The sequence below is a fragment of the Lutjanus erythropterus genome, chromosome 1 (assembly GCF_056507025.1).
Source record: "Lutjanus erythropterus isolate fLutEry1 chromosome 1, fLutEry1.hap2, whole genome shotgun sequence".
Classification (NCBI taxonomy): domain Eukaryota; kingdom Metazoa; phylum Chordata; class Actinopteri; order Lutjaniformes; family Lutjanidae; genus Lutjanus; species Lutjanus erythropterus.
The window spans coordinates 44,656,691-44,728,779 of record NC_139317.1 but is presented as its reverse complement, the minus strand read 5'-3'; the positions used below and the strand labels follow the sequence as shown (position 1 = coordinate 44,728,779).

Sequence of the window (72,089 nt, the reverse complement as noted above, 5' to 3'; positions counted from 1 at the left end):
GTCAGACCTAAAGTTTGAAGTGCTTATAAATGGTAATTATTTATTATGCATTTAACAATGAAACAAAAATCTTGGTTATCTGTTAATAAGTGCATAATAAAGTATTAATTAACTTCAATAAGCACTGTTCACTTCACTTGACTTCAGATCAGATACCCCCAAAATTCATAGTTAATTGTTAACAAGTGTATAATAAAGTTTGTAGAAGACAAAATAAAGCAAGAACAGAAGCTTAGTAATGGTTTAACAATGACATAATAGGTAAGTTAGTTAAACTCAATACATGTATTTGTACTGCTATAACAACAAACTCATAAGGCTTTTATTGGCATTCTTAAACAGCCTATAAACTATTAACAGGTTTCTTATGAGTGCTGACATATGTCTTATAATCTACCAATAAACATGATTATTACGTTATATGTAAGTTAACACTTACATAGTCTTATTAACACATGTTAGCATTAATAAGCATCTTATAATCTATTAATCAATGTTATTACAGGTTTATTAACTGAAGTGTTAGCATTGATTGTAATTTATTGCGATTCCATTTGATTATTGATTGACTATGAAGACATTTTTTAATCTTCAAACCTAAAACAAATGACTCAGAGGAGATTTCTTAAAACAAAATCCTCTCAAATTGATGGTCCGTTGTCAAGTGTGAATCTGTTGTGGGAGTTCTTGAAATGAAAAAAGTTTGAGGACCCCTGGATTTAACCACTAATTGATTCATTGTGAATATAATAGACAGATTAATTGATGATGAAAATAATCATTAGTTGCAGCTCTAAGGGTTTAAAAAGACAGTTCGCCCCCAAATATGTACACACAATTTTCCCCTAGCCTGTAGTGCTATTTATCTAACAAGATACTGTTGGTGTGAGTTTTGGAGATATCAGCTGTAATGAGACTAAATGGCACTTGGCTTGTGGCGCTCAAAGCACCAAAAAGTACAAAAATTCAAAGCCAGTGTCTCTTTCCAAAGTATCATGACCCAGTTATTCAAGATGATCCAGAACAGTTTCATGTAGGAACTACTTTCTTTCCGGAACAAAGAAAGTAATTCAGGTGGATTCTACTGCAGAAAGAAAGTAGTTCCTGCATGAAACTGCTCACAACAAACTGTATGGATTGTTGTAAGTAACCAGGTCATGATTTTTGGAGAGAGACACTGGTTTTATTGTTTTGTTTTGTTGTGGTGCTTTGAGCAACACAAGCCAAGCGTCATATAGTCCCATTGTACTGCAGTGAAGGCAGACATCTCTATAGCTTATATCTCCGAAACTCTGAAACTTACACCAAAAAACTCTAGATGGATAAACAGCACTACAGGCCAGAGAAAAAGTGTGTATTTTTGATTTTGGGGTGAACTGTCCCTTTAAGATACAACTGATGCTCAGAGGTATTTCAGCAGATTGGTCCTGTTAACATGGAGAGTCTCTCCTCCAGCTCCAAGCTGCTGAAATCCAACCTGTCTCTTCAGATCGTTTAATGGAACAGTCTGGAGCTCTGCTGCTCGGATTGAATGACATGAAACCTATCAACAAGTCCAAGAAATGAAGATGGATTTACCAGGCCGCCGCAGGTGCTCACAGATGCCAGAGAGTCAGTGTGGTTGACGATGGATCCGGAGTAGAAGCAGAGCTGGTTGGTGGACAGGCGGCTCACCGCTGCGCTCTGGTCCCTGCGCCTCTCCTCCACCACGAAGTCCCCTGAGAGGAAGCCGCTGTCCCGCGTCAGGTTCAGGTACAGGTTCCTTCCGAAAGCGGGCAGCGACAGAATGATATGATCCGGGTCAGAGGGTCCTCCTCCTCCTCCTCCCCCAGGGGCGTCCAGGGAGCGCTGGCCGCGGTGGCGCAGCGTGCGGGCAGTGTGGTCGGAGGACAGGTGCGCCTCCTGGCCGCCGGACAGCAGCCTGGGAACCACTTCATCTGTCTCCAGCTCAGACTGGGCTGCGGGGCGGGACAGTGTGCATCAAACAACAGCTACGGCGGGCAAAAATAGCCTCCTGTCCTGCCTCTGTGAACTGACTGAACTGTCTGCTCTCACTTAATGCCCTGAGACTCACACAGCCACGTTCAACTCAACAGTGGTTTGCAAAAATCTGCAGCCGGAGACTATTAGAAACAGCATGCAACTCATTACTGCACTCATTTACTCATTATGGAGGAGAATCTTACAAGCAGACAGGAGAAAACCACAGAAAAGTTGCAAGAAGTGATCTTTAGTCACACATACAGCTGTCCAACTGCACAAACGGATTCCTCTACTTGACCTATATCTAAGAGAAACAGACGTGCAGCTCAGACTCAGGCGTAAAGAGTTCAGTCAGTACTCACCAGTCAGCCCGATGCAGAGAAGAGAGAGCAGCAGATGTCTAACATGGCTGATGTGCATGATAAAGCAAAGCAGGCTAGAATCACTGTCAGAGGTGGATGGTTTGGCTGTGAGGGGACTGAAGCGCTTTGCAAAGCTCTGAGCGGACTGCGCAACTTTTCCTAACTTAGAGAAGTTGCACTGATTCAGGCTGGAGTGACTTTGTAGCGCAGGACACGCCTCCTCAGCCGGGCCCGGCCTCCGCTGCCCTCCGATTGGTGATATTAAACCCTGAGCCGAGAGAAACTGAGAAATCTCTGCCCTCTGATTGGTCAAAGCAGCTGTCTGTCACTGCCGGGGTTGAAACCCTACACGTGGTTTCAAGCAGGAGGAAAAAAAAGTGCAGAACTGGCTTTTAAGTGTGTGTGTGTGTGTGTGTGTGTGTGTGGCCATTATAAGCTCACTTTTTTGGCAGTCGAGTTTTTATTTTCAAGAAAAGCTTTGGCATGGCAGCAGTGAAGCTTTACATCATTTCAGGGTCTCAGGAGTGAATATTAAGATGGTGTATGAAGTAGAAAAAAATATAAATAAGAAGAATAAAAAAATAAAGAGCACAGATTACTGGAAGATCCAGTTTGTAATGAAATAAATTGAAAAAGAATGTCCAATAGACAGGAGGTTCTCAGGCATAAACAGAAGTGGCAAAAGTACACATGTTTTACTCAAGTAGAAATACAGATACTTAATTAAAGAAAGGCTGGTGGAAGTACTGATCCAACTTCTTTACTCAAGTAAAAGTATTACTCAAAGTATAAAAGTAAAAAGTCATCCTCTGAAAGACATTACTACTGACTGTTTCCATGCAAAGAGGCTAAGTGAACCTCACCATTTCTCCATGCTTGAGTCACCCCCATTTATCTGCCTTGTCTTGGAATGTGTTTTACAGTGTTTTCTTCTTTGTCGTCTTCTTACATTACTTTTGCCGTGTTGCATTATGTGTGATATACACTGATGGACACTCCAAGGAAACGTCTTCTCTATGTGTTAGGTAGAAATCAGTCTTGATGTTGGGAACTGTAAAATGTAAAATAAAAATAATCATTAATTCCCCTCAAATGCATTAAAACTAAAGTAACAAGTCTGTTTTGAAAATGTAAGGACTATAAAGCACAGATATTTGTGTTAAAAAGGAAGTACAAGTGAAAAGTTGTCAGAAAAATAAACACTCAGGTAAAGTATAAATACCTGAAAAATCTACTAAGTACAGTAACTAAGTATTTGTACCTAATTACCTCCTACCTCTGGCCATGAATGAAATCTAAACAGGGACTTTGTCAGTTTTGTATTATGCTGCAGCTCGGAGCTCTGAATTTCCAACCTCCTACCAGAAATACTACAATGAAACACCACTCAAAGTCAGAGTTCCTACATGTAAATGTGAGGCAGATCACTTGCAAGTAAGAAGTCAGTTGTTCCAACCCTGAGTCAGTATTCCCGATTTCCAATTGAAATGCATTCCAGTGCATATGCTCGGGAACACTTCCCTTTAGCCAACCACACAGGAGAGACTGTACTAGAGACTGTTGTTTGAATTTTTGTCACTTGTCTCCCCAATAATCATAAATCAGGGGTCAAAGTGACCGCTGAACCAAACATACCTTCTTTTCAGAGCCATGACTCTGAATGGTCTGATGGCAACAGATGGTGTCCCTGGAAATTCTGCCAATTGAATAATTGTATTTGTTTGATACACACTGTGATAGACAAATAGCCTTAGTTCACTCTTGGCTTGGCTATCCCTGGTTTGGCAGCCTTAGTCCCAATGAATCCTTAATCTAGAGTACAATAATATGTCAGGCAAGGATTCTTCCAACTTTGTGGCAAAGTCTGCTCCACAGAGAAATGGTTTCCCCAATTTGGTGTGGAAGAACTTGACTTGCCTGCACACAGTTCTGACCTCGACCCCACCCAACACTTTTGGGATGAACCCAGACTTTGAGCCAGGCCCTATCACCCGACACCAGCGCCGGACCTCTCTCATGCTCTTGTGGCTGAATGGTAGCAAATGCCTGCAGCCAGGCTCCAAAATCTGGTGGAAAGCCTGCAACCAGATGAGTGGAGTCTGTTGAGCTGCCGGTGTGCTTCTTCACAAGTGCTTGTTGGATGGTCGACTAGCTCTGGAAAAGCCCTTCCCCCCACACCTTTCCATTTGACTATTTCTGTAACTTTCTGAACCCGACAATCCGACATCCCCACCCACTTCATGGAGGTGTGAAAGGAGCCAGGGTTTGAACTTCTCTCTCTAGCTCTGGTTTCTCACACTTAACACAACTATTTCTGTCACCTTTGATGTGAACAGCCAAGGGCAACATTATGAATGCCTTCCGAGAGAGATTGTCTAGAAATTTGCACCACTATCCCTATATTTAAAACATGACTGTTGTTTTTTTTGAGCGGCCAATCAGAGTAGGTACAACCCCAAATCCAAAAAAATTTGAACACTGTGGAAAACGTAAGTAAAGACAGAATGCAATGATTTGCAAATACTTTTTGACATAGATTCAATTTAATACAGAACATAGACACAAGATATTTAAAGTTCAAATTGATTGATTTATTGTTTTTTTATAAATATACACTCATTCTGATTTTGATGCCTATAAGATGTTCCAAAAAAGTTGGGACAGGGACATGTGTTACATCACTATCTCTTTCAACATCATTCACTGAGCGTTTAGGAACTGAGGACACTAATCGTTGAAGTTTTGAAAGTGAAATTCTTTAACATTCCCATTTCCCACTTCCCATCCCATTCCCATTCCCACACTGTTGTAACATGCAGAACGTGTCTTGATGTCGTCTCGCTGAAATTAGCAAGGATGTCTCTGAAAAAGACGTCGTCTGGATGGCAGTATATGTCGCTCAGTCCATCTCAGATGAGCTCAGGTCCAGAGAAGTCAGCAGCATGACTGGATATTGTTGATATGTGGTTTTCTCTTTGCATGGTAGTCTTAACTTGCATTTGTTGATGCAGCAACAAACTATATGTACTGACTACAGTTTTCCAAAGTACAATCATGTTGTTTTTTAATGCAGTGCTGCAGGGGTCAAACAGCACTGTCATTAAGTGTTGGTTTTCAGCCTTGTTTTCATGCAGATTTCTCCAGATTTTATAAATCTTTTAATAATATAATGGATTGTAGATGGTTGATTGATTCCATGAAACTGTGTGTTAAGAAATGTTCTCAAATTGTTGGACTCTTTGCCCACTTATTTTTTCACAAAGTGATGACCCTCGCCCCATCCTTGCACATGGACAACTGAGCCTGTCAAGGATGCCCCTTTCATACCTGATCATGATATTATTACCTGTTATCAGTGAACCAGTTGGCGCTCTCCAACAAATCAAATCACCAAATGAGGGAATAACTTTAGGAGGAATGCTCTTAAGTAGAGTTTCACGCACTTGGAGAGGCAGCAGTATCTCACAGTATTAAGGTTGTATTGGATAATTCCATACCTCATGATATATATCAGTGACAACATTTCAACTCCAGTGTCCAAGGATGGGACGGGACATCCTCAGACAGCTGCAGACACTGTGCACACGTAGTAGTTCTGTACTACTTCCTGGAATCTGCTTGGAGGATGTATTCCACTTATGCACAGTAGATCAGCATCTACAGGATCATCGTTGTGGCTGCATGGACAAGTCTGTGCCCAAGTGAGTGTAGTCACAACAAATTGAAGACATGCAGATGTCCACACAGACCCTAAGCATATCATCAGGGTGACCTTTGCAGAACCCTGCGTACTTGCAGCTGCGGAAAGCATAACACCATCTTAAGAGGTGAGGTGAAAGGTAAAGGTGTGGTGGATGGCATGCACTACATCTAACTTTCTTGCAGAATTCTTCATAAAGACCCGCAACTAATGTTTACTTTGATATTATCTATAACTGCAGTCTCTTACATTAACCATTGCAATCCAGTCCAATGATAGGATGGATCATTCTGAAAATGACCTAACACAAATTAAATATATATATTGAAATTATATATTGAATTTAGCTTTGGTTTAACTAATGGCTTATGTTTGCAACAGCTCTTAATTGGTAACTTGAATGAGAATGTCTTTTAGTTATAGGAAAAACATAGGGCATTACATTAGCTTTGTCCTAAAGCAATTCCCCTCAGCCTGACAAAAGTAAATAACTTGTCTCGCCTGACAACAGTCCATACTGCTGTTTTCAACCCATCCAATCAAGTAGGACCCTGATGCAGTTTACTTTGAGTCTGGAAGGACTAATAAAGTAAATACCACCAGCTGCAGTCAGCACACTCTAAACTAAACCCCAGAGGATGGATTACAAGAGGCCCAATGAGGCACAAGTCTATTGCCCTCTGACCATGGGGTGCTGACCCCAGGGTGAGACCTCTGATAGTCAAAGACCTCTGGGAACTGAACCAAATATTACAAATCAAAAAGACGACATGAGATGAGATGAGTTATTTATCCCAAGGGAAGTGCAGTAGTTGCTGCACAAAGTAGGAAAGAGTGTACGCATATGAAGAGCAACTAAAATTTATCAGTAAGGTGACAGTAAGTGTATGTGGTTCATTCAAAAAGTTCAATGATTGTGTCCATGATATTTCACATAATGACCCTGTCCATCTCTCTGCCTGAAGTAGATGAGTTGTAGAGTGTCATGGTCACAGAAGGAAAGGATTTCCTGTGGCATTTGGCAGAGCTTTGTGGTGGTAACAGTCTGCTGTGTGTGACCAGCACATTGTGGAGACAGAGGGAGAGAGTCATCGTCTATGATGCTCCTCTCTGACACCACAACTACCAAAGAATCAAACTCCACCCCCCAGGACAGAGTCAGCCTACCTAAATGTAGTCAATCAGTCTGAGGGCCCTAAGCAGCGCAGGTGCCAGTGCATAGCTACCATTTTTGCCATATCTGCAAGAGAGCAAATTAACTTATTCCTGGTCTGTGTGGCCATGGGACAGAGGTCTAAGAATGAAGACAAAACAAAGGTGTAGCCAGGCGCATTTGCTATCTTGTGCTGGGCGCATTGGAGTTAAAACCACTTTCGCCTTAGACCGGCTAAAACCTGGATGAAGCACAAAGTCTGCACGATAGGTCTGTCTGCACAGGATACCACCCAGTGCGTTTGTCCAGAACACACACACACATCTCCACAATAACACCTTCATTCATTTTTGTTCTGGCTTTAAACTCAGAATCCTGACTTTAAAGTCAGAATTCTGAATTTTGAACTCAGAATTCTGACTTAATTATCAGGATCTCCACAACAATTTATTTGTTAAGTCTTTTCCCCACACAGAAGTACAGCTTAGTACAGTGTATTTTGAACTTATTTTCAATAAGCAATAAAGTGTGAATATTGAAGTTACTGTTGTGCATGTGTGTGTCTCACAATTGGCTGAGTCGCATATAACCTGTGTACGCATGCACACTTACACATGGGTATGTTTCACCCCATTTCACCCTCCTGCAACCCATCCACTCTATATCAGAATGTAAATTTTTATGACCCAGCCCAGACCAGCAGATTAACCCACAGTGTCTGCATCAACACAAGTGGGTCTTTTCAGCATCTCCATTCGCTTCTCCAACCTGCCAAATCTGCCATTTAAATAGCACAGCGCCAGAGACCAGTGCACCTGGCTCTTAAAGGGAATGGGAGATGATATTCTGATTGGTTAAATTCATGTGACACCTAAAACACATCTGTAATTAATCTAAATGAATACATGCGCCATGCAATTTAGGGCCCAACTACACAGCATGGTGGAACAAAAACACTGCTATTTGCATAATGACACTAATATGAATCTGGTTGTCTCTTGTGAAGCTAGTTAAAGGACAGGTTTGCATTTTTCCTAGTTTATTTAATACAATACTCACATACATGTGTACATTTTTGCTCACCGTAGGCTAATTGTTTCACCTGTCCTGGCAACAAAGAGATCCCCTCTTAAAAAGTAAAATAACACAAATCTAAAAAAGCAATGTTTTGCTGTCCGTTCAAGTCTGTTTGACCTCTGACCGCACCCAGGATCACTAATAGGTGTGGTTGGGAAGGATTTCCGTTGCACCTGTAACCACACAAAACAGTGATGTCACAGGGTCCTGGAGTCCATTTGTACTTCACTGCAGCAGTATGAGACGTCAAACCACTGGAAGATTTTCAGGGGTTTAAAGCTGTTAGGAAGTGTTTTGTATTCCGTTGGCCAAGGTTCAGTTTTATGTTAATAAATGCTATGCAGCTATGCAGTAATTTTATGCGCATATGATTTCTCATAAAAGGCCAACATCTGTCTCATACTGGTGAGATGGTGGGGGCAACAGCTTCAGCTCAGACCGCAGCAGTCACACTCGGCGTGTCTGTGTGGTCAGCGATGTGTATTTCTCTCTGGAAAATCAGTGTTTTGATTTGAACGTCCCTGTCAGAGCGGAGCACAGGGCTCAGGGGGAATCTCTGCTGAACTGACCACAGATGGCTCTTTATGGAGGCAGAGGGAAGTGATTTTCCGAGCTGATAGAGCACGGCCGTGTATTCTGCTTTGAGCTTTATAATCACCAGTCTGCCAGGCTGCTCAGCTTACACTTTTGATACAAGCAGCATACAGTCTCTGAGAACTCAATTCTGAATCTTCTTAGGTTTTCGTTCAAGTTTTTTTTGTGATTTTAGAGATTGTTTTTACCTTTATTCATTTCAACATTACTGAAAAAATCTCTTATTTTCACTTCAGTTTTTGCCTAAATTCGAAGTTCATTTGCTTGATCTCAAACACACAGTATGTAATTCCTGCCACTAGGGGTCTCTCATTCGAAACAATACAAAAATACAGTTTGATGACATTGTGAAGTAGCATGGAGTCATGGGAGTTGTTGTCTTCATTGTTAAACAGCCACCAATATGGATGAAAATCTATCTGACGTGAATCAGGTTGAGACCATGTTCACAGACATAGCTAGTTTGCATGCTTCCTTCTTCACTCTCCGACATGTCATCTGATATTCTCGGAAGATCATCAGGGACTCACGTGTAAATTGTGAGTTCTTTTGACTGCATTATCAGAATCCTGACTTTAAACTCAGAATCCCAACTTTAAACTAAGAATTCTGACTTCATTCCCATAATCTTGACTTTAAAGTCAGAATTCTGACTTACTTCGCAAGAGTCTAATTTTATTCTGAGAATTCTTTGTCTTTTTCTGTATTTGTGTTTATAGGACCCCCTCGAAAATGAGATGCTACATCTCAAGGGGCTATCCTTCAATAAATTCAATTCAAATTCAATTCAATTCAATTCTGCAAATTCTAAAAACTTGCCCTTGTCCTCTTCCATATTTTCCATGCTTCACCGTAGGTTATAATGGTGGATAAATGGGGTATGATGTCATTGACAGACGACCAAATGAAACACACTGGTACCTTGAAATGATGATGATTAAAATGATGAATTTCTTTGAGTTTGACATTGTTGGAAACATTTGGAACAATGTAAGTACACAACTCAACATAATAACATATGTCTAGTCGTTTTTAGATATTTTAATGTGGAATTGTTACATGTTGTGCCTTTAAGTGACATAAAGACCCATACCAGCTGAACACTGGTTTCAGCCAACAGCTGGCCACCTCCAGCAAACAGGGACTCCCTTCGTGATATCAGGCAGACATGCAAACCCTTCTAGCATATAGTAACTTTCCTCCTTCTATACTTATATTCCATGAACTGAAATTGATAACTCTTTTAAAGGCTTAGTTCAGATTATTTGAAGTGGGATTGTATGAGGAGCTCACCATGCATGCTCCCAGTTTGGAGGAGCAGCAGGAGTACCAAAGTGGGAAGCAATGCAACGTACTGTGGTGGACAGGGTCAGCAGCAATACATATACAGTATATAATACAGAATAGATAGATAGATAGATAGATAGATAGATAGATAGATAGATAGATAGATAGATAGATAGAAATGTATATGTAGGTAAAAAAAAAATGCCTAAAATGTAATTTTGGCTCAGTTTTGCTCAAAACTGTTTTACGATTCAAGTCCAATTGTCACAGCTGTTTCATGGGTCATCAAAACTCAATTGCCTGTCCGCAAGAGGTCATGACTCACCCAAAACATTTCATTCATGTTTCAGAATCTAGTCATTGTGTCAGTAAATTGCCCAAGTCCACCAAATGACCATGAACAGTTGTTTTGTTATCGTGTGAGCTGTGCTTCTCAGAGTCTTAAGATGTTTTCTTCACCACGACAGCCAACCCTGAAATGTTTCTTTTGTACAAATACCTGCTTTGTTCTGCTTTTCTGCTGACACTAACTGCTTACTGTTCTATACAAGAATGTCAGTTTTGTCTAACTGAATGCCACTGTATCACACTGAGCTTTTTACACTCAGATTTCAGCAGTGGGTAAAAAGTTTATTGGGAAAAGTGAATAGTGTACAAGACCTCACTGAGGTGATTATATAAGTTGACTTTGGTTTACCCTGCAGCACACACCTGGTCATTACTGTAAACAGAAAATTCACCCTGGATCTTTCATGTAAAGTAATGTATAGAAAAATTGCTACAAAACGACTTCCATGTGATTTCTAGTTCATGACTGTCACCTGGCAGCTCATTCGCCATCACAAACTTTCCACGTCATCTGTCCGACACATTTGATAACTGAATGGATCATTTTGCATGTGACGGCTCAAACAAAGACAGAATGTTTAGAAGTTGTGAAGAGTTTGACAGTTTCCCCGAGAAGCAACTCATTAGTTTTGTGTGAGTGTGTTAATTGTAGACAATTGCACTTGCTCTTTTGCACACATGTGCCAAAACACGTGGAATTTGCTGAATGAATGGAGAAATTCAAATCTTTTGTGAGCAGCAAACTAACTGCTCAGAGATTTGAATTTAATGTTCTGAAAAAAGTCATTTTATATGAGAATTAAGCCAAAGTCAAGTGTTCTCATTGCCATCTTGCCATCAGATGCCCTTTTCTGATGGGAAACCGCAGTTATATAAGCCCAAATATCGCTCTCTCTCACTTAACCAGACTCCACTCACAAAAACAGTCATTTTACCTGACAGAACATGGGAGTTGCTGGTCTACCGCTGCCGTGATCGATTAGTTTGTGTTATTGTGTGACTTTGGTGATTCTGAGATATCCTTTGAATGACCAAAATAACAGAATAACACGAACAAAGCAGTTGATCAAGGCAGCAGTAGACCAGCAAGATCTACCTGTTCTGCAAGGTAAAATTACTGATTTTGCCTATGGAGTCTGGTTGCTTTGGAGAGAGCGATATTTGGCTTAGGCGATGTAAAGTGGTGAAAATATTGCTGACCCTGTCCACAGCAGTACAGTGCTTACCTTCCTACACCAGCACTCCTGTCTCTTCTCCAAACTGGGGATGTGCCAACTGCCATCTACTGTAGGTAAGTGCCTTGGATACGTGGATAAGTACCTTGTACAATCCCACTTAAAATAATCTGAACTATTCCTTTAACTTTTAACATGTTTATTTGACATTTCTGTTCACATGGGTACAGACCAAATGAGATCAAGAGAAGTAGATTGTTTTAGTCACCTAAAAATATAAAAAATAGTTCAACACAAACATGCTTACTGTAAGTATATGTACTATAGTCTGCTGCTGAACACAAGCAGGGTCAGTTCTCTGTTCAGATGAAGGCCGTGTTGATGTTCTATGGACTGAAAACTTAATACAAAGTTAGAGCTCTTAATTTGCTTAATGTCACGCCTCACTTTTCCTTTCAATTGTAAGGGCCCAGGGACACTTTAATAAACCCTAAATGAATCTGTTAAATGGGAACAGATTACATATAAAGATCAGTTTATTCGTCATGGTTAGTGCTACTCAGCCAGTGAAAACAGCTGTATAACGTCCCCTGTGGAGCTCCAGCTCGGAGGCTACGTTTATGACAAAAACCTGCATTACTAACTGGAGATGTGGAGTTTTTGACTATTTTTTAAAACCTTTCTCTCTTCAGCCCCCCAGCTCCATGGAAGTGCAATATAAACTTTTAAAAGTATGTTTAATTTCTGTCAGAGTAGGTTGAGGAACGTACTGTAAGCAACATTTATCTTCTACCACTGGACTGGATTTCAATACAGTTGTTCTTATAGCCAATAATATTTACTTATCACATATATAGTTTACCTGAATTCTTATGTTCATTGTAATGTCTTGGGTGCTTATAAAGTATAAAATTTAAGGTTTATTTTCTTCAGTGGTTTACCTTTCCTGCAAATGTACAGCAGGTTTGACCTGGATTTGCTAATTGTTACACTTACATAATAAATATCAAAGAACTATGCACACATTTTCAAAAATGTATTCCTGTTCACACTCACTTAGTTTTCAATCCAGCCAGAAATTGTTTCCATTTTTCTGTTGGACATGTGGTCAGCAGTCTGATCCTGCGTCATGGTTTGAGAGGGAAGAGCAGGGTGATGAGCACCATCTTGTGGTGGAGCGAGGAACTGCAACCCAAGAAGAGCGATTCTGAAAAGGAATCAAAGAAGAACAACAGCAACCATCCAGAAATAGGATTTGCTCCACATACTCCCACATTTTCCCACAAGTACACAATCATTTGTTTTATTTATGACAGCTCAGAGTTTAAAACATGTAGTAGGAAATTGATGAAACGTGTATAGACTGCTGAATCATGGTAAAGGCCTCTATTGAACAATCCAATTTGCCTGGGGCAAGTAAAATTCCATGTTGGGCAAGTAAATCATGCAACTTTTTTACCACTTGCCTGACTGTGCTTTTTTCAGCCTTTAAGATTTCCTGCTTTTCCTTGTTTGTTATCATGTTAAAATTAATATCTTTAGGTTCTGGACTACAATACAAGACATTTATCACCTTGAACTTTGAAAAACTTTGATGGACATTTTTTTTCCTATTTTCTTCTGTACGTTGCAGCCACAGATTAAACATGATGATTACCTCTGATAACTACAACAGTTTGTACGGGGGCAAGTAGATTTCTGCCCCACTTGCCCAACCAGGCAAGTTAAAGAACACATTATCACCGAGCCCTGAAAAATGTCTCATGTAATTACCTTAATTGGAAGAGACTGAGTGAATCTCAATCAGGTTGAGAGGGTTGGCATAAACTTTGGTTAATAAATATTAGCACCCAATAACGATGTAAACGCTTAATAGGATTGTTTACAACTAATATATACAATTAATACATTACTCCTGCACACGTTTGACCCAAGTGGAGGTAATATTAGGTGATATGATTGAAGGAGGGGGCACCACATTCACTGTTCCTGATGAGCTGCAAAGGTTCTTCTACACTCGCCCCCTGTTTAAAGGTTGCAGGAGACATATGTGCTGCTGAGATTGCTGCTTAATTAGAAAGAACAGCAGAAATATTTTTCTCAGGACAGAATGTGGGTCCATCTTGAAAAGACCGTCCTCTGTTAAATTTCCAATTAGATGCTTCACAGAAGGCAGAACCACTCTGTGCAGGTCGCTGACCTCTGTACCCTCCAGAGCTACGAGAGTTGCTAAATGTGTTCTGATGCATTTTTCTGATTACCTTTTAAAAAGTGTAGTCAGTAACATAATCCAAGTATCACAGTATAAGTAATGTAACTTGATTACTTTCCATTACTATTGGATTCAAAATTGTTTATCCTAAAATTTGTTTGTTTGCTATGGTTCTGTTTGTCCAGATACTCCTTCCTTTGGTATGCATGAGTGTACATTTACATTCATAGTGGTAATTAAGCACATTTATACCATGGTCTGGGAGAATAGTCTTTTCTGATTGGCCCACAGGTGTGTGTTTAAACCGTTTAACGTACATGAAGTTTAGCTCAAGTTTAATCACTGTTTGAAATTCATTTACCCATCTTCTAACAATAGCAACATTAAAGAGCACAGCTGTCAAAACTCACACCACGTCCTAACTGGAGGCGATGGGAACGAGCGAGTGAACAGTTGATTGACAGTTTTCCTAAATGAGGACGTCCTAAACTAAAATCTCTCATCCTGACTGTATTTCAGCAAAGTCTGATGCACCTCCAGCCTATTTTTCTCTTGTTAAAGCTGATTTGACGTCCTTGACGTTCCTGTTTCCCTTCATCAAAGCAGTCAAAGGGAGGATGAGAGACTAATTAATGAGGCTGAGAAGAAGCGGCACCTTTTATATGCTCCACAGCAGCCTTTTTATGGGCATATCCTCAAAAAGGACGGGTTCAGAAGGAAAAAAGGGAACTTTTATGAGTTACAAGTAAGTAAACTGTCCTCCAATTTTATAGAAACAAGGCTGATTGTAGGAAAATGTGTTATTTTTGAATAAATAACTTAGACACATAATTTACTCATCTACAAAGGGAGGAGTCTGAAGTGCACCACTGTGACCTCACTTGTATATGTGGACAGTTCACTCATATCACTTCTTGTTAGGAAGTGCTGTTACTTGTTATCAGTTAGCTGAGTTTTGTTGTAAAAAGGACAAGAATTGAACAGAAACTTTCAATTTTGAGTGCATAACTTTCAACAAAAAAATCTGAGAATGCTTTTATTTCATATTGTTGGCAAATGACCATGGTATAAGCTTTGCATCTGGTGGGTCTTCACCTCCACGTCGTGTCTTCAAACCATTTATTGCACACCTATTCGTTGATTATCCCTCACTTAAATACACTTTGTTAAGTAACTATTCACTCTTCATACTCAAACTTCAAGTAAACTGTCATAAACTTATTCTGGGACTTATGTTCTTACCCACACACCATCGGATTCATATTTTTCAATAGTAGCAGTATGCTATACACAGGTAAGCTAGCTAACTGGATTTCTGTGTCGCTAATGTCAGCAGCTGATCTGTGTAGCTGATTTTAGCTGATGATATGTGAAGCCTGCACAGCGATTGTTGTATAGAATTTGCTCCTGGCAGCAGGATTTAAATAAATACATTCATGAAGACAAAGTCTGAGCAGACAGTTTCTTTATTCATCAGAACATAGACTGACCTGAAAGTAGAGGGTTTTTTTTTAATTCAACAAGTCTACATGCTACATGTCAAATCTTCATACAACCTCCTGAGCTGGCAGGACTGGGTTCAAAGAAACAGAAAGGATGAATGCATTATCCAAAACACAACAACTTCTTATTGCCCCACACTCTCTCTTATGGGTTGCAGCTGTATACTGATATCATGGTATGTAGTGTGAAAATTGACAGTTAACATACCATGTACATTTGCTTATCCGTGGTATTAAATTCTACTGTTTTAGTTATTAAACAAAATATTTCAAGTATCATGTCTGTCAGGACATAATATTTTGTGAAAATACAAATGTTTGTTTAACAAAAAAAACTTAAAGGGTCATTACATTACATAACTGATAATAATTATTGTGCAATACCATGAAATTTTCTGAGACCGTCATCGTACCGTGAAAAGTTCATACCATTGATTGAAACCTGACTTTTTTGAAATGTTGCGGAAATGTTTGCCCACGACTTCAATAGTGACTATCAATCATATCATCAACACACATAAGCTCAGTATTTCCATATAATAAATAAACAAACCAGTTTTCCATGCTTATTTTCTCCAGTTAAGTGGAGAGCAGTAACACATACTTCAAATCGTTCTTTGGCACAGCTTCAGTGATGTCAGGCAACAGTAAACTTCTTCAAATATTTCTGTCTTGGATTTAGACAATTCATGTCCTCTAGGGACTGCACAGTAACGCTGACTCACCTGTAAAACCTCCAACTTATTATTATAGATCTGTGATGCTGAATTTATCATAGGAGTCATTTCCAACAAGTCCTCCAAATTCAACAATATAAAAACATTACATAGTTTGTCCATGTTCTCTAGAACAACACACAGAAGCCGTTTCTGATATGGCCCCCTTACTTGCAGCACAACATCATCTGTACCTTCCAAAAACATCACAAATTACTGTTGAACAAAGGTTTGGTTAGGTTAAGACAAAAAACTACTAATAGTTTGGGTTCAAACAAAGACTTAGGATAAGGGAAACGCTGTGATTTTAATGTTTAATGAATACATTGCTAAGTATTAAACCACACAACTGTCTCACAGGCTGTTTTGAGCGCGCATCTGCACAGGTCCTCGTGCCTTTAATGAGCCTGACACCCAATGCAAAAAGAATGAAAACCAAACTAATTATACCCCAGCCTCAGAGCATGTGTATGGGACTGTTTTACTATGATAGTGGACACGATGTGAGCAAGCGAGTGAACAATTGACTGCTTCGGTCTTTCCAATGAGGATGTATTAGCATGCATAGCATGCATTAACTTACATTAGTAAACAGGCTGAGCAACATGCTTGTTTAAAAGAACTCTCGCCCTGGCACCATTTTACCCATAAACTATTGTTATGCATAAAATACAACTGCATGGCCATTTGCTAACAGGCCTGGCCATTAAGCTGAACGGATACTGCAGTTGACTGTGTTACCAATCTTACACATCCCTTGAGATTTTGGCCCTTGGCTCTTTGGGGCAAGCACCAACGATGCTCAGACATTACACTCTCACTCATCTCTTTTTTGTCTCTAAAGTTTCTCTTTCCCCTCATCAAGCACATGTTCAAAATCATTTCGATGGCACACTGGATTGTGATAGGGAGAACCGTGTGTCTTCCACTCCCACTCCATGACTCAAACAGCTGTTTTTTCACTCAAAATGCAGAGTTCATTTTGCACATTGCTTTATGGCACAAAATCAGACAAACAACAACAATGTCACTGAATGGGGTGAAACTGGATCATATTTGTCTGGTTTTCACTCTGATGTCCTTTGGCTGCTCTGCCTCAACTCTAGGTGACTTACAAAGTTTCCTGATGGATCAATAGCTTTACTTTTTGTTAAAGTTACCACTAAATGCTGCTAACTACAGTACAGCTCAGTTAGCCATGCAGCTAGCTGACTCTGCCCAGACCACACTGGGAAATTGGAGTGCTGGTGGAGCATTGGTGTTTCCACTGCTAGCACAGGAGCTTTGGACCACCAGGTTAACACATCCTCAAACCTAAACAACAGAATCAACTGATGGCCAGTGACTCCCAGTGCGACATATAAGACCAGTGAAGACTCCCTGTGACACGCAGAAACGTGTTATTAACCACCCAGACAAATGTGAATGATAAAAAAAAGTCTATAAAATTAGGTATCAAAAATGATCAGTCTCAGTGTCAAACACCATTACAACCTGAAAATGACCTGAAACATGGATGCTCCATTCAGCAGCTTTATTGGACATGTCAACACATGTCTGAGCCACCAGAGCCAGAGGACAGTGACAGGATGGTATTTTTTTTCTTCTGTGAAGTGAGCTGAAGTGAACTGCTGGACTGATTTGGACTGAGAGAGTCACTGAAGGTATGAGCATAACTCACCATTAGGGATGGTGAGGGGAGGGGGAGGCGGTATTGTTCGTGTATCAGGTCGTGGGGCTTATCTCATGTTGGGGGACCATGACTCTGGCACATCACAGACACATGTTTCATGTCCACCCAAAAATCCTGAGCACAGAACTCATGAACAACAGTCCAGCAGTCTAACTAACTTTTGGTTTGACATGGGGTTAGAGTTAAAATTCTGACCTATCCATTCATATAACCACCTTCTTACACAGTCTCTTCATACTGTCCTATGTATGACCTGACTGTCATAAATACAATGTCCACTAGAAGTCACTATCTACCGATAATTGTAAATCTGAGTATCAATAAGCTGCTTGTATAAACAACCTATATGCTTGTTTTCTTGGTGAGGTTCGCCCCAGGACTGGGGGACCAATTCGGGAATGCTAGTGGAGAGCAGCGCTCATATGGGCATCAGACCCAGGTGAGCTGGCAACGGAATCATGTACAGGAGCCTCTACAGACATCATGGCAGAAGCGAAATAGAAGGAAGACAATGCTGATGGAGGAAGGTAAAAAAGTAAAAAGAGAGTGACCAAGCAAAAGGCCACCAAACAAGAGTAAATGTCGGACTGGTTTTTAGTTGTAGCGAGAGTTTTGCAAAATAAAAAGCTGGAAGAAAGACGCTGAGCTGACCTGCTTGCTGTTAGTGTATTAGCCTAACTAATATTAGTTGCCTCGCTATGTCTTGTGTTGGGTTCAAATAAGTATGTTATATTATGTGACTCACATTATCAAAGCAGGGGAGGGGTCCGGGACAGGGGGGGACCAAGCTGGGAGGTGTATACATCTCTACGTTTCTAAACTGCAATCAATAAAATCACTACTAACTAACTGAAATACAGAAAACCTGCAGTCACATAGTATTATTCCACAGGGTTTAATGTGTGCACTGCACATGATGGGAACTTGGAGGTGACAGGGTCACATATAATGTGGGCGTGGGAGGGTGCAAACTCCAAAAAGTTTGGAGCCCCCTCACAGTCTGTGGTGTAACTGAATCCCCTTCATCTCTCTGTGACCATCAATAAGTGGCGCGAGCCAGCAGAGGGCTGATACGGGGGCCAGCAGGAACTTCTTGATGGATGAAACAGTGAGGTGAAGAGGCTGGGGGAACGTTTCACAGCGCTCCAAGCTCTGCACTTCACAAATAATATGGAACAAATCAGATGTGGTGATAAGTGCAGTAGGGTTTTTTCGTTTCGTTTGCTTGTTTGGTTCGCTGAACTCTTCGACCTGCGGGGCAGTGACAACACTGTGGGGAGGAACAGGGCCAAGAACATCTCCAAGTCTCTCCCTGTACGAGTGTGTGCAGTTCAGAGCACTGTGAGAACAGCAAGGCTTATTTGGGCTGGGTCGTGTTCCAGCATCTGAAGGAATAAATCATGTTTTGCTTATTTTTCGGTCCATATGGGAGGAAATGTATTTACCATTGTTCTATTTCTCACATCTTCCACTCACACTGAGCATGAGTCAGTACACAGTCTTTGACCGGCAGATGTCCTCTGGTGGAGACAAACATCCAAAGCAGCCATTCTTATCCTTCTCATCCACTGCCAGTCCATTGCCGAGCTTGTGCTTGTGTTCTTCACCTTCGTCCTCTGTCGAGCTGCTGTCTTCCTCCTCTTCCTCTTCATTGTCACTCCTCTCATCTCTGGTCAGCTGTGACATAGGAGAGACAGAAATACGATTAATGCAATGAAAGAAGGCAGATATGAGGTGAAAGGTTGAAAAAGAGGGGAATATGGAGTGACAGCAGAGGTGGCAAAAGTCCTCACATTCTGTACTCAAGCAGAAGTGCAGATATGTGTGTACTGTACTTGTACTCTACTTCAACTTCTCAACTACTCAAAGTAAAAATTTAAAAGTTCAGGCTCTGAAATGTACAAAACTATAAAAGTAAAAATATCACATTCTGAAGGACATTTCTACTGGCTGTTACTGTGCAAAGCTAACTCAACCTCGGCTTTTCTCCAGTCAAGTCTCCGTCTGTCTGTTTTGTCTTCTTACAGATTTAATGTTATTTTCATTTTGATACATCTTTGGTCTTGATAGGTATTTTACGTTGTTTTCATCTTGTTATATTTTGTTGTGTCTACTTTCTTGTTACTTTTTTGTCATTTGTCATTCTTCTGTTTATTACATCTTTGTCTTGTTATGTCTATTTCATCTTATTAGGTCTTTTACGTTGTTTTTCATCTTGTTATGTCTTTAATGTAGCTTTTCTTTGTCTCATTACGTCTTTAACATAGTTTTTATCTTGTTATGTCTTTTGTCTTGCTACGTGTTTAACAACATTTTCATCGTGTTACATCTTATTACATTTTTTTTATAACATCTTTTATGTTGTTTTCATCTTGTTGCATCTTGTTATGTCTTTTATGTTGTTTTCATATTGTTATCCTTTTACATCTTTGACTTGTTATGTCTACTGTGTATTTGTAAGTATTTGTACTTAGTTACTTCCCACCTCTGAGGGAGTGGGTGATCAGGAAATACAACAATCAGCTGGTGGTGAAGCCAGGAAACGAAGGCAAAGGGAACAAAACCTCCACCTGAAAGCAGATTTGGAACCTGAGCTGCAGAAGAGAACAATAAACCGAGTTTTGGGCTCCTGTCAGTGGAAACAGAGACGCTCTTTATTTACTGCTTTCTGTTAACTGCCTTCACAGTCATGATGTTCTCTGATGTGTTGTTCTATCACAAACACATTTTATGGCATATTTCACACTTGTACACCCAGTCAGAAATAATTAGGTGTTGATAGCGACTATTTGTTTGAATAGTTTGTTTCCAGTGAGCGATTATGGGTGTTACTGTAATGTCAGTTATTTGCTCCTGGTAGCTAAGTGAGCTGTTTCTAACAAAGCAGAGAAGGACTGTGTGGTGAGCTGTATTAACATTTAATAGCTCCACTGGATATGTATTCCACATATCTGCAGTTGTTTCTAGTTATAATTCAATTAGAGGGATCTGAAATGGCATTTTTACAAGTCCTAATGCCAATTGTGGATGTCTGTAAATGACATTTTTATTGGTTAATGTATTTTTTGGCTATTCCAAATGAAATTATGGGTATCTGGAATGGTTTTTGATTTTGGATATCTGAAAATAGTATTATGACGAGTAACATTTGGACAATAGATATAGTAGATCTAGAGTTTTCAGTTATTTTGATACACAGAATGCTCATTCTGCATATGAAAAATGCAGCTGTGGATACCTGAAATTAAAAGCCAAATACACATGAATGTCAAGTGACTAGGAAGAAGTTATAGTGGATCTCTGAAATGATCTTCTTGACTAGGGAAGAACTGAATTACAGATATCTGCAACACATATCCAGGCTGATATTAAATGTTCAAATGGCCATATATACTTTTAAAGGATTTTTAGACATCTTAAATCTAGTTTTGACTAGTACGATCAAAGTTATAAATACCTAGAAATACAATTTCTGCAAGAATGTCATTATGTGTATCTGTGATTACATTCTGACTGATGAGAATACAATTTTGACTAAGAGAAATGCTATTATGTATATCTAAAAATATAATTACAGATAGTGGAATATTCTGTGATTTATACGGGTCATGTAAACAGCAGATTCTATTTGAATATTCTAAATTTCGCCGTATTTTGAATGTACCATTTTCTGAAAACAGCATGTGGGACATTTTGATATGTGGGGTTTAGGAGCAATATGTGGATGTGTATATAGTTGGGATTTTTACCGCAGTTTGTGACACACAAGCGCTTGCTTGTTGACAGTCAGCTCTGTGCTGTAAACAAACCAACTAGCCAACAACTTTCAAGACTGGTGTAGAGATGGATGAACAGAAGAAAAGCCCACATTTCTAGTGGGAGGGAGTTCTGATTCTGAAAAACTTGAATGTCAACAGGTTTTTGCACATGCACAAATATCACAATATCAACCTTTCAAGAAGATGTTTGAACAAATGAAGATGGAATCTGTGTTGTTTGTTATTTTTTGTGTTGGTTTCAGGTGCGGCTTTATGGGTGGGCCTAACCCACCTGAACAACTGGCCCTCCTTAAATGACGGGGAGAACATAGACTTTCTTAACTTTTATTTCTACTTATTAAAATCAGCATTTTAATACACATTTGAGACAAGAAAAGTTTCCATTTGAAAAAAGATAACATTTATTCAGCTGTTATCACATGTGACGTCTGGACCAATCACAATGGGCCATTATTCATCACCCCAGGCATGTTACGCTCACACACGCATGTCACACTATAGCGGCTGGTCAACAGAAAATGACGACCACTGTCTTGTTTGTCTTATTTTATACCATAATATTTTGTGCATGTCAACATACTCATGGGCCAATCAAAGTTAGAATTTATCTGGCTGTCACTCCAGCTGTGTGAGTCTGTGTGTAGCCCACCAATGCTGTGTCATCAGACAGTGAGTGAATAATAAGATATGGCCAACTTATGTACAATACATGTAATGGAATGGGTGAGATCTGACACTCGACTAAAAATCACAACCTACGCTGTAGTTGTTTACAGTGGGGCTGTTGTTAAGCCCTTCAATAAATCCAGCTCTTGGGTGAAACTATCAAATGTATTTCCAAAACATTTTTACGGAAAAAATGGAAGTGACTATTGAACAGTGTTTCAAGAACAGTCATCATTTTACCCCATGTAAAGGTCAGCCACAGAGACAAGTTACCACACAGAAAATAGAGAGTTCATCCAGTCAGTTTTGGGTGGGTTTATGTCCGTGATCAGTCTAATGATGTCTCAATGGCTTTACTAGACCACAATGAAAAACAAGTGGAAACTGTGGTATAGTGTTACTAAGCAAATATTCTATACTCATCCAAATTTGCATATTGTTGCTGCCCTGTAAAAAACACTTCTCTCCAAAACTGGTGATTTTGAATTTTTGCTAAAACTGAAGGACAGAATGCCTCCTCTATTATTTCTCAGGCCGAACAAACATTTGCAAAGCCCCCTGGACCATCTGAAAGATGCATCGCCACAAAGCTGAAAACATGACTGTTTGCGACTATATATTGATGACAAACTGAGCAGACTTACAGAGCCAATCATAAACTTTTTGATCATGCAGAGGATGAGGTAGGCCCAGAATATGTGCAGACAGAGCAGGACGACCAGCATCACATTGAAGAAGTAGTAGCCGAAGAAGGCGGGGTAGTGATAAATGGGGTAGACCCAGGTACAGTGGATCAGCCTGAAACACAGCAGAACACAGACAAGTCAAAATCAAAGTCAAAGCCAATATTATATCATGTTGTGTGGTTTATTGCTTCAAATGAAATGCTTTTAGAGTATTTATGGGATGGGTGTGGTGTTGACCCAAAATGAGGTTCTGGATATTAAAAAAGACGTGCAGAATGTGTCTTGGTATTGTCTTGCTGAAATAAGCAGGGACGTCTCTAAAGCAGATGCTGTCTAGATGGCAGCATGTGTTGCTCCAAAACCTGTACGTGCCTGTAAGGCTAACTCTGAGGGTTCATTCAAGGGATAATGTACAGTGAGCAGGTCATTATTGTGAAATAAACCCCGACAGGATGATACAGGACCCTGAAGCATGCGGTAGGGTCTTGAATCATCCTGAAGGGGTTTATCTCACAATAACGACCTGCTCACTGTACATTATCCTGCTTTTAACATGGATATGTACCAAAAAATACTGAACCAAATTTGATATGAAATATTAATTTTTAAATGATTTTAGTGACTTTATAATGATTTAATTGTTCCTCCACAGTCTATGATCACAACTGTACCCTCAGTATCGGTCTGTTCTTCATAACAATGGTCTGTTATACAAAATTAACAAATCTTAGAGTTCTGTAATTGAACAATCAGAATCCAGTATTTAACAAAGCCATGTAATAATGCTTAATAAAGCAACGGTGAATGAAAGAGACAATTGATGTGCAGAACACTGTAAAATGTCTTAAGTGTGTGATCATCCACACAAATACATTTCTCATTTTATAGGTCTGATATTTACAAAATACACTAAAGTTTAAATGTCCAAATCTAACAGAAGAACTTACTGTCAATGTTCATTCTCATGCATAAAGAGAAATATATATATATACATGAGCAGACACACATTTATGAGCTTACCAGAATGGGAAGATAATGAGTCGTGTTACCATGAACACTATGGCAAACAGAACAAACAGGGTTTTGCAGGTTTTCTCCCATTTGGCATAGTTGAATAATTTGGCAGACTAAAAGAGAAAGTAGATGTATTTTTAATCAGCAGCATTCAAAAACACAGAGCAACTTAATTACAACCCATTTTCTGCAGCATATCTTGGTCACTGCTAACCATAAAGCCTTAAAGGGACAGTTCACCCCAAAATCAAAAATACATTTTTGTCCTCTGGCCTGTAGTGCTGTTTATCCATCTAGATAGTCTTGGTGTGAGTTGCAGAGTTTTGGAGATATCGGCTGTAGAGATGTCTGCCTTCTGCCCAGTATAATGGGAATACTTTCTTTCTGGTAGAAAACAAGGCAGTTCTGGCAGATAGCGCTACAGAAAAAAGTAGTTCCCACATGGAACTGCTCACAACAAGGTGTGTGGATTATGATTTTTGGAAAGAGACACTTGTGTTAAATTTTTCAAATGAAGTCTAGATGGATAAATAGCAAGTGTCCCTTTGATAGTTGCATGAACTGATGTTGAAGAAACAAAATCATAATCATGTTTTTGTTTTTTTTTTACTTTCTTTTGGTCATCCAGTATCAACATGTTACCAGGTACTAAGGTGTGACTGACCTCCAGTAAAACATCGGAGGCATCATGGACGAGCATGACCAGCGTTCCTATACGAATGTAGTTGACACACCAGGAAAATGATAAGAGGACCAGAGTGGCCAAGTGGTGGATGATCTGCTCCTTAAAGTCCTGAAAGAGGAAAAAAAAGAAATCTCAGTCAGTTACCATGGAGAACACTTCCACACTGCATTCAGCATATTATGCTGCAGCTGCCCTTACATAATACATGCATGCAGTATGCACACAATACGGATATACTACTTCATCAAAATATTGCACCTTGAGCTTTGAGACTCTTCCTACATCCTTGGCAGACTATAGTGCAAAACTTTAGGTAAAAAAAATGTATGTGAATTGGAACAGAGCTAATGAGCTGTCATCTGTCTGTGCTTCAGCTGATGTGATATACTGTATTTTCTGCTGTGCACTGTTGCTCAGAAAAGCCAGAAAATCATCCTGGCTTACATACTGCTGAATACAGCATTTGCCATACTATGTATTGGAACACACTAAATCTTTACTAGCATACTAAATAGTAATGATGGAAAGAGTACTGGCAATCTGTACTCAAGTACAAGTACTGTTACACTGTTAAAAATTTACTCAATTACAAGTAAAAATACTGGTTTTAGAAATATACTTAAGTAAAAGTACAAAGTATTTGTATTAAAAACTAGTATTAGTTACTTTTAACTGTTGATTTTACAGTGACCTCTCCAAATTAGGGCTGCAAATTTTCCTGCATCAATCATTGCAAACACGAATAATTAATTAATCATTAATAATTTATAAGATACTAAACAGTTGTTTTTCCCTCATTTTGATTTTTTTCAGGCTTTTTTGTCAATTTTACCTAATTTTAAGTCTAAATTGAATTTTCTTTATAAAAAAAATCACTCCGTCAGACAAAACAATGTCAACTCATGTGTAATTACTGCCATTTCACACCTACTAATTAAATATCCATCAATACATTTATAACTGGTTAAATTCTTAACATCAATTAATCAAGTAATAATTGATCAGTAACATCCTTCCAAATGTGTGCCACAGTGTTTTGTTTTGTTTTTCATTTGTATGTCATGTTTTCATTGGCCGGTTTGTGATCAGATCACCTGATTGGCTACAAAAATGCAGATGAAAAGTTTAGCCATTCATTCAAATTGTACTCAGTACTCAACTATGATGTTAAAAGTAACTAAGTGGATTACATCTTGTAATGCATACGTAAGTACCAGTAAAAGTGCAGACTTGAAAATCAACTCCTAAAAGTGTAAGTACCAAAAAATACTACTTAATTACAGTAATTTGAGTATTTGTGATTAGTTACCTCCACCCCTGCTTAATAATATTGTACATTGTGTAGAAATTAATCAAGCAAGTTTTAACATAAGGACAAATTTCACTAAAAATGCCCGTAGTTGCAGAAAGATCTATTAATTCTCAGTGTGGGTTTGTGTAGTTTAGTTTGTGAGTGCATGCCCTCTCCCTCTCTTGTGTATGCTCTCTATGTCACTATCAGGAGTGCAAGAGAACCACTCTCTCTAACAACCACTACTCACCTTTCTCTTGACATCAAAGGCAACGCTGAAGAGAAGAGAGCCATAGAAGCTCATCTCCAAGATATAATACCAGTACTGAGAGTCCAGCATGGACTGCAGACAGAGAGACACAGAAACAGAGTCAGAAAGAGACAGACGACGTGTAACATGAAGCTGCAGTGAATCGTGGTCACGCAGACAAAAGATTGGTCCCTGAAGGCTGTGCTCTTTGTCCTGACCCCTTCAGCTGGAGGGAAGGAACAGTAGATGAATCTATTGTTCGCTTTAAGACGTCATCACCCACTCAACTCTATTTTTCAAAGGCAAGTACAGGCTGATAATGAGACTGTGGGATACACCCATCACAGTGTGTTTAGCCGAATGACGTAATGAAGATTCTTTTACACAGAAGTGCAGCCAGTGTATAAGCTACATTTATATTCCTCCTACTCATGAAAACTAGAACACAGCTCTATTTCTAAATAAAGACATCAGACTCAAAGTGACAATTATCAAGTTTTATGGAGAAGTGAGATGTTAAATGGTATTTACTGAGAGAAAAATTGTGCCTGGTGGAAGACAGATTTCCACAGTTAAAGCGAGGCAAATGGGCAACCAATTTAAATGCAGATGGTGTCATTACTCTGTACAATGAACATCTACTTCATTATGATAAGTTAAAGAAAAAAAGGTGTCTGCTTCTACTTTTAAGAATTATATCAACGTTGGTATCTTTACATTTATCTTAATTACAGATTTAATCCCTTTTTATTTTGACCTAAATCAAACACACCCACAATGTTGCATGACCAACAGGTGCATGCTGGGTCAGCCTAAAACAGATCCTCCATCCGGGCCAATGTGATGTTCATGTTTAGTGAGGAACTTTTACCTTCAGTGAGGTGTGTGTGAGGACGTTCTGACAATAATCCCTAATGTGACTGCAGAGAGGCTGAGTGGACTGGTTATACTGGCAGTGGCTGAGTGTACTGGTTGTAATGGGACAGAGAGGCTGACTGGACTGGTTATAGTGGGATAGAGAGGCTGAGTGGACTGGTTATAGTGGGATAGAGAGGCTGAGTGGACTGGTTATAAGGGGACTGAGTGGCTGAGAGGACTGGTTATAGTGGGATAGAGAGGCTGAGTGGACTGGTTATAGTGGGATAGAGAGGCTGAGTGGACTGGTTGTAATGGGACTGAGTGGCTGAGAGGACTGGTTATAGTGGGACGGAGAGGCTGAATGGACTGGTTATAGTGGGACGGAGAGGCTGAATGGACTGGTTATAGTGGGACGGAGAGGGTGCATTGAACCTATAGTTGATTGTTGGGGACTGTGTGACAAACAAAGCTCACAGGATGGTCTTCAGACTGGTGATTACTCCAGGAAACTCACTCACTTTTGTAACTCACTCTCCAAATGACAACATCAACAACCAGTGTTGCCTAGAAACATAACACTGTATGTGTATGTGTGCACTACAGTGTCTGTGACGTTTATATTTTCATGCTGTATTGTCTGGTTTGGTGATGTTTTATTCTGTCTGTGAAGTTTAAGTGCCAGGCAGTTTAATTTGTGTTTTAATATTTTTTTTGTTTTGTTTGTACACCGTTTTAATTTAGTATTGTTTTTTGTTTGTTTCATTGTCTGACTTTTGTCCTTTTTTCTGGTGAACTGTCATAAATTTATATGGAGGATGGTGGTTGTGTTAATGATAATAATTGGAATGGAATTTATTGTAGATTTGGACATAAAGGCTTGTGTTGCTGATGTTGTTCCACTTGCGTTTATGTTGATATTCTTTCTTTAATTTAACAGTAAGGCAGGTACTTTCAAAAAAAGCACTTGGCAGGTGATTGGATGACCCATCTGTCTGTCATGTCTAATGCAGGTTAACTTCAACCAATCAGATCAAACTCTTGCCAGAGCCTGTCAGGAGAGGAGCAAAAACATCTTTTCCATGGAAAAAAGCCTTCAGTGTCATTCTTTGCTCTTCAATGAAGAAATACTCTCCAGTTCTGATATAACTGATGCTACCACAGTATCTACCCTAATCTCTTCGAGATGATTTGCTTTCATGAATGCTCATCACTGTCGTCACACCAGTAGTCACTCCTAGGATGCTGATTGGCTGTACCGATTTTCTGATGTTAATATCATGATTATGGTAGACAAACATACAAACCTGCTTCGGAAAACCTGTCCATACTTCCCAGGTGTCATAAAACCATTCTTTCTGCAAAACATGAAGAGAACCTGTTATTATATTTGTAAGATTTATTTGAAATATAGAAAGAAAAGCCTTTATGAAATATTTAGAGCAACTTGGCTGCTAGAGTCTTTGAAATGTTACTGCTGTCTCAAGTTGCTTTTCCTAGTAAAATCTTGCCTTCAGTAAAGTGTTTCAGGCTGAGATTTATTTTTTTTTTAAAAGTGACTCACATCATACAGAGCTGCTATTCCTCCGATGAACGCCGAGAGGTAGAAGACAAACCTCCAGCTGTAGGGAAGACAATGATGTAAGGACTATGGCAACTGGAGGTATTGAATTATTGTCATCATCACACTCACACACACAGAAACACAAACACAAAATGAAGAGTAGTGACCTGGCTTCTCTGAACTTCTTCAGGACTCCAGGACGGTCCTGACTGCGTCTTCTTCTGAACCAGCGCTCAACTTGTCTCACTGACAAAGAGCTTTTCTTAGACAACCCGTCAGTGTCTGCCTGAAAGGAAGTGAACGCACACACTCATAAATATACTGTGAGGACAAACCTCACGGTAATTAGTAGTGGTAAATTAACTAAACAAGGACACTGATGCAACAAGGACATTGATTTTGATTTTAAATTTAAAAAAGGTGTTGTGATGTGTGATGCTAATCTGTTTAAAGTTGAGGGAGGAGGATTGTGGAATCAGCTCTGGCTTGTGTTGGTAACCAATGCAAAAACATCAGAACAAATGAAATATGATCGGGCTTTTTAGATCTAGTAAGGACTCTGTGATTTGGACTGAATGAAGGTCCCTTGTCGCTGTTATGGACATGTCAAAGAAAAGCACATTGCAGTAATCAGGTCCAGATGTTCTAAAGCATGTACAGGGATTTCAGCATCTGTATTAGATGAAATGAGACAATTCTCAGCTACGTAACATAAATTAGAAAAGGCAGATTTAAGTACCAAAGTCCAGACTCTATGGTTCTGAGAATTATGCATCCACAAAGGCTAATGTTGAAAACTGTCCCATGTCCATTATGCTATGTTTAACTTTAGGTAGTTTGTTCACATCCAGCAATGGACTTGTGAGGGGAATTTCTCCTGTTAAAAGTCAGGGGGAGTTATTGGCTGTTACATTAAAACAAAACAAAAGTGGCCCAAGTAATGTTCCTTGTGGGATACCACAGGAGAAATATGTAGCACTTCCATGTACAAAAATGAGTAAAGCAGTCCAAATAGCAAGTTGGAAGAATTTATTAAAAAGGTTAAAAATAGTTTAAAACGCACAAGATGCAACGTTATAAACTGACAATAACAAGCGATGAGTCTTACTCCGTCAGCTGTTTATAACTAACTGAAAATACACAATCTGGACATTGAGTTCAGTGACTTCTTGTCTCACTGCCTGCCAGACTCCATTAACATATTTCTCAGTTTAACAGTTATAAACATCTACGCCTTCTACAAGATTAATAATAATATATTACAACTCATAAACAGACACTTATTCATTTTGCAAATATTTGGAATTCATTTGAAGTCTAATTAATTAACGTGAATAATTATGAACAGGCATAAAAAACCTTATTACTGCTCAGAATACAAATTTCAAAGTGGGACACCGCAACTGTAGCGTTGTTGTCAGAGAGGTGAGTATTTCAACTTAACACGTTTCCTTGATCTCTGATGACATATCATGCTCATTTTACAATTTATTATAGTGAATATATCAGATTTCTCCTTTAACCTTAAAACAGGAGGACAGAATTAATCATCTCTGCCACTCAGAGATGAATGAAACCAAGGAAGTGCCAGCCGCCTCAGACCAATGAGGTTTAAATGAAGTCCTTAAAGGTGGAACAAATAGGATTTGTCAGTTGCTGTTTGTAAGTGCACCAGAAAGATAGTTGATTGATGAGTTTTGCCTTCCAGGGTGTCAAATACTGACATTTTGGGTTGGTATAGCATCCTGAGCACAGAAAAATAATGGGAAAATAAGAAGTTGTGGTCAAGGAGGGCGGGGTCTCTGCAGGTGTTTTTTTCATATCCAATAATGGACTTGTGAGGGGCAGTCCTCCTGTTTTACAAGCCAGGAGGAGTCACTGGCTGTTACATTAAAACACTAAACAAAAGTGGTCCAAGTAATGTTCCCTGTGGGATGCCACAGTTGTACATGTGAAAATGAGTTCTGCAGACCAACTAGTGAGCCATAGACTGCACCACCACACTCTTCTGGTGAGTCATAGGTGATGATTGAGAGGGATTATTTTTGTATAAATCTCCTTGTTCTTCTTTTGGCACAGTGGATCATCTGCTTGTTATGCAACGTTCCTCATTTATCTGGATGTGGGACAAGACTTTAACAAACCAGGGTACAGTATCTTGCCCAAGGACTCTTAGACATGTGGCCAGGGCGAGGTCAGGAACAGACTGCCGACCCTGCAAATCTGTAGATACCCACGCTACTAACTAAGCCACAGCCACCCCATTATTTTTGTATGAATGTATGCACTGTTTTTGGGAAAATCCTGCATAATTTGCCTTTAAGGTCCTCAAATAAATGAAGTTGGTTGCATATTCAAAACAACATAATTTCACAACATAATGCAACAAAATGTCTATTGCATTTTCCACTGCACTGAACAACTTCTCTGCTACAATATCCTGAACTCAGACGTGCACAGTGTATTTTCCTTCTCGTGAAATTACAACTAATGTTTGGTGACCAGCGCTGGCAGTGAAACATTAGTCACAGGACTGATATTTGAGTGGGACTTTGTTTACCTGAGTTGGATGTCTATGCTGAGTAGTGTAGTAGGCTTCCAGGATGGGGTTGTCCTCTGATTTCAGATGGACTCTCTGTTTGATCCCAGCAGAGAGGGCGAGTGGTGTCGCTATCCATCTGTAGCACAGCAAACACACACACAGGCTTCAATTCTAACAATGTCAGTGGACGACATTCAGTAAATGATGGATGAGAGGTAGTTTGACTGATGACATTCTTATTTATATACAACATAAATAATAAATAAATAAAATAAAATTAGGACTTTTATTATTATTACTATTGTAAGTTTTGGGAGTAATATTATTAGCAGTATAATAATACTATAATGTTTAATCCTTGATGTGATGAACTCTTGCACCAAGTGTGCATCCTACCTTTCAAACAGGTATCTGATAAGCAAGAAGACGAAGGCGTAGGGGACGGTGACGTAGAGATGTGAGGCTTTGGCATAGACCCGGCCATCCCTGTCCTCCAGGTCCGCCCACGTCAGGTTCACAGGCAGCCAGATTCTGTCCCACCAGAACCACTCATACAGTGTATTAAACATCCCACCACCCTGACAGAGACACCAGGCCAAACAAACACAAGAAGGGGTAAGTTAGCAGATGGTAGTAGCTACCAAGAGACACGCAGCACTGTCTGTAGCTAATGTCAGGGACATGGAAAACAAAGAGACAAAGAAGTGATGAACTGATATCCAAAGAATCAGTCTTTGAATTTGTCAAGAAGGTTCATTTTCATCTAGAAATTCCCCTTAATAATGATATGGAGCCTAATCTCACAGAGAAATATGTAGCTGCAAGCAGCAGCTTGTGGGTTAGTGTTTTACATTAAAGCTGCAAGCAGCATTGAGCAGGTCTCATGTTTCACTAAGGTGAGCAAAGTAGGGCTGCACAGTTAATTGCAGTTGCAATAAAACTGCAATATTGCCAAGTGCAATATCCAAATCACAAAACTAGAACCAAGAAGCATTATAATAACGTCCTGTAGTGCTGCAGAGATGACCTGGCCTAAAAATTACATCATGACTTTTGTTTAGCAAATCGTGCAGCCGTGGAGCAAAGTCACTTCAGCTAGTTTCAGTAAGTGTTCTTTCATGTGCACCCCCTTCACTGGATTTGAACTAAACTCTGTGTGTATGTTCAAGAGATAATGCTGGATGTCTCCTGTGAGTTTAATTAGGATTGCTCAGATGCATTTTGAGTTATGAGCAATTATGAGTTTTTCTTTACCGCTGCACATGGTGGGAATTGTTGGGTCTCTGTAAATAATCATAAAGAGTGACTTATTGACCAGCTCTATGTGAAAATGTCCTGACATAACTTATGATTTGGCGTTATATGGATAGAATTGACTTGAACTGAGATGATATCTGGCTGTCCTTGTGACTCAGTGTGTTAAAGGTATCGTTAGGTATGTGAACCTCCTGTGGCTGACACCTGAGTGGGAATCAGGACTTTTGCTGTCTGACCTGGATGAGTGACTTTTCCTAAAATGTAACTGCTGCCATTCCATGGTTCTCTCACTGGCTCGTTGTATTCTTCTCTGTCAAAGAGTGTGACTTACACATTAACATTTTCAGATATCCCTTATTTAATAAAAAAGAAATGATTACATCACACTAAGAAATGACAAAAGTGATATGGAGCAAAATTTAGACCCGGACACTGTGATAGTTCCACTCGGCGTTACTGATGGAGTTGATCCTCATCTGACATGGTTGCCTTTGCCTCTTGCTCAAATGGAAAGATGGTTCCCCACACACACATTAGTCAGTGGCTTCGAGACATCATGTCCTGCCTTAAACTGGAGATGATACGCTTCTCAGCCAGTGGCTCTGAGAGGAAATTCTATAAAACCTGGGGGCCCTTTTTGACATGTATTCATAAGACCCAGACGACGCAGCATGACATGGACTCTAGCTCTGCAAATAATACCTGACTTTATGTAAATAGCTACATCCTTAGATTCAGATCTATTTTGCTATTTCAAAATATTGTGCCTTAAAACTTTACAGTAATTTTGCTGTGTTCCATGCTGCAAGTTGCATAAACGCAAGGAAAGTGATCCGCTTCCAAAGCTTCCAAAGTGATCTGACACTGGATTGTGGAGTAAAGAGAGTAAACGTTTGGTGGGACACTGCAGTGAGTGTTTTGTGCGGCATGGCAAGATATGCCTGCTTCGTTACACGTTGTAATGTCACATTGCAAGCTTGAACCTGAAGCACAACAGTGTGACATTTCAACAACAGCATTTGAGCCTCCCACCCTGAGAGTGGCGTCCGAGGAAAACGCCCACCGTGGGAATATGGTGAACGGTGGAACTGGCACAACTGTAACAACACTTGTCTCTCAAACTGAGGTGTGGCAATGGAAATGTCAATATACTAATATCATTATCAGTCAGTTATACTCTTACTCACATTCAAATGTGAATTGTTTGCAATAAACTCCACCAAAGACGTTATGGAAAAACTTAATGCTTCACAGGAACAAGTGATGACATTCAACATGAAGTTTCAGCTGCACATTTGGTGACAGTGTCATGATTTGGTATTAAAAGGGCGTCCTCGAAAGGCTCAGTCATTCACAAGCAGGAAGTTTGCCATTTTTTGAATAACTGCGTAGACAAATAGTCCAACAGATAAAGAACAAAGTTTCTCAACACAAAACTACAGGAATTTAGAGATTTCATCATCTACAATCTATAATGTCATTAAAAGATTCAGAGAATCTCTGCAAGTAAGGAGCAAGGCTGAAAACCAACATTGAATGTCTGTGACCTTTGACCCCTCAGGCAGCACTGCATTAAAAACTGCATTGAAAACCCACTGAATTGTATAAAGGATACTACATGGGTTCAGGAACACTTTGAAAACTGTTGTCAGTAAACACAGTTTGTTGCTGCATCTACATATATCAACAACATCCAGAAACACTGCAGATTTCTCTGAGCCCGAGCTCATCTGAGATGGACTGACGCAAAGTGGAAAAGTTTGCTGTGGTCTGATGAGTCCACATTTCAGATTGTTTTCACTAATCATGGACGTCATGTCCTCTGGGCTAAAGAGGAAAAGGACCGTCCAGATTGTTACCAGAGCTAACTTCAAAAGACAGCAGCTGTGATGGTGTGGGGGTGTGTTAGTGCCCATGGCATCATGGGTAACTGTCACATCTGAGAAGGCCTAATTAATGCTGAAAGGTACGTACAGGTTTCAGAGCAACATATGCCGCCATCCAGACAAGTCTTTTTAAGAGACGTCCCTGCTTATTTCAGCGAGACAATGCAAAGACACATTGTGTACATGTTCCAATAGTGTGTCTTCATAGTAAAAGAGTTCAGGCACTAGACTGACCTGCCTGCAGTCCAGACCTGTCTCCCATTGAAAACATGCGGTGCATTATGAAGCACAAAATACAACAACAGAGACCCTGGACTGTTGAGCAGCTGAAGTCATATATCAAGCAAGAATGACAAAGAATTTCACTTTCAAAACTTCAACAAGTAGTGTCCTCAGTTCACAAACACTGACTGAGTGTTAAAAGAAAAGGTGATATATGCTCCTGTCCAAACTTTTATTTATACTTGTTACTTACAAAAAACAGGTTTGAAGTTTTAAGAAGAACATTAAATATCTTGTCTTTGTACTGTATTCAAAAAGTTTTACACAACATTAAAACTTTTTTGTGCATTGGTGTGTATTTTCTAACAATGTGAGGAATAGATCTGTCCATCTCTGTGAACTTTTTTTGAAAATCTCAATAAAAAGATTTAGAAAAGTGCAAAAGTTGAACTATGAGTTGTTTTTGATGACAGATATGGAGGTAAGGCAGTGTTTTAGAAAGAGGCTACAACAAGCAGACTGCAGCCACAGATGCTACAGTTACTGTAATGTACATAAAGACCTATTTCCTAAACAAATATTGACCGAGTGAACCCTCCCTTTCTCTCAAAATCACTTCCACGCCCATTTAAACAGCCATATCTCTCTCTCTCTCTCTCTCTCACACACACACACACACAGGAAAAACTGATAATGAGAGCTTGGGTTGCAGCCTAACAACACATTACAGTTGAAAGCAGTTAATAATGGAGACAAGACGTGATGTGTGTGTGTGTGTGTGTGTGTGTGTGTGTGTGTGTGTGTGTGTGTGTGTGTGTGTGTGTGTGTGTGTCTGTGTGTGTGTCTGTGTGTGTGTGTTCTGTTGTTAGGTAAAATAACATGTATAGTGGCACTGGGCTGGCTCAGGCTGACAAGCAGTCTATTCAGCGGTCTATCAACCTGCAGTGGAAGCCAAGCTGTTCAGTCTCTGACTCGTTCCCGGGGAACCTCCAACAACAGGAGGACAAACAGGACTGTTAGTATTCTCCTGCGGTGCTGCTCTGAATACAGCCAAGCAGTCACAGCAGCACAGAGGCCCCTGAGCTGTGAGGCACTGAGAGGCAGGTGGATGTAGATGTGTTCCAGACAAAATGTGTTATTTGTTAAATTGCTCAAAACTACCCACACTTATGTTTTCCTGACAGGTAACCTGTTGTGGTTCATGAATAAAAACTATCCTCTCTCTGAGGAAGAAGTGTTTTTGGCTTTTAACACTACAAAAAACCTCTCTGGGAGGACGTTGCTGCTGACAGCCAACGCATTATGCTGGCCAATCAAATACTGTGCATGTAAACACACCTGGACAGTGGAAGTGCTGATGTCCCTTCTAATCTAGCTTCTGTCACAATGGTGTCTGTAGTTCATTATAGATTATATAATCTTTATTACAGCATCATTTTTTTTCAGCCTCTCTAAGCCATGTTTGTGCTTATATATATTTATATATATATACTTCTCACCACATTAGCTGGATGAGAATTGCTGGGGGCAATGGGGGGGTTTCCCCCTTTCTACTTTTGGTACACTTGAAATAAATAAATCAAACAATAAATCTGGTTCCATAATTGTCCCTACAGCTGTCTTGCTTCTTACATGCTTATGTACCAAAAATATCAATAATTTGAGACAAAATATTAATTTTAAAATGATTTTAGTGATTTAACAATTGATTTTACCACTCCCCCACAGTCAGTATTATGCAAGAGTACAACAGCACTGGAACTTTTAACTACATGTATCACTTGGCTTTACAGGCATTCTAATAACTGTTACATTAACATTACACTGACTCATTGTACTGTTGAGTAAAACAGCACTTTCTTTTGTGTGATATTGCTTTGGTAGATGTTGTAGTATTTATGTTTGTAAGATATTGAAAGTGAATACCAATATGAAACTGCAACAAAGTAGTTTTTGTGCATAAAAATGCACAGAAAAAGTCACAGTATACCTACACCTATATTAAAACAATTACAATCCAGGAAAATGTCTCTCCCTTCTTTTTATTTATGGAGGTCAGCATCCATCTTGATGGCGCATTACAACAACAACTGCCCTTCCTTTTATTTTTTTTTTAAATAAATCGTACACTGCACATTAGTACATCAATTTTAGCTTGTCACACTTGAGGAGTGATTGCCTGTTGTGCTGTGTTTTCTTCACTGCAGAAACAGACTCTGTAGTGACCGTGACCTAAACACAGCCCTCTCTAATCTCCTGGATTCAATTACATTATATTTATATTACAATGGATGTTTGAAACCTGTCTTACCATAACACTGACAGACTATGGCAAACTCTGTTAACACACAATCGGTATGGCTACAGTGATTTAGTTCTCCCTGGTGGAACTCACATTTTAGTTTTGACATTTTACAATTTCTCATCTGATTTACTTAATTAATTTCATCATAGGTATCAGTAATTCCCATTAAACTAATAAGAAACACAATTACAGATCTAAAATTGAATTTTCACATGTTGAAAAAGAATAAGTAGATATAAAACAAGTGCATTTCTGATATGCCCAATATATCAGCAAACCGTTTTAGATATGTTGCCCCAAATAGCGTGCTAATTTCAGAAATGTTTTTTGAGAATATCCACGATGACATTTTGACAAGTGGAAATTTTTTGATATCTAAAATTCAATCACAACTACAAACTGCAGTTACAAAAGGAATACATGTCTCAGATTGTTTCTAGTATGAATATAATTTTCTCTAGTTACAATTGCATTTCAGATATCTCAGATTACATTCTGATTGGTTAAAATTCCAAGCCAACATATCAATAATTTAATCTTGACTAATCACAATTTAATTGTATCTAGAACTTGATTTATGGTGTAGTCTAAGAACAAGATGTCTACACTGGACTGACAATTGCATTGATATCAATAATTAACATTTTAACTGGTGAGGACTGAATTGTAGATATCATTATTAGAACTGCAACTAGTCAAAATTACATTATGGATATGCTGACTTGGAATTACAACATATCAAATTTGAATTATTGATATCTGAAACTGAGTTTGAATAGAAGTCAATGGTAAAAATTGATTGGTTGTAATTAAGTTACAAGATTTTGAATACAACAAAGTTAGAAATTAATTGTTGATACCTAGGAATTAACATTTTGACTTGTGAGAAATGAACTGCAGTTATCTTTATATAGTGATGTCCATTTAGTCCAGTCTATGGGGGGACACTCCTTTCCAGCTGTGGTCATCCTGATGGAGAGGTTTTGTTACCAGAATACAGTATCAACATTTCCACTGAAACCCACTGTGGGGATTCCCTCGCTGACGCTCCTGGCAAAACACGTTCATCCTGCATGTTGAACAGACAGCTCTCTGTCTGACTTCTGCTCTGGTTGACTCAAAGCGTCTGCAGTCAGCTGTTTTAGGCACTTGAACAAAATCAGGAAGTGTACCTTTAAGCGTACTTGCTAACCCTCCCAGCTGACCTTCCTGGGAGACTTCTGATTTCCATTGCCCTGGAGTCACGACTCCTCTAGTATTTCTCCAGAATTTTCACAGTTTATTTTTTTAAAGGAAAGAGGCACATTTTTTCAGCTTTATTCATACGCTTTTAGAAAAACATTTGTAATATATTAATTTTATGAGCTATTTTAATCAAATTTGACATCGAACCACTTTTTGAGGCTAAATGCTGTGGTCTCATTGTGTTCTCCAGCTAATAATTAAAAGTCATCTGCAGGCATCTTTTTTCATTAAAAAGTGTATGTTACCTATTATTTTGTTATTTTCATACTTTTAAAGTCACCAGAATGTAGGAAACAAAGTCTCAAACTTTTCAGGGGGAGCTGTAGTTTTGAAATCCTCCTTATTTTTGAAGTCTAAGTTTGGCAAATATGCCTTTAGGTAAACATAATTAACACACAATTTTGAAATACAGAATAAAAGTACAATATTTATGTCTGAAATGAAGGGCAAAAGTTCAAAGTCTCACTCTGGAAATATTCAAGTGCGAGTAGAGAAAGAAAAATAAAAGCTCTGAATGGTTGCCAAAAAAAGCTCAGAGACCTGTTTTTCATGACCTCGGGCTTTACAGATGCTGAGTAAAAATACCGTTCTTGACTTGTCCGTTAGCTGTTGTTTGTGTAGTGCTTCTAGTGACATTAAAGGAGATTTGCCTCCAGTCAAAGCACTTGTCATTCCACCTTTAAATGGCTGCTGGCCTCACAAAGGTTACCCAGCAATACGGGTCCTCAAGTCTGTCAGACTGAGATAGAAAACAGTCCTAAACATCTTAAACCCCCAGCAAAACTAATCTTAAACCAAACCTTTTGATTTCAAGTGGGCAGACCACACAATTTGGATCTCACGGGATCTTTGTGTTGATCTTTTTGAGAACAGGGATGGCATTCATCCCAACTGAGCCATGAGAAAGCTGGCAGAGCCTTAGAGCAAACTGTAGGATCTGATCAAACAACCCCCCCCCCCCCCGCAGCTGCAGGCAGCCTTGAACCTCTAACACCAGCACAGGAGACACATTTAAAACAAAATATGAGGGGAAAAAAGTTTGAAGTGTCAGTCAGATTCAAGCTAAAAACAGGCAGAGGGCTCCTGAATCACAACTCAAGGTCACAGAAGAACTCAGACTTACCTTTCCACTCTCAGAGCCACCAGACAGAGCAGGTAAAGGGCTGTCGTTTCCTGCTGTGCTTGCTGTGGGAAATTAACACGGATGGTACAAAATCCTCTATTCCCTCGCTACAACAAGCAGCCAGCGACTCTCTCTTTGTTTGACATTCTTCAGCGTCACACCCAGCACAGCCACAATTACCTGGGAAGGTTTTTTTTTCTACCCTCCAGGAAGTAGGGGTAGGTTAGCGGATTGCCACAACACACACATACGCACACAAGCTTCGCCCTCAAGGGATCTAATAACCTTGTTTGTACTGTGTTCCCTGATAAGAACAAAAGCAGGTTCTCCCACAAAACAAACCTCTGGAGGCACCTGGGAAATTATGCTGACTTTTATAAATAGTAAACTGATGGACTTTTACAAGACATACATATTGACATATACACAGTGATGGGTAGTAACGGTTACAAGTAAAGCACATCAGTTAAAAAAAGTAGTTTGGATAGTTCACCCAACAATGAAAACTCAGTTATTGTCTACTCACTCTCATGCCGACTGAAGGTCAGGATTAGTGTTTTTTTCAGTCCACAAAACACTGCTGGAGTTTCACAGGAAAACTTTTTGTAAACTGGTCACCATTCACTTCCATTGTTTGGAAGATTCTGCAACACCGTTTTCCTGTGAAACTCCAGCAGAGTTTTGTGGATTAAAATACTAAACTACTGTTGTAGGTCTACACTGTAAAACGAAAAAGTTGAGAAAACTCAAACTTAAAAGCAACATACTGGAATTGATTTTTTTTTAGTTTAGCACAGTTTTGAAAAGGTTTTACCTAATTGAGATAATTAACTTTTCTCCTTTGGACAAACTTAAACCCAGAAAAAGTTGCATTTAAAAAAATCACTGGGTAAATTCATGTAAGTGAAAGTGAATGATGATTAAGATTTTAACATTCTTAATTAAAACCATTTCATTTTCAGACACAGAAATAATGACTTTTTTTGAGTATCTAAAACTCAAAGATTTAAGTTTATCTAAAGAAGAAAAGTTAATTATCTCACTAAAGATTGTAGGTCGGCAAAACTTTAACTGTAAAAATATGTTATCTTATACACCAAATTACAAAAGTTATTTTGTCAACTGAAATACACATCATAGTCCACATCTGTGGCTCGGTACCTTTTCCTCTAAATTTTGATGGTGGCTCATCTTCGAGTCTCCATAAGCAGAAATGTCCTCAGTGAAAAGTGAGATTTTAATAGTTGCAGCTCAAGACAGATTTTGGCCAAAAGTGGGAAAAAAGTGCCATCTTTTTCAGCCTGACAAGCTGATACATTTCTTGAGTAGGCCTCATGTTTTGGAGGTTAGTGTTCGTATTGCACGGCACAAAGTGTCACACATTTCAATGGCATTTAAAAAACTATTTGGTGATTGCAGACTGTGATTAATGGCTTCAAATGGCTCTGAATGCACAGTACTTTTTTGGACAGTAAAAAACTGTGCTCAATTTTAACTGCTTTCCGAGTGTTTTCTTACTGTTGGACTAGTCGACTAGTCTAAATTAAAATTTGTGTTTAATTGATAGGAAATTAGTCACCAGGAACATCCCTAATCCCAGTATTGGACAGTGTTGGCCAAGTTACTCAGGAAGTATAAGTTACTTTTTACTTATTATTCCTAATACAAAAGTAAAGTAATATTACTTTACTTATTACTTGATATCAAAAGTAATTAGTTACATTACTTGTTCTATTACTATATTACTTTTATACCTTGTTGGTAGCCTTGATGTTAAAGCCTTAAAGTTGAACTGCTGATCCAGTGAACTATTATCACTTTTTCTTTTTAACTGTCCAGACATGTCTACCTCTCTGTGTGTGAGGCCTTCAAATTAGATTCCATCAGCACATGTTCTCTCTTGAGAAGCCAAACAAACTCAAAATATCATGATCATCATCTGCCTTTTAATGTGAGCCTCGATTACCCCACACTGAACTTTGCCATCAGCCGAGTCAGCAGCCATTGCAGCCAGTGAGCATCACTTCTGATGTTACCATTGCAGGTGTTTTCCCAAGAAAAGAGACGTTCATCCAATCCAAGGTAAAGGTGAACAACTGTTCAACAATCGATCTACAGTTTGGCATCACTCTTGGACTTTACTGGGTCTGATTCCAGCAGTTTTGAACCGCTGACAGCCGCAGTGTGGACGGCTAACGAAAACTTCGACCCATGTCAGCATTTGCATTTTAACTGTCACTTCCTTGAGTTCAGGAATAAAGGTTAAATTCCCTTTAAGTTATGTCTCCAGATTTGCTGCATCATAAAGAGATCCCAAAAGCTTAAAATCTGTGATTTACAGTCGTGTAATTTTCACCATGCTGATGACATTTACATGATATAAAACAGTGGGAGCATATAAGTAGAACAGGTAGGTGTGCTGGCTTAAAGTGGGTTTACAGTACAGTCAGCTCCATCACAGGAGGGCGTGTGTGTGTGTGTGTGTGTGTGTGTGCTGGCAGAACAAACAGTGTAGTCAATGTGAAGCTAAATCAATAGAGTGCTTTGATGACACTCTAAGCTAATGATTAATATGACAGCCACATGGAAAGTTCCTATTTGGATGAAACAGAACCACAAAAGCACTTCAGCTTCCACACATAAAGGGGCTTAAAAATGTACAAATCAAACACACTTCAACACACACAGATATACATACAGATGGAATGTAAAGTGTATTATTAAGGTGTTGCTCCACGACAAGCTTGTGATTACTTTTTCAACATTTGAAGAAGGGTCTAAGGATGGTGGTGTTGCTAAACCTGTTTCTCAATGATCCATCCATTACTGTGACCCAAAGGTGGATGACAGGGACAGACATTCACAATCTACAGTGGATGTGTGAGACTTAAATGGGTTCTTTACCTGGCAGTGATATTGTGTAGATGTTAACATTTTACTGTTTAATATTTGAGGTCTTGCATTCAGCGAAGCAGCCATTGAATGATTTCTGTCTTACAGGTGGACGTCAAAAGGTGGAAGTTGGGGGACGCTTTCTAGTCTAAAATCCATAACCTCTGATGTCCTTGAGCCGGTATTATTTATATTATTAAATATATATCCTGAAGAGCCATAAAGTGGTGTGGGGGAAAAAACATGAACTGTGATCCATGGTGAGAGACAAATTATTTTTTAATCCAGTTTCCGCAAATCAGGGACATCATGACTTTCTCCCAACAAAAGCTAACATTAGCCACGGAAGCTATGATGCCTGTGTGTTTTCATACAAGGATGTAGTCACACAACAACACGTCTTACTCTTATTCTCTTTGCAGCTGATGAAAGAACCATGAAAGGAGTCGCTGGGTTAACACTTAAAGTAAGAAAATGTTATAAGGGACAGACATGTTGGTAACGTATTTTGTGCAAGACAAGAGATGTAGTTCACTAAGTGGCTTCAGACAAAACTAAAATAAGTCAAACCTACCACAAATTGTGACTTTCTTGTCTTGTAAAATTATGTTTTAAAATTAATAAACATCGTGTGTGAACTCGTGACACAGTTCAAAGATCAAAAAGTAATTTCTCTCTCCCCATAGACTACATTCATATTTTTTCCAAAGTTAGATCCCATGGGGCAAAGTGGAAGAGGTGTGACTTCACCACTCTACTGTGAAACTCACTTTGTCTAACATCCAGCTAATCCAAAAACTGGTCAAAGAGGTGCAGAATGGGTGGAGCTGAGGCATGGCCTCAATTATACATAACTTTAAGACTTCATATAATAAAATAAACAGGTGAGTTATATAAAAACTCACCCCTTGTACAGTTGTCATGAACATGTAAATTACCTCTAGAGACTAAAACTGTGCTGTATATTAATTTTTGTGTAGAATTTTTGTTTTTGTGAGTACAAAAACAAAGGGACTATAATATCTTTATAATATCTTGTTATGAAACCCTGTGTTGTAAATTGATCAATAAATGAACCTTGTCAAAGATCAATTTAAAGCAGTGTCAACAGATTTTGGACAACTGATTATAACTTATTTAAATTTAAGCCAGTGGAACAACTGATTTATTGACTCATCATTTCATCTCTATAGAGAATTGAAATCATTCCTTTCCGGTGCGCCCCATGTGACCTTATGTCAGAAAAATAACTTTGGTCAGTGAATTGTGGCATGAATTACACAGGTGTTTGTCAACTTACAACATAATTTAAAAGAATTAGGATCAATAAATAATATCTCACACCACTGACTACTGTAGATTGTTAGGTTGCATGGTGTGGAGCGTGACTTCACCTCTCCGTTCCTAGTCTTTACTCACCTGCCTGTCCCATCATCAAACACCATCATCATCATCAGCGATCACTCGAAGTAGAGTATGATTGTCCTCCTGTCGGCGGGTCCAGTTGTTTGTTGGGCGGCTGTGAATGCCGATCCGTGATCTGTCCCATCACGCACTAGGAGAAAGGCAGGGAGACACCCTGGACATGCCTAATATCCACAGGTTGACTAACAGACAAACAAAGTCACAGACAAACTTACTAACCATTTAGATTTCACTTTATGTCAACACAAAACCAAGCAAAACATATTTCAGCATATGTCTTTATCATTTATTGAAGTGTGACAGATGTGACTGCTGGGAACAGTTCTGTACTTGTGTTAAGAGCTTTAAGAGTGAAGACGGGTTGTATGGGAAGAGTTTCTTTGAGTGCAGCCTCGTCACAACCTCTCTGAGCTCTGACAGACAGACGACCGCTCTGGCTAATGTCTCACTGATCACCTGTCTGGACAGAGGAGCCATGTTTGGACTCAGCAGTCCTGTTGAGTGAGCGGAATCACGTTGTTTTTGCCCAGTTGGTACTAGAAGTCCACTAATGTCCTGGTTTAGATTCAAGACGCTACTTTTATCACATCCAGACGTCCCTGGTTCATCCTGAGTATCCATGCTCTCTGGATCAGACTCATCAGAGCTACCGTACTCTACGAGGCGAAGCCCAGGCGCCACACTGATCGTTTCCACTGGTGAAACAACCGCCCCGGGCTGGAATCCAACTCGATCTGGCTCAGCTTTACACGTCAGTGAGGCAGTGAGTGACTTCTGCAGTGAAGGCTGACGGTGTGACACGCCGATTCGTCCACACGCTGCGGTGAAGCCCCGCCAGTCAGCTCGAAGGTACTTGAGGTACCGCACAAAGTACTCTAGGAAGCAGGTTTCCGTGGAGATGAGGAAGTCGAGGAGGATGCTGTGGTCGAAGGAGATGCTCTGAAGCAGGAGCAGGAAGTGGCAGTGAGGGTTGCAGCCAGAGGCGCAGGCCGCCTCCAGCATGGCAACATCATCCAAGCCAGAACACAGTCTGCAGGGAGACACGAGCACTTCTCTTAGATCAGTCTGTCACATGACACCAGCTGATTCACTGTTTGGTTTCTCTCCTCTGATTGAAGGGGTGTTAAGGTGAAGTCACACTACACTCGTGTCTTATGAATATTGATTAACATCTGTTCAAGGCCCTGTTCAGACCTGGAATTAACATGTGTCCTGAGTGATCCAATCACAAGTGAACGGATGCCTACTTAAAGGTGCTATATATTACATTTATCCTAGAGGTCACTGTAGGGCACCAGCATTTCAGACCAAAACAAATGCATGCCTCATTTTTTTCAATTAAATTGGTGGAAAAAATGTCACCCAACTCACACTGCTCACAAAACTTAAACTGTAAAACTGTGTATGGATCAAAACTCTGTAACTACATTGCCTATTTCTTGATTAAAATGTTTTCAGAAACACATTTTAGTGACTGTTGTTGTAGTTGTAAAAAGAGAAAGTTTGTAACCAGGCTGCCATCATTTGGCTCTCATATCTAAAAAGGAACCCCAGATCTGTGAAAGATCTCACAAAAAAGATCATTTTAACCTGAACTGAAACACTCTGTAACCATAACCTGATGTTTTCTATCTCAAAACCTGGACCAGCACTGAAATCACCACGTTGTCAATCTCACGAGAGTTCAACAAATCTAAGCTTCCTTTTATAAACACGACTGTTTCCAACAGACACTCAAATCAAACTGTCAGACTAAGCAGTGTGGCTCAATATTCTGACACTACATCACCGATTTAACAGAAACGTATTTTAGTGACTGTTTAGATGTAACACAAGAAAGTTACTCACTAGGTTGCCATGTTGAAAACATGCAGGGATGAGAGGGACTCACATGCACAAGCACGCATGTGTGCATGCTCAAGCATGCAGGTGCACACACACAAGCATGCACACCAGGCCGTGCACGTTTTATACATTAAGTAGGCAAAATATGGTTATGTCTTTCATTGTGAAAAAAACACAAAAAACTGTGCTTAAATCATGTGTAAGAACATTTTATGCACAAATCTGGGATTCATCAGTATTTTCTCATGTCAATTGTAGAACAGTTTCAGACCATGAGTACGCACAAATGATGACAGCCCACAGCAACACCTGAATCTGTCTGAATGTGATGTCACAACTACTTCACTACTTTCTCCATGATACTCTTCTGTGCAACCGTATGTCCTCATATAGAGAAATGGGAACATGGCAGTATGCAGATTGCAGACCTCAGGGACGAGCCTGTCAGTTCAGAATGAACTAACACACACAGGATGGTAAGAATAGAACTGACCAGAAATTTGGCTAGCAAACTTATTTTGTGAACATTTCTACACACATTAGTGAATGATTGAATGATGACTGTGTCTGTGTCTCAGCAAGCCACCGCTTAAAATTAACAATGCATATTCTTAATCAGTTGTGCCTTCTTGTAAAGTCGGCATTAAATGCAGCACATTAAATTGTTTCTTTTCTTGTAAAAATACATTGTGTTGCTGCGAGGAGCAGACAGCAGACTTTTACTCTCTCTGACTTTCATCAATGCTTTTCTTCATTCATCTGTGATGTGAAAACACAATTTCCACACAGTCAGGAAAAGTCAAAGTGTGCATTGTCCTGGTCATAGTTCAGTTATAAAATCCCAGGCCACAGAGCTTAATACTGTGTGTTTAGTTTGTGTTTAATTACCGTTTCTGTAAATGGAGTCTGGTGGCTTTGACAAGAGGGATTTAGGCTAATTGTCTGTTTTTGGTTAAACAAAAAGGATCTTGTCTGATCTATCTCTGCAGGGATCTTTTCCATAATGTTGTCAGACACTTAGAAAAACAACCTGAGCCTCTCAGTGGCAAAACAGACACTTTCAGTACTTTGACGGTGCACAGTTGCACAGAAGGATTACACCGCAGCCCATTTTGCCGGCTGCAGCCGTCTCACTCAATCCTGGACCAATTTCAAAACCTGTTGTCTGCATTAATCACTTAGACACAAAAACATGGGAAAATAGCAAAGTTAAATAGTGAAGTTAATTAAGCCCAGTAAATGAAAGTCCATATGCAAAATACAAAATGGGGTTTGTAGAAGCGAGGTCAGTAAACTGCTAAATCCTGGTGTCTGTTGAAAAATGTCAGTAATTTAACGAAGGTATCCACGCTGCCAGCTGTGTGCTGGATTTTGCAGAGTCTGAGGTGTCTGATCCTCTGGCAACGAGTTAATCTGAACAGGAGGAAACACAGCTGAACATAATCCACTGAAAACACTGAGGGTGCTTCTATCCAGAATTAAGAAGACAACCTCCTGTCGCCCCCTTTTATCTGATCATTCACTTTAGATGTGATGTTTCTTGTTTTAAATGCTTTATGAAACTGCTAAATTTGGTTGAACTGTATATTTCAGGGTTACTTTGGAAAGGGTCTTTACATGTGTAAATGCTATTTAAAAGGATTTTCCACCACAATATGAAAGAAATCATGCATTCTGGACAACTGGGACAAAACTGTATTTTGAGGGGATTCTGAGTTTTTACTCTTCAGCTATGCTGGAAAATATATTTTAAAAGATCAAAATCTTGCCTATTGAACCTTGTAATGGGGAAACCTCCTAGTGATTATATTTCTTATTAAATGTAGCTGACAGAGTTGACAAAATGTTAAATTTTTTCATTTCACAGCATACTGTAGCTGTAGTGAGCAGCCATTTTATTTTCAAAGTGTCTCAGAGTTCTCTTAATGTTAATCAAAGTACAAATAATATTTTTAAACCATAATTCTTATTTAGCTTTGATTTAGAAGGGCTACAGAGTTGACATGTTATGGTTGAGACAGTCATTACAGTATGGGTAAACCTTTTTATGCCTGATTAAATCAAGGTTTTGTAAAAAAAAAAAAAAAAAAAGTCTCGCAAGGTTGACAGAAATCTTGGAAACAACTTTTAAAAGACAGCATTTTCATAAAAAAGGTTTTAAACAAAGATGATGAATAGCACAGTTTTACACCTATATTATCAGTAGGTATTGTTAGTTTTAGATTTTGAAGGCTTTTAACATTTTTTTTATTGTGTCCTCAAGGACGAGAGTGTTTTCTGGCACAGAGCAAGTTTAGAAATGAAAAAAAAAACTTAAAGCAGACCATAACATTTAATAAATTACATATAGTTCATATATATAAATCCTTAAATAATAAATATTCACTCAAAAACATAGAATTAGACTGTTGGTATTGATCATTTTAAAGTTAGAAATCCAAACATTTTTGTCCCGTTAACTCACGTTGTTGACAATGAATGAGACAGATGTCTCTGTGTGTGTGTGTTGTACCTGTGATGGAGGAATACAGACAGCAAAGCTTTGGCGGCCTCCATCATGTCGTCGTCCTGTTCTCCAAACAGCAGGCTGACCCAGCAGCAGAGGTGAGTGACCTGCATCAGATGGACACTGGTCCTCTTCAGGAAGCCCCACAGACTCTGGAGATACCCATAAACCTCTGTGGCACCGTCCACTCCTGCTGAGAGAGGACACAGGGACGGAATCAGCAAGGCAACTTAACTCAGATGTGGCAGGAGTGCCCCCTGCTGTGGAAGCACAGTAATACAGGCTGTTTAGAATTCCTCTTCTTACTACAGAGAGCTCTTAATTCATCATTTAACAAAAACCACTGAAACCTGTGACAACATTGACTTATCATCACCTTTCAATAGAGCAAACTTGTTAGCAAACAGCTGCTAATTTGCTCATCCAGCAGTCACAGTGAAACCTGGTGAATGTAATATTTCTAATCCAGTCTTTCTTTCTTGCAGCTCTGTTGTTGCTCCTGAGAGAAATATCTGGTTCTTTGGCTGCTAAATGCTCCTCCATATTCACTAACTAGCTACTGTAACTGTGTGTGTCTGCTGTTTGGTGCAGAGCCAGCAGTGTGCAGTTAGTTTGTAGAACTTTTTACTTCTTTTAATTCTTGCAAATTTAAAACTTTATAATCTCAGAAAATGTTCAAGCTTTTTCTTGCAAATTTGTGAGTTTTCCTCATAAATGTACCAATATGATCCCAGGGAATAATCAAGTGATTTCCTTGTAAATTTACAACTTTAATCTTAGAAATTAAAAAGTTTCTTCTCAGAATATTGCCCCCCTCCCTCAGCTGTTTGTAATGGCCCCACTTCGCATCATAAAATCATCCTGACAAATGAGTTCACTTCAGACTCGATGCTTTCAAGCACCGACTCTTTCAAACAATCCAGCATGAAACACAACACATACAGTTTGTACTGTATGTGTGCTGGAGTTCATCATGGATCCTCACCTGTTCCAGCAGCAGTCTGGATGTGAAGCTCCATGGACTTGAGCAGCAGCAGGCTGACAGCTCTGAGCATCACACAGTCTGCTCTCTGACCTTCATCACCTCTGATGTGTCTGGTCCCCCCAAAGAAAGAGGCAGACTCCACCTGAACACCGTGTAACCAATCAGCAGCCACTGCTGTTAACACACTGTGAGCCAGCGCACTCATATCAGAGCTGAAGAGTTCATATTTGAGCCCAGTGAGCAGCTCTCCTCCTACAGTCCAGTCCTCTCCAGCCTTCTGCAGCATGGCTCTCTTCAGCAGCAGCATCGCTCGCTTCTTGACAAAATACAGCGAGGAGCAGCTGACTGCCGTCAGGAGAGCTGAGGAGTGAGTGTAGACGAGTCTCTGACTCTGCAGACACACACCAGCTCCACACGTCACACAGGACGCAGTCAGGACCTCCAGCAGGTCCAGCAGGAGACAGAAAGTTGTTCCCCAGTCTCTGCTGCTAAGATCCATCAAACGCTGCGCCGCCTCTGGTCTCTCTTCAGGGAGAAACTTTGAACATAAAACAGTCAGGCTGGAGTCAAAAGCTGCCACAAGTTTCCCAACGAGGTCTGATGGAAGAAAACACACATTCACAATGAGAGATCAGACACAACAACACAACAAAATCACACTGCAAGCAACCTGTTGCTCTTAGCTCATTTCAAACTATTCTGAACTACAATCTTAAAGTCCACGTAAAGCAACAATAAACATATGTTTTGAGTTTGTCACACCACAGAGACATCTGCTATTAACCACCCAGACAAATTTGAATGATTAAAAAAATCTCTAAGTGTATAAAATCATGAGAAAATGAGCAGTTTTCTCTGAAACACTGGGGGTGTGTCTGCTCCGCTGTCTCACTGTCAAACACCACTATGACCTGAAAACAACCTAAAATATGGACACTCCATCATATTTGCTTCGTGTTGGACATGTCCAGACATATTTCAGCCACCTGAGCCAGAGGACGGTGACAGGATGGTATTTTTAACAATTTTTCTAAAAACCTAAACACAGATTAGACCTTTTTTAAGTCAGTGTTCATGGAAAACATGAGCAGTTTTGATCACATTCTCAGTCCAGTCAGCAGGTTTAACAGCTTGCAGCCATAGACGCTGCAGTGGAATATCAATTCTGACATACTGTATATGCAATGACCAGACATTTTGGTGATTGTAGTGCTGGTAAAATGTTTAATTAAACATTTGCAGCTTTATAACTTGTCTGGATGACTGGGATTGTTGTTTTGAAAGGATTTCATTAGAGTATTTTTCTAACTGGCTTTGTTATACCTAGATGTGTATTACATGGTGGATGTGTGATGAATTATGGGTATTTATGATGGTGACTGTATGAGAAGGAGTCTGTGGAGGAGCCAGGAGCTCGTAACTTCACATAATAACGCAAATAAAACCTCAAATGGGAGCTTTTTTGTCTGCTTTTTTGTCCCTCTCTGTTCAGCAGCTGTGTTCTAACATGTATAATGTGAATAAGAAAATCTAGAAATTCCCTTTAAACAGACTGTTTGAACAATTAAATTCACTCATCATCTATCAAATTCAATCTTGAGGCCTACATCAGTCAAAGTTTTGTTCAAATTGTGTGCAGAACGGAAATATTGTATAGAGTATATGGCTGGCAGTTTTTTAACCTGCTGAAGTAAATGTGCTGATATTACCTAAAGGCTGCTGCAACTTTTATTTGCTAGTCTGTGTAGCTCCTCACTTGCCACGTTCAGCTTCGCCTGCTCCTTCACACTTGTTTTTGCTATAAATTTGACCATAGCCTCTCTGCTCCTCACATTTTCTTGTGCTCTCTGTACCCTGGCTTTTATTTTCTGAGCCCATCATTTTTGACGAAACATTTTAAGTAAGTAAAATGTACCCATTGATGGGTCAACCATGGAGCTTTGCATGAGCCCCTGCTATGTCTTGGGTCCCAACAGCAGGCCTGCATGTAGAAGACATGAAGGTGGCTGCAAAGCTTGCAAAAAACATGAAAGATCCTCTCTAGAGTTAGTGTTTGATTTCTTGTAATCCCCCCGCCCCCCAAAAAATTGGACATATTGGACCTTTAAGAGGCTTTAAAACTGGGTTGAGTTACTAGTTTGCAACTTGATGAGTCAATTCAATTCAATATGTTTTTGTGAGATAATAAAATACTAAGATAATTGGGAGTTTGGCTGACATTCAGAGCCAAGCTATATGAACACACAGCTGCTGCTCACAGTGTGAATGCACAAAAGTAAGTGTTTTTACCTCGCTGAGCTGCTTTAAGAAGTCTTTTTAAGACCTCAGTCAGAGACCACAGACAGGCGTCCAGTTCAGGACCAGGGCCTGAGCTGTGAAACACCTGAACACATCTCTGCTCCCACACAGGACTGATGGTACCCTGAGAAATCAAAGGATAATCATATTTAATGTTATAACATATGTCAGTGTGTTGCTATACAAAGCTAGCTGATTGCACACACTGCCACTCACTGACACAGTGTCAGTAACTTCATGCCGTTTCTATGAGAAAGAACCCTGATTAGACTTCCTGTGATGTTATAATATGCACACAGAGCTCAGTCTTTCCTAGATTTTCTAGATGTGTGACTGATGATTTTCATTTTGGATTAAGTAATCATTTAGTCTAAAAAAATAAATGTTCAAATTGCTTCTTTTGTACAACCAACAATCCAAAACCCATCAACATTTCCAAAACTTAAGTTTGTGACCTAAAATGGGTCACAGACCACATGGGCCTGTTTTTATTGGGATGCAAAACAACAGAGTAAAATGCATAAAAATATTATGATATGAGAATTCATTTAGCCTAATTAAGATGTGCATAGATAGAAGATGTGCATTCCTTTTTGCTATGCCAGAGTGTCTGGCTCAGAAGCTGTGTACATTAAATTGTTAGCTGCTTTTAACGTTTTGACATTCTGTCCCCCGACTTGTGGGCTTGTAGGGAGACATGAAATTTCTTTTTTGGGTCTCAAACTTAAAAAATCCTACCCCTGACAAAGACTGTTTATCATAGATGACAAAGAAAAGCATAAAGTCCATCAATTTCCTACATGAAACTGCCCACAACAAGATGTGTGGATTATTCTGAGTTGCCAGGTTATGATTCCTGGAAAGATGGTTACTGCTGTTGAATTTTTAAATGTTTTCTATTTTTCTCTTTTCCTGCTTTGGACACTACAAGTCATCTAGTTCCACTTATATTGGAGAGAAGGCAGACATCTTCACAGCTGATATCTTCAAAACTCTGCAGCTCAAAATCTAGATGGAAAAATAGCACTACAGGTAAGAGGAATAAGATGTAATGTGTAATGTAATATTTTTGGTTTGGGGGTGAACTGTCCTTTAAAGATAAAATAGAAAGATTGTATGTATAAATTAAGTAACTGAACAAGTTCTCTGTGCAAACTTGACTCAGTGTCTTTAAAATGTCCCTGAGAACTCACAGATTCATGCAGATGATAGAAGACACATGCTGATACACTCTTGGCAGCCAGATGTGAGACGATCTGGTCCTCAGACTGGAACTGGTGGAGCTGTGGAACAGTGTTAGATGTAAATGTTTATCATGTTAACATTCATTTGTGGTTTTACTCAGCAGGACGAGGAGAGTGGGCCACTCACAAGTACTGACATGACATCCATGTCCTGAAACAACACCCTGTGGATGTCCAGGCCTCCAGCTGAGGCGACAGCTGGAGGCAGGCTCTGCTGAGACGTCAGGCTGGAGGTGATCTTCTCCACCAGAGTCACACTGATGTAGGTCAGCTCCACGCTGTTGTCATGGTAATGCTCTCTGTCCTCACCTGGCAGTCCACCACACACCCCGGAGAATATCAAACTGGCTACCTCCGCAGCACTTTGTCTGGGACCCGATGAGGTCTGCAAAGACCTGTACACATCTGTGAGACGATCAAAGCGCTCTCTGATAGAGGATGTGTCCCTGCAGCTCTCTGCTGTGTGCTCATGCTGCTCCATCACACGCTGCTGCTGACTCTTCCGTACGGACCTGCCATGTGATACACACGGAAGCAGCACTACAACAAATAGGTCAACAAGCTCAGCCAAGTCACCGAGAGTGAACAAAATCAGACCGGAGGCGAGCCAAATGAGCCTTCAAAATAAAGTAAATTTCAACTCGTTCCATCCTGGAGGACTAAATCTCAATATATAAACACTAGATTTATGACAGAACACATGGACTGACGCTTAATGTAAATACAATTTGGAAAGGCAAGAAAATGTTGCAATTTTATCAGTAAGACTTTTATTTTGATATATTCAGACGGAAGTCTTAACTTTTTAAACGTTTTTTTTTTTAACAAAAACGGGAACAACGTAATTGAATATCAAGAATATACGAAGTAAGGCGAGAAGAGGCCAAAAAGTGGCGAGGCTTACACGTTTATAAAATCACGGAGGCATAGGGAAAAAAATGAGAGTAAGTAAGACGTTTATTTTGGTATAACCAGACCGGAAGTCTTAATTCTTTTTTGCATTTTTCAAAAACAGGGAAGAACATAATTAAACACAATTAAATATTGTTAACAATATACGAATTAGGACGAGAAGAGACCAAAAAGATAATTGGCAAGGCTTAAAGGCTTTTTAAAAAAATAAAAATTAAATAAAATACGGACGAGGCGGAGGGGAAGTATGAGAGGAGTTGTTTTTTTTTTTGTTTGTTTTTTTTTACATTTCTGTAAATGAAGTCTATGTATAGAGAATAAAGTTTAATTGTCATTTCTACTTTATTCTCGTTTCTACCTAATTCTATAAAAGCAAAATGGGGGAGGGGGGGAAATCTTTCTCTTCATTATTTTTTTTTTCCCCTTAGTTGAGAGCTTTTATTGTGAATGCCTGGAGACGGAAGCTTTATTGTTTTTGCTGCTGGGGTCAAACTGATGGGCTTACAGAGAGACTTTGTTGTTAAAGCTGATTGTTTAACAGCGAAATGATGCTCAACAATGCTGAGACTGACATTTAGGGAACTTTTACTAGACGATACCGCAGTTTAGTGTCGGATTTGAGCTGAAGGGGACACAAACATGCAGCTTTGACAACTCCAGTCCTTCCCGTCTGGAAGCTGATTGGCTAAGTTCAGCGTCGGCTCAGTGTCTGTCAGTAAGTCTTTGTTGTTTTATAGTGTCAAAGCTGTGCTGTTTGATTGCGAATATGTAGTATTAACTTTAATAACGATGTAACCAATGTGTTGGGGTTTATGTGTACCTCACTCTCCGAGTAGAAAAAGTGAACACAAGCTAACGAGCTATCGCTAATGAGTTTGTTAGCTTACTGGCTAACAGCGTTAGCTTAACAGCCTTGGCTAAATAAGCTTTAAATCAACTGGGATTTCTCTAAGAACGTCGCTTTAATTACATTTTCTGCATGTGTGAAACCTGTTTTCTTACCTGTTTGGCTCCTTCGGTTTTTGTTAAATATCGTTCTCATTGTTTACTTGTGTGTGGTTTGCATTGTTGGTTATGTTAGCAAATAAAGCTCCTCTATTGTCCATTGTTTTTTCATCAACCAGTTAAGCTAATCAACGCAACAATTAGAGTCTAATGTGAAGACTGTGTGCTGTAGAGTTTCTGTGTTGTTGCAAAGTTTAAGTCATTTGGTTTGAACAGTAAGGAGGTAGACCTTTTTTAAGCCCGAGCTATTTCTATTAGCAAGTTGAGCATTTGTAACATTGCTCTCATTTGTCATACCTGTCAGTTAAGGTTATTGTCATTAGTAATAGTAGTAATATAAATAGACCAAATCTATAATATTACGTGATGTCAATAGGCCTGCAAGTACTGATTATTTTCATTATTGAGTAATCTGTTGGTCATTTTCTGGATTGATCAATTTGTTTTTCTGGTCCATAAAATGTCAAAAAATTGAGAAAAATGGAGAAAAATGTTGATCACCGTTTTCGAAAGCCCAAGATAACGTCTTCAAATGTTTACTGTCATAGAAGACTAAAGAAACTAGAAAAAAAAATCACATTTGAGGAGCTAAAATTATTTTAGAAATTGACTCAAAACATTTAAGTGATTATCAGAGCAGTTGGTGATTCATGTAACAGACATTAATCTGTGTAGTTAATTGGGTATACCAAATAAATTGTGTTATTTGATCATTTGAGTGTTTACAACTCAATGCTTTTCTGCTGACTTACAAAAACTGATGTTGTTTTGTGTGTTTTAGGAGGAACTATAGAAGACAGAGTGCCTTCTCCGTCCTCTCAGCCTTCCTGACAGTGCAGCTGTATATTTACAGGTGCAGCTCCGATATGACTAAGAGAAGCACGTCTCTTCAGCTTGTGAAAAGGTACATTTTGTTTTTTATCATGTGGTGAGAGTGGTCATCAAGAGAGGTTCAAATATTTTAACAAAAATGTATTTGTTAGTGTTCTTCTCATGGTTGTTTCTCTGTTAATATTTTAGCTGTGGTTTAAAGAATATATGTGTTTTTCCTCTTTACTGTAGTGCTATTTATCCATCTAGATGGTGATGATTGGAGATATCAGCTGTAGAGATGTCTGCCTTCTCATTGAAGTAATGGGACTAAATGGCACTTAGCTCTTGGTGCTCAAAGCACCTAAAAACTACACATGGAAAAACTCTATAGCAATGTGTCTTTACAGAAATCAGGAACCAGTGTCTCAAAATAATCTACAGACCTCGCTGTGTACCATTTCATGTAGAGATGTTAATAATAAATCACCACAACCAATTTAAAATATGCTAACTGGCCATGTATATTTTGTGTACCATTTCTACAGAGCACACAAGTTTACTTCAGTTTTGTTTGATCTGGCTTGTTAGCCTACAAATGGCAGTAATTGCACCCTATTTGATATTGTTTTGTTTGGCAGCTGCATTTGTTGAGGAAGGACAAGTGGACTAAAGCAGCCCTTTAAGTGAGCCTTACTGTGTTCATATAAAACTTAAGCTGAGAAAAATATCAGCATTTTGTGTCTTATTTATTATTAACTGAATTAATGATAGATCAATTATTGATTGTTAACACATTCAACAATTGGTTAAGGAAAATACACAAAGATTTTCATATAGAACGTATTTTCATATTTTCAGCATGGGATGTAAACATTAGTGGCGTCCTCCTTGGCTCGTCCATAAGCAGATGCACACTTTCTTCTTTGCTGTGAAAATAGTACCTACATTAAACAGCTCACGATAAGGTGTGTGGATTAAGTTGAGTAACTGGGTTGTGTTTTGTGGAAAGAGACACTGCCGTTGAGTTTTTCAAATGTACATTTTTGGTGTTTTGAGCACCACAAGCCAAGTGTCTTTTAGTCCCATTATATTGGAGAGAAGGCAGACATCTCTACAGCCGATATCTCCAAAACTTTGCTAGTCACTCCAGTAAACAGGACTGCAGGTAAGAGGAAAAATACCTATTTTTGATTTAGGGGTGAACTGTCCCTTTAGGTCAGGGTTAAACCTGTGTTGTCTGGAACAAATTCATGTGACCTCTAAAACTCCATTGCTATGTCCTCAGAACCTGTGGTTTTAACCTCACCTATGGCTCAGTGGCTTGATATACTCCAAAATGTACTGAGACTGCAGATTTCTGCACAGTTCTTATTATACAACACTGGGTGTCTGCATAGGTTGACATGTTAACTCACATTTTTCAGTCCACATGGTCATAAATTCTTGCAGCTGGTGGATGGTCAACTGTTGGACCTTTGTGGACGATGACAGAATGTACCTCACACACCCTTACAACACTTCACAAAAAGTTTATTTGTACTTCTGTATGAATCACCTTAATGCCACAGAGGTCACTGAATTTAAAGTTTAACTTAAACCTGTTGCACACCGCTTAAACTTTAAAATCATAGAGTTCATTACAAGGACAGATTTCTTCAGCTCAAGTATCTTTAATAATTCATGTCACTATGTATCCTCTCATAAAGACTTGGATCAGTCAAACTGATGTAACTGTAATTACTTTTGTACGGTGTCACATCTGCCTGATTTTAATTTTTACTCCAATAAGAGGCTTCCTGATTATCTAATAAACTGAGCAGGTCAATAGTAGGAAATAGGAAGGAGTAGAATAAACATACATTCTTACCAATGATACTAATCAGGGTCCTGTTCAGTTTAGTGCAGCACAGCCTTTACAGTGAGCCAACATGCGCAATAGCAGCATATGTGTATATATATGTGTGTGTGTGTGTGTGTGTGTGTGTGTGTGTGTGCGTGCGTGTGTGTGTGTGTGTACATATATAGAAAAGATTTGATCTTTATCATTGCTCTCTGGTTAGAGCCAGTAAGGTAACTCCAGTTAAGTTGCTGTTCAGCTGAACCCATACTTGTTTAACCACAAAAATCAGGTTTAACTTACCACACAGCTGCACTTTAATACAGGTTTTTGCTGAATTTGTTCCAAACCACAGCTGAGATATTTGGACATCATGCAACACAGCAACAATTCCCTTTAGGTAATAAATGTCAGAACAGTGATATTAGATAACAACACTGCTATCAAGCAGTCAGGTTTTAAAAAAAAACACAAAATGATTCATTGCTCATCTCATGTTACATGCGTCTTTTTATGTTTTATCTGTTATTGACTCTGCCATTTGGTTCAGCCCATGTATCAGCCAATATAGACCCTTTTTACAGCAGCCATGTCAGAATGAAATACTACGATAAACACAGGTGTTACCAATGATGCTAATTAAGTTTCCATCAGGCTGCTGCTATTGTGTGTGTTGGCTCACTGGAAAGGCTGTGATGCGTGGAGCAGGACCTTTAATTAGTATCATTGGTAACACCTGTGTTTACCCTGCTATTTCATAAAAAAGGTCTATTAGTTTACTGGGGACATATAACTCTATGTCAGTCAACTCTGATTGGACAACAGTGGCGTTACAGAGTGAAGCTTCAGTCCTCACAAAGGATCTTTGGCTGAGCACAAGCACTGGCTTGCAGAGAGCAGTTTAATTTTGGCCTTAATTAACATTAATTAGCGGCAGCTGATATGTCATTTTAACTGGTGAGAGCGACAGTCAGCGGCGGCCGAAAATGTGCAGCTGCTACCTGAATGTTTTGAATGCTGCTCTTTGCTGATGATAATTGGCGTGGGAGCTTAGTGGATCTGTGTATATTGCCAAACACAGTCTGAACTCCGAGTCACTTAATGGTCAGCCCTAAAATGTTTTCACATCTCCCTAGTGTCACTAGTTTCACACACTCATTCACTGCACACGCAAGTGAATGAGAATGTGATACTGGATACCAATAGCCAATACCAAAATATTCTCTATCTGCCCTAATAGCCTTTTTTAGGATTGAGTTGGGAAATCTTTTGTCAAAATACATAAAAAAAAAAAATATTTGCCAATATAGATAATGAGGATTATTGATACATGTAAAAACCTTTGAGAGTTTAAAGAGACAGTTCACCCCTAAATCAGATATACATATTTTCATCTTTTGTAGTGCTTTTTAATTATCCTGATAGTTTTGATGTGACTTACCAAGTACTTACTCCTTCTAAAAGATAATCTATGATTTCTTACAACTCAATAAGAGACATTAACTAAATTGGCAAACATCTAACTCTGTTTTTACTCCATGTAGAGTGAATAAAAATGATGTTTCCCAGATAATGTTCGTCTACCTTAATGATGCAGTTTATACATTTTTACTGCTGATTTATTAAAACTGAGTTCAACTTAGTGAAACTTGCCACCAAATTTAGCAGATGACCTCAGTAAGATATAAAAAGTCTGTCTCATCATTATTCTTATTTTCATTGAAAAACACATTAAAACAATTATGGTGTGTTTTTGGTCTGTGACTAAAGCATTGGTTAAAACTGTGACTAAAATTAGTCAGTCCTACTGAATAAGTCTTAACTAAGAAAAAGACTAAAATATGATTTTAAACTCACAAAAATCGTCAGTAAGCAGGTAAGACTAAAGTTAAATTAAAAATTCTTGTCAAAATTAACACTGAATGTCACTCAGTTTGTGGCGCTCAAAGCGTCAAAAAATACATGTGAAAAACTCAGCAGTAGTGTTTCTCTGCAGAAACAGGCATGAAAATCACTCACCTTTTGGCTAAATTCACCGTTTTGAATCCAAAATAGGTGACCTACATGAATCGTGTAGATCCGATGAAAAAAAATTTTTTTTGGGGAGGGGGTGCGGAGCCATAGTGAGCTGCGTGTGCACGCCTGAAATAGGGCTGCACAGTAAATCGAAAAATCGCAATATGGCCAAGTGCAATATCCAAATCGCAGAACCAGAAACTAATCGCAATTTTTTTGTAAAAGAAAAAATTGCATTATATAATGAGATATTACAGTCCTGCGAAGATGCTCTGGGCAACAAATCTTGTTCTCCAGATGTAATAAAACATGTTTGTTTGATACAGACACAAGCAAACGGCACATTATTATTATTTTAATCATTTTTCAGTGAATACGAAAATTTTAATACGTTCCCACTAATCATATCTCATATCATAATCGCAATTTCAGTCAAAATAATCGCAATATGACTATTTTACCAAATCATGCAGCCCTAGCCTGAAGGGAGCCTTGAATTCAACAAGACATTCCCCTACTATCGCTACAGCTTTGAAATATTAGCGCGAATGCGGGGGAGAATACTGCTACCTGATTGGTTTGTGCTGACCAGAGTACTCGCGAACTGTGTGTGTTAGATACGAGTGCATCGGTACAGGCGGCCCTGCATCGGTAAAAAGCTGAACATGAATCAGAAACAAATCAATGCAGCACTAACACTTCACTGTTCCTCCACACTGATCAAAACCACAACACTCTTCATATGAAACACAGCAGCACATCATCTTACTGCAACAATACTGATATTTTAAATAGTTTTAAATTTTCTCATTTATCTCATCTTATTTTCACATGGGACTCATAATAAGATATAAACACCACTGTAATGTCTCCTCTCTGTCTCTACTGTTACTATATTTAGTAAAACTATCAGGATTTTTTTTGGCAACTAACAGCACTCTACAAATGTAGCATTAGTTGAATCAAAATGTAAAGACTGACACACTGCATTGTCTTGTATTGCATCGTATTGTATCATGACAGAGCTGAATCATATCGAACTGAATCGTTGGCCACTTAAAGATTTATAAAATATATCATATCGTTGAACATGTATTGAGATACATATCAAATCGTCTCAGTCAGTGAGATACACACCCCTAATGAATATGTATAGATACTTTATTATACATTCATACTGTCCTGTAAGTCTGCTTGATTTTTCTCTCAAAGTGCACCAGATTGGTGCTTTTAAATATAAAATGTCCAAAATTTTCTTCCAGGGGAGCGTGCCCCTGGACCCCGCTAGAGGGGTTGTATCCTTCTCACCTTTTGCACCCCTGACCCGTTTTCATGCCTGAGAAATCATGACCCGGTCACTCAAGATAATCCACAGACCCTATTGTGAGCAGTTTTGTGTAGGAACTACTTTCTTTCACACCAAAACAATCTTGATGGGTAAATGGCACTATATGGGGAGGACTATCCCTTTAAACTTTCAAATGCTTTTATGGGTATTAATATTCCAGTATTGATGAACTTATAAATTGACTCCTCCTCTTAAACTCAGGTATAACAATGTTGTTCTTTCCTGTTGTGTCTTAATGAAAATGCTTTTTGACAAACTCAGTGCTGACGATGTGTGGAAGTTAGCTGCCTTCTTCTTCAGGGCTTCATTCTCTTAAGCACCTGTGTACCAGGTGTGCATTAGACACTGTTGAGTGTGCAGTATGTGAAATATGTAAATTATTTTGGATGGTAGAACATTCCCATAGCACAGCTGGCAGGTCACCAACAGTTGGCAGGTGAGTCAGACTCTTCACCCCAGACCCAGATGAACGTTCTCTCTCTGAAATGTGACAGGATGCTGAACCATCACTGCAGAAGGAACCCTGAGCTTCACGAGGAGCTGCAGATCCAGGCTGCAGTGGCAGCAGGGGATGTCTGCACTGTCAGGAGAATGCTGGAGCAAGGATACTCGCCCAAGATCCGCGATGCCAACGGCTGGACGCTGCTCCACTTCTCTGCTGCCAAAGGAAAAGAGAGATGCGTTCGAGTATTTCTGGAGCACGGAGGTCAGAGGCTTTGTCTTTTTTTTTCCTTTCTTTTTTTCATCTTGCTGCTGCAGTTGGCGTCATGTGGTGATTTGCATTATACCATTGAAGGTTTTTCTATCCAAACACTAGGGGGCATTGTTTTACTGCCTTTCATTCACCCCTGTGGTAGCTGAAAGCCAAGTTACAACATACATAACATGTCACAGACAGTCTCTTCATCTGGCATACACACAACAGTCTGACAAATATTCCTTAAAAAAGCCTAACAACTACAGAAAATGAGATCTAGAATAAGTAATAAAAATAATAAAAATAGATATTTAATAATTTTTTTTGTAGATGTATGCATATGACACTGAAAAAGCATTTCATCTTACACAAAACATTAGAATACAACTAAAAATCAATACAAATCATTATGACAGTGCAACTGTACTTCATTTCAGTGGAACTCAGACACTCGGATTGTGAGGATGTTTCTGATCGATTGACCTTGAAAATAATACAAGCAGCCATAAAGTTTACACTGCTGACAATATGTGGACGTTAAATTTAAGGTTAATTCCCTTGAATGACAGACTTAAGCTGACATGAGGCATCCATGTTTGTTTGTCTTTTTAGGTGTGATTAAGTGCTGAGTTGTAGGGCTGAACAGCTAATCAAAAATTATTTTTATTGTCGGTTAGTTTCTCAGTCATGTTTAGGATTAATCAATTAGTTGTTCAGTCCCTAAAATGCCAGAAAATGTTGATCAGTGTTTCCAAAAGTCCAAGATGATGTCCTCAAATGTCTTGTTTTGTCCACAGCTCAAAGATATTCAGCTTTTTGTCAGAGAGGAGTAAAGAAACCAGAAAGTATTCACATTTAAGAAGCTGGAATCAGAGAACTTGGATAATTTTAATTTAAAAACTGATTACAGTATTATCAAAATAGTTGCCAAATATAAATATAGGTAAAGTGACAAAACATGTATTGATGACATAGTAGCATGGGTGCAACACCAGTCACACTTGTTGTTTCTTGGGATGCATGATTTTGTTTGTCTATACTGATAACGAGTAACTGACGGCTTCTCATGACCAATACAATAATAATAATAATAATATAACAATAAAAATCATTTCAAATTTTTATATTTTAAATGGTTTATATAACATCTCGCTGAGATCTAGAGAGAAAAGATGGATGATTTGACACTTCATATGTTTTTGTTTTGCTGGTAACATAAAGAAAACGTCAGAAATATACTTGGCCTTTTTAGAGAGCATTTTGCCTGAGAATTCAGGTGAAATGCTTTGACATAATCTGTGCAATCAGATATTATTATTACCAGTACTTTTCAGCTACAGTGTAATTATTAGAATAAAAAATAGTCATATAAATTTACCATTATTGCCCAAATATTTATCTGCCCCGATGTTGGTCGTGCATGGCTACAAGTTTCCCGTAGCTTTAATTATATTTCAATTTGTGCGCACATGCCTTTAAGTAATCTAAGGGTCATCTAAATAACTGAATGGAATGCCTCAATTTTATCTTTCTTTTGAGGATAGAGAAATAGTCATTTAATAAAAATATGAAGCTGAATTACTTTATTTTTTGGCTCACAAAAAGCTGCAATCTTAACACTGGCATATTATCACCTAAAGGAGTTGTTATGGTTAGAAATGTTGGGCCACCATTAATAGTTACCATTGTTAGAATAGATGAACTGTTCTTCTTAAATTAGAAATCCCTCAAAAGAAAAATTCTACTAAATGTACTGAGCAATGACTATTGAGACTAGTGTGTAAAACTGTTGTTCTGTCTCCTGTTCTAAAGTCATGTGATACATGCCCATATGAAATTGCAAGTCAACAATCAAAGGAGGTTTTGCCTAGTCATAATGTCTAGATGTGTCAAAACTCCTGAGTCCTGAAGTGTAGTAGTGCACCTAAAATATCATAGCTAAAGGACACTCTGTGTGTGTTAGAAGAATTAGTGTGAGGCAGTGAAAAGGTTCATTGTGGGAGATTAGAGTTTAGATGGGCTGTAGAGACCCTGCAGTATCTGACTGTCCTCTCACTTCCTCTCTCCTCTGTCCTGTGTGCAGCTGACCCCACAGTGAAGGACTTTATTGGAGGCTTCACAGCACTTCACTATGCTGCTATGCACGGCAGAGCACGCATCGCCCGACTCATGCTGGAATCCGAGTATCGCAGTGACATTATAAACGCCAAAAGCAACGACGGCTGGACGCCGCTGCATGTGGCCGCTCACTACGGCCGAGACTCGTTTGTACGCCTCCTCCTCGAGTTCAGGGCCGAGGTGGACCCGCTGAGCGACAAAGGGACCACACCACTACAGCTGGCAATTATCCGCGAGCGCTCCAGCTGTGTACGGATCCTCCTGGACCACAGCGCCAACATAGACATTCAGAACGGCTTCCTGCTGCGATACGCCGTCATCAAAGGCAATCACTCGTACTGCCGCATGTTCCTGCAGAGAGGAGCGGACACTAATCTGGGACGTCTCGAAGACGGACAGACCCCCCTGCACCTGTCGGCCCTCAGGGACGACGTGTTGTGTGCCCAGATGCTCTACACATATGGGGCCGACACCAACACCAGAAACTACGAAGGTCAGACGCCTGTAGCTGTATCTGTTAGCATGTCTGGGATCAGCCGGCCCTGCCTGGACTTCCTGCAGGAGGTCACAAGTAAGTCTCACAAACACACACGACTGGTCACACACGCGTGTCCTCCAGTGTTACATCCATATCTGTTCACACTGTATGTGTGAGGACAGTCAAAAATACAACAACTAGTAAACGGTATCTGTGGGGTCTTAAAAGTATTAAAAGTTATTTAAATTAAAAATCTAAAATTTAGGTCTTAAAAATGTTGAATTTCTTTAAAAAGGTGTTGATTGTTTTTTTCAACAAAGGTCATAATTTTTTCTTCCTTTTGTAGGATCATATAAATACCCTGACATCATAAATAACAGTCAAATGCATGTGTTTTCATGTAATTCATTATTATGCTGCAGCCTCAACCCTGCTCTGTCAAAACAGCTCCTCCATACACACACATACACACACAATCATACCCACACTGAGTGAGGTCAGTGAACAGCAGGGCAGAGGTGCAGCAGTGGAGAGACGGTAAAATAAAAATAATTTGAATATTAGCCTACTTGAGTTGACAACACCTACTCTTGTTGCGCTAATCAGGTGCCATAAAACTTTGCGAGTAAAGAGCCAATACTTTATCAGTACACCTGAGCTACAAGATTAAATTCACTACATTCAAGTATTTGGTAAGTGACTGTTTTCTAGGGCTTAAAATCCAAACTGATTTTCCATTATATCTTCAATATTATTGTTTGCCGGTATGGTTATGAAGTTGGCATTAAATTTCATTCCAAGTGGTATGAAAAAGGTCTTAAAAAGTCTTCAAATTAACTTGGTAAATGCTTGAGGTAGCCTGGTAATTATTATTTTAAAATAAATAGCGAGTTGATTTACCTACAATTAACCTATAATTATTTGTTATAATAAATGTTATTTAACCAACATTGAAAAAACTTAGAGGTATCATGCACAATAAATATTAGGGTTCATAAATTATCACACAATAATTGGCAATTTATGTTATTAGTTATTCTGGGAATTTAGTTATAGCTGATAAATATCAGCTGTAATAATATCTGATTTGACAGATTATGTAAAAGCATTTAGTGTTTATTGATGTACTTAAAATCTCCCAAAATATATATATATTTTTTTCTCATGTCAAGACATTAAGACCTGCACTATGAGTACAAGTAGACTAAAATATGTCACAACAAAATGTTTCATTTCAGTCAATATTGATAATTATTGATAATTTTTTTTATCAGACCAAAATGGTTGAATTTATCCACTTTATCTTGAGTTTAAGCACTTAATTTATCAAGGCACACAGGAGATTAAAAAGAGAGCCGCCATTCTGGTGAGAAGAAGAAAGAAGAAGGCATACTTTATTAATCCTTGAGGGGAAATGACATTTTTTTTCACTCTGTTGTAATTTTGTACATACATACACAAGCCTGAAATACACACACATTCACAAACAGGACCTAACACTGAATCTAGAACCTACAGCTGAACTGTCCTTTTTTATTAACAGCTTCCACTGTCTGCACTCTTTGTCTCACTCCGTGCTGTTTCTGTTCATGTGTCACATGATGATGGTGCAACAAAACAACACATCTGCTAAATGACTGGCTCTTTATGAGCCAGGGCAGATTTGTTTTGTGCTGTCATGGCAGTTTGCTTTTAATGCATGTCATTGAAAATATTGAACTATTTTCTTTTTGCTGTATTGATGAAGTATCTGTTGCTGATACATACTACTGCTGTTTTAGTGCCAGACCTAAACTAGACACTTCTGTGCTATGTTTCAATACTGCAGAAAAATCTTTGTTGTGTTTCTTCACTTTGTGAAAATTATTTTGTTATTATAGTTGTTGTATGTTTGTATGTTCCTTCCTGTAGCTTCCATTGTCCTCTCTATGATTGTTTAAATGAGCAGCTTGATTCCACTTTCAGTCTAAATTGAGGCTAATTGAAAGATTATCAAAATAGCAATACAGTCTGCTGCAGTTTCAAATCGCTAGGGGCGCAAAATGTGTGTCAAAATACCATTTAAAAAAAAAGTATTGTGCAGACTTAAGAAAGTATCTTTGTTTTGTACAGATCCATGCAATCGTTTTTTCTTCCAAAATCATTCAGCCCTAGTCTAAGCCATCAGTCTAAACCAGACACCTTAGCTTCATGCATCTGATATTTAATATCTCAAAATTGCAGCCCATTTTTTCCATCAGAGAAAGGCGCAGCACAAAGCTTATTCAAGTACTTTTACCAACACATTTTCATTTGCTGATTCAAATTAGGAGATCAGGATCAGAATCAGTTTTAATGGTGGCTTTGATGTGTGTGTAAATGTGGGAAAGACCCCTTTTTCACATGCAAGATGCAATAGAGAAATTGGTTACTTCACCTCAGAGCCCATATTTGTGTGTGAAGTATGATATCTTGTGTTTTAAGTGAAGTGAACACTGTATTTGTAAATGTGGATACCAGCCAGTGTTGCATGCTTGTTTGTGAAAGCAGTGTGACACAGGGAAAAGTCTGTGATAGTGGGTGGGGTGTGGAAAAGATTTCCAAGTTTAGCACACACAGTGATCAAGCTTTTTATTGTAAGTTGAGTGGAGGAAAAAGCTGAGAAATGTATGGAGTGAAAGAGGGCTGCTTGCCAACACAAGGTTATAATGACCAGTGTTCAGTGAGAGAACAATCCCAGGTTGCAGGAACAGGAGAGCACATTACCTGAAGCATTATGATTTAGAAGGAACAATGGCTGCATTCCTCCACTACCCTCTCAACTTTGATATCAAAGATATCAAAGAGCTGTGCACTGATTCAGACAAGCCCTTTCACAGACTGCAAACCCTCAGCCAGATCACATGTCTGCTGGGTTATTGATTACACCTCCACCTCCTGGATTAATTCATATGGCATGAAAGGCTCGTCCCACACAGAATGACAGGCGCCCAGCTCTTTTCAACTGTCCTCATAAACAGCTTCCAACTTAAAGCAGAACCAAAAGCTTAGACATACTCCACCCAGAGAAAAGTCACAGTACATCACTATCATTGACTACCTTTACATGCACACCAATTTTCCACTATTATTTTGAATATGACAATATTCTGCAGGTAACCAGTGGAGTCTGATAAAGAGCTCAGGCAACAAAATCCAAAATATGAAGTTTGTACAGAAATATACTTTGTCTTTATGAATTATATTGATGCTGAATTAACAAGACTGTTGACATGTGATGTCTTTTATCTATCTATAGAACATTAAACACTTAATATACATACACACTATAGTTTTGATAACTTGCTGATGTTCTGCAGGTCGGTTTAATCTAATCATAGAAATGTAAATTTTCCCATTCAGCTGCTTTGCCCCAGAGGTGTGCATGTAATGTAGTAGGTAGCAAGGCTGCACAATTCATCAAGAAATAATCAAAATGACGATATAGCCAAGTGCAAGATTCAAATCACAAAATGTGTAAGAAAACAACATTATAATGAACAGTGTAGCTGCAGAGATGCATGACCTAAAAACCTTGTTCTCCAGATAAAAGAAAACATGTTTGTTTGGTACAAACCTAGTGAAAATGAAATTTATGGTGCAAAAAAGATCATTCTCACTAATCATGAATCATATTGCAATCCCAATGTCTATAAAAAGGATTGCAATATTATTTTTTTATTGTGTCGTGCAGCCTTGATAGTGAATGGAATGGTGCTGGACTTGGATTGAAATTTCTTTTAAGCACCATGGGAGTCCATGGAGATGGTAAACGATGTTTTGTCATGATATCTCAGCCTGTAGGTGTTTCTGTGGTGAAGGAAGAGAAGTGTCCGTGGCGGAGGAGTCACTTTATGTACGTCACACTGATAACACCCACTGAATCACTTCCTGGAATCAAGGGGATTCTTCCCAACTGTTTGCATACAGCTGATAACAAAGTGGATACTGAGTGATGTAGGGAAGAGATTAATGTCTTTGGAAGGCTGTTGGAAAACCGTACAGCTGAAAGAGTAATGTTTAAGCTTCATATGACAGGGAGGTATCTTTTTGTAAACGCGAGCACACCGGCCTGCCTGTTATTGTGATGTTTTGTTGCTATTTTTTCATCTGATTCCATGTGAGACCGTGGATGATTTTTTTTTTTTTCTGGAACTACTTTTCTTTCTACTAGAAAGAAAGTAGCTCCTACGTGAAACTGCTCACAACAAGGTCTGTGGATTATCTTGAGTAATAGATCATGATTTTTGGAACAAGACAACCTGAGGAAACGTGATTTTGTTCTTGTAATGTTGTTGCCATCGTTAACACTGCTGTGTTTGCATAGTTCCCTGTTGATAATAATGGTGGTTTCATGTTTTCGGACATACTAATAAATCTCACCCACTGTTGTGGTGTATTATTTTATCATGTTGGTGTGGAGTTACAGACACAGCCAGTGGCTGAGTCTTGGCTAAGGCTGACTGCTAAAATGCTAATGGCCGTGGCGCTCCTGTAGCTCAGTTGGTAGAGCGTGCACCGGAGCTGATGATCTCGATGCATCCCAGAAGTGGCTCACTACTCTGCTTCACTTCAAATATGCGTCAAGTCTACTTTTGATGGATGCCGCGTCATTTAGCACAGAGCAGATGGAGGTCAGGAAGTCAGACACAGAAAAAGTACAGAGGCTTCAGTCAGTTTTCAAAATAAAAGACCCCATGCAGACTCACAATCACGAAGACAGACAGAAAACTAGTGTATTTATCCATGGTAGAAGAATAAAGAACATATCAATAAAATCTGAGCAAATGAACATAAAAGGTGGACAAAACACTCTACTGTTGAAATGCTTCTGAAATGCTGCTGGTGTGGGCTCCAGATGTGTGGAGGACGAATCAAAACTGTGGTGCACACAAGCCATGCCTAGTGGAATCAACAAGTAAGCCAACACAGTTATGACAATAAAAAGCTCAGTTATCTCCAACAACAACTTATCCAGCAAGCTACTCTATCACCTGGTGATGTCAGTGAAGTTGTCGATGCCTCATGTAAAAAGTTTTGTTGTCCACAAGCTATGAAGACTATGAAAAGCAGGACACTCTAGCTTTTAGATAAACAGTGTTTTGTGTTAGTTAGTTAGGTTACCCTTGCTAGCTTTGCGTATCACATTACAAATACTACAGCGCGTGTTGTGTGTGTCGAGTTTTGACAAGTTTAACCACACTTGCAATCGCTTTCAGCTCACTGTTGCCCTGACTCACTCACTCCGCTCTGTCGCTTGAACAAGTTGCTGCCGCTCGCTCTAATAATGTTCTCTCTCTTTCGTTGTCTTTTTTTCTTTGTCAGTTTCTCACCCAGATGCGCTCCCAGGTATCAAAATTTGGCACAGACTGATTAAACACAAATTGGTACTCGGTAGTACCAACATAATTCAGTCAGTACCCTTAAAAGTGTGGTGTGGAGTTCGGTGCCCAGCCTTACATGATACAGGCCTGGCTGACCCAACTGGCCCGGCCTGCTGATGTATCAGCTCCCTCTGCTCCATTGTGTAATAAATGTCTCTGTCTCTCTTTCAGGACAACCTCGGACTCTACAAGACATGTGTCGAATAAAAATCCGTCACTGCATCGGCCTTCAAAGCTTGAAATTATTGGAGGATCTACCCATCGCAAAGGTTATGAAAGACTATTTAAAACACAAGTTTGACAGCGTGTGAAGGCACCAACAATAATAGAGGAGGGGGTGACGTACAACTCCCTGCTATCATTTATAAAGACTATGCAATCACTATGCTCCTTGTCTGGAAGTCTGTTCTGTAAAGGCTGAAGGACAGTTAGTCCAGTTTGTTCGTCCAGTTCAACACATTAACAGTAGAGTCCTCTGCTCCTGTTCTCCATTTCAGCCTTTTTACAATTAGAACAATTGAAGAATGGAAATGGATCCACCTCATGTGAGGAACGGTTATGGTTTCTGTGGGAAAAAGAAAACCTCATTTGACTGCAGATAGCCTTGTTACTACAGTTAGCGTTATTACCATTTATGTTGTTGCTGTAAAAATTTGTATGACGTTATACTTGCTGGGTCAGATTTCCATCAAGTGCGTACTTGCCAATAAATATATTTAATCTCCCCTACCCCCATCTATTATTTTACTGAGCTATAGGAAGCTAAACTCAAATCTAACTCAAAATCAGCAAATTGTTGAGCTACTTGGATATTGAAAGCCTTAAAAACCTCGACATGGTACACTCCCTGATTTCGTTTTATTACCCAGAAGTGAGCAGATATCGCCCCTGCTGTTCCATTTGACAGATATTTCCAACAACAACAGAAATAGTTGACCAGTCAGAGCAGGTGAAATGAACAATGTAGACATCATATCTCATCAAGGTGCTTTATAGAAAGAGAGAAGCGGTGCTACTTTGTGTAATTCTGCTTCAAACAGAAAACAGAAAGAAGAATATAAGTGCAATCCACCTGATTTGCCAACGGCCGGATCATTTATGCAGTTAATCAGGTGCTTCTAAAACAGAAGGTCAAGAACAACAGTCAGTCTGGTTTAAGTTGGACTTGGGTGATATGTTAAAATGATCCACCAACCACGATTCCCTTTATATTCACACATCCTAGCATCCGTTTTATGCTGGAAAATGCAAGTTTACTATGTCATGTTCACTACATCCAATAAATAAACAAAATAAACTCTAAACTAAAATGTCAAGAAAATGTTAAACAGAAAACATACAACCCTACACCTTCTGAATTCAGGTTTCTCTCTTTTACCTAACTAAGACAAGATTAGCTGCCTTGTTAACTCATCAAAACATTTAAACTCAATAGACAGAAACCAAATAAAACTCACCAAAAACGTCTTGGTTAGTCTTTCCATGATTCCAACAATCACCAGCTCTGGTTTGGTCATAATAAATCCTTAATTCATGAAGTTAGATGTGAAAACATTCTGGCTTCTAGTATCTGCCCAGCTTAACATCGATGTGACGTCCGGCTGAATGACTGAACCAGCTCACTGCTGATGCATTGAAAATTATTTGAATTTTAAAATATCAACAGTAAGCTGAGAGGAAAATTTGAGTTTTTCGTGGCGCTACAACAAAATCAGGGTGTGTGTGTGTCTTTAAAAAAAAAAAATTTGATATATAACTTGCACAGAACAATTTTTATTTCATAACAACACAAGCAAGAATCTAAAATGCAGTTGAAATGATGAGATCATTTTGATACTACCAAGTAGAACAGTGACTATGGGAGCGTCTCGCCACCACGCCAGAAAAAGAAAAAAAGATCAGTGTCACATTATAACGTGTTGTAACAGGATATTTTCACGTTGTTACAACATTCCCACTTTTCACATTTTTACAAGATAAATATTATTTCAAGTAATGTTTCTCATTATATTGTGATAAGTGTCATGTTATCACTTATTGTTATAACAAAACATTTCATGTTATAACGTGATACCAACAACTTGTTATAACAAGAAAAGCTTCTTCTTATATTGTTAAAACATGATGTTATTACAATATAAATTATAACATGAAATATTTTGTTACAACAATATATTATCATGTTATAACACAAAATGTTTTCACACTATAAAAATATAGCTTTGTTATAACAACATAAGTTTCATGTTATAATGTGGTAAGTTTTGTCATCCATGTGATAAGTTACTGATTTAAAAAAAAATTTCATGTTATAACATGACGCCAACAACTGAAGAAGAAAAGATTCTTTTTTTCTTACTATTTATCTTGTTATGACTTAAAACATTAAATGTTGTAACATGATAACTCACTGTTAAAATGTGACATTATTACAATATTATTATAAAATCATAATGTGAAATGTTTATGTTATAGCAGTAAGTTATGTTATCTCATGAAACAGTTCACATTATAAAAAGATAAATATCATATGAGTTATAATGAGAAGTTTCATAAAATGCTTAATGTTATAAAGTGATGGCTTAAATTATAACATAACTGTTTTGTTATAATGATTAATTATCATGCTATAACATGAAACGTTTCATGTTAGAACAAGGAAAGTTTCTTGTACTAATATGATTAATTTACATGTTGTAGTAACATGAAACTATCCTGTTATGAACTGTTATAACATGATAGTGATCATCTTTTCTTTTTCTGGCGTGGCAGCCTCATGCTTCCATACAATGAAAACTTTCTGCATCAGTCAACTTGCTTGATCAATTTCTGCAGTAGATGTAGTACATTTGAGTTGGGAGAGCGTGCACTGTGATAGAATTCTGTTCTGAAGGCACCAAATTGACTCATAAAGCAGTGGTTCATAAAATGAAAACTAAGGTTCTCTTTTGGATTAACACTGACACAATCAGTAGAAGCTACAGTCAATGTAAATATGTTACATGTACAACAGATATTTTTGTAGAATTTATTTAAGCAATGATCTCTGGTATTCTTAATGTATTTAAAGTTTGGAAAGTATTGTGATCTGTTTGG

General features: G+C 38.9%; 4 protein-coding genes across 7 annotated transcripts in view; 1 reads left to right on the top strand and 3 right to left on the bottom strand.

Moving 5' to 3' along the window:
* The window catches only part of adamts17 (ADAM metallopeptidase with thrombospondin type 1 motif, 17), a 188,465-nt gene extending 185,795 nt beyond the window's left edge, over positions 1 to 2,670 (bottom strand). Inside the window, exons 1-2 of one of the 2 annotated variants that reach the window (XM_084722188.1) lie at positions 2,346 to 2,670; positions 1,579 to 1,958 (exon numbers count right to left, since the gene is read on the bottom strand). In XM_084722188.1, coding sequence (XP_084578314.1) covers positions 1,579 to 1,958; positions 2,346 to 2,403 — 438 coding nt within the window. In that variant the 5' untranslated portion in view covers positions 2,404 to 2,670. The remainder of the gene's footprint in view (positions 1 to 1,578; positions 1,959 to 2,345) is intronic. The other variant, XM_084722196.1, reaches the window with a different exon arrangement.
* Positions 2,671 to 17,984: 15,314 nt separating this feature from the next.
* cers3a (ceramide synthase 3a) lies at positions 17,985 to 39,413 on the bottom strand. The gene is made up of 11 exons (XM_084722177.1): positions 39,173 to 39,413; positions 31,531 to 31,712; positions 31,153 to 31,270; positions 28,760 to 28,878; positions 28,593 to 28,650; positions 28,336 to 28,386; positions 26,174 to 26,266; positions 24,612 to 24,740; positions 23,954 to 24,060; positions 22,892 to 23,045; positions 17,985 to 19,479 (listed from the first exon to the last, which is right to left on the bottom strand). The coding sequence occupies exons 2-11, from the start codon at positions 31,701 to 31,703 to the stop codon at positions 19,291 to 19,293; spliced, it is 1,191 nt and encodes a 396-aa protein (XP_084578303.1). The 5' UTR covers positions 31,704 to 31,712; positions 39,173 to 39,413; the 3' UTR covers positions 17,985 to 19,290.
* A 4,307-nt stretch (positions 39,414 to 43,720) lies between these two features.
* Positions 43,721 to 52,885, bottom strand: lins1 (lines homolog 1). The gene is made up of 6 exons (XM_084722166.1): positions 52,495 to 52,885; positions 52,317 to 52,406; positions 51,115 to 51,247; positions 48,826 to 49,422; positions 47,847 to 48,033; positions 43,721 to 44,519 (listed from the first exon to the last, which is right to left on the bottom strand). Exons 1-6 carry the CDS (start codon positions 52,846 to 52,848, stop codon positions 43,772 to 43,774), a joined length of 2,109 nt encoding a protein of 702 aa, XP_084578292.1. The 5' UTR covers positions 52,849 to 52,885; the 3' UTR covers positions 43,721 to 43,771.
* An 848-nt stretch (positions 52,886 to 53,733) lies between these two features.
* asb7 (ankyrin repeat and SOCS box containing 7) lies at positions 53,734 to 69,722 on the top strand. 3 transcript variants are annotated; one of them, XM_084722155.1, is made up of 5 exons: positions 53,734 to 53,994; positions 55,066 to 55,188; positions 60,793 to 61,004; positions 63,079 to 63,684; positions 67,407 to 68,286. In XM_084722155.1, the coding sequence occupies exons 2-5, from the start codon at positions 55,151 to 55,153 to the stop codon at positions 67,490 to 67,492; spliced, it is 942 nt and encodes a 313-aa protein (XP_084578281.1). In that variant the 5' UTR covers positions 53,734 to 53,994; positions 55,066 to 55,150; the 3' UTR covers positions 67,493 to 68,286. The 3 variants fall into 3 exon arrangements, with proteins under 3 accessions (XP_084578281.1, XP_084578273.1, XP_084578266.1); XM_084722147.1 differs by lacking the exon at positions 67,407 to 68,286 and adding an exon at positions 69,165 to 69,722 and having other exon boundaries at positions 53,735 to 53,990; XM_084722140.1 differs by lacking the exon at positions 67,407 to 68,286 and adding an exon at positions 69,165 to 69,722 and having other exon boundaries at positions 53,735 to 53,994.
* The last annotated feature ends 2,367 nt before the right edge of the window (positions 69,723 to 72,089 follow it).

Excerpts from the sequence above, each read along its gene's own strand:
- cers3a (XM_084722177.1), bottom strand. The coding sequence starts at position 31,703 with ATGTTTAATACACTGTATGAGTGGTTCTGGTGGGACAGAATCTGGCTG. Across the intron at positions 26,267-28,335 it reads GGACAGGTTTTCCGAAGCAG|TCCATGCTGGACTCTCAGTA; the intron begins GTTTGTATGTTT and ends CTCTGTCTGCAG. Across the intron at positions 19,480-22,891 it reads AAAAGTTTATGATTGGCTCT|CTGACCAGAGATGAGAGGAG; the intron begins GTAAGTCTGCTC and ends CCTATGTCACAG.
- lins1 (XM_084722166.1), bottom strand. The coding sequence starts at position 52,848 with ATGGAGCAGCATGAGCACACAGCAGAGAGCTGCAGGGACACATCCTCT. Across the intron at positions 49,423-51,114 it reads TCTTAAAGCAGCTCAGCGAG|ACCTCGTTGGGAAACTTGTG; the intron begins GTAAAAACACTT and ends TTCTTCCATCAG. Across the intron at positions 48,034-48,825 it reads CCAGACTGCTGCTGGAACAG|CAGGAGTGGACGGTGCCACA; the intron begins GTGAGGATCCAT and ends GTCCTCTCTCAG.
- asb7 (XM_084722147.1), top strand. The coding sequence starts at position 55,151 with ATGACTAAGAGAAGCACGTCTCTTCAGCTTGTGAAAAG. Across the intron at positions 55,189-60,792 it reads TCTCTTCAGCTTGTGAAAAG|GATGCTGAACCATCACTGCA; the intron begins GTACATTTTGTT and ends GAAATGTGACAG. Across the intron at positions 61,005-63,078 it reads AGTATTTCTGGAGCACGGAG|CTGACCCCACAGTGAAGGAC; the intron begins GTCAGAGGCTTT and ends TCCTGTGTGCAG.